The sequence below is a fragment of the Cygnus olor genome, chromosome 18 (assembly GCF_009769625.2).
Source record: "Cygnus olor isolate bCygOlo1 chromosome 18, bCygOlo1.pri.v2, whole genome shotgun sequence".
Taxonomy (NCBI): domain Eukaryota; kingdom Metazoa; phylum Chordata; class Aves; order Anseriformes; family Anatidae; genus Cygnus; species Cygnus olor.
Window position 1 is genome coordinate 2,523,783 of NC_049186.1, and position 69,322 is coordinate 2,593,104.

At 52.5% G+C, this 69,322-nt stretch overlaps 2 protein-coding genes across 2 annotated transcripts; both read left to right on the forward strand.

The window, feature by feature from the left end:
* Nucleotides 1-36,061: 36,061 nt before the first annotated feature.
* Nucleotides 36,062-45,190, forward strand: TEKT3 (tektin 3). Its single transcript, XM_040530525.1, has 8 exons — nt 36,062-36,213; nt 38,577-39,184; nt 39,703-39,786; nt 41,159-41,229; nt 41,444-41,587; nt 42,817-43,039; nt 43,204-43,358; nt 44,842-45,190. The coding sequence occupies exons 2-8, from the start codon at nt 38,606-38,608 to the stop codon at nt 45,056-45,058; spliced, it is 1,473 nt and encodes a 490-aa protein (XP_040386459.1). The 5' UTR covers nt 36,062-36,213; nt 38,577-38,605; the 3' UTR covers nt 45,059-45,190.
* Nucleotides 45,191-50,971: 5,781 nt separating this feature from the next.
* On the forward strand, nt 50,972-67,586 carry PMP22 (peripheral myelin protein 22). The gene is made up of 5 exons (XM_040530533.1): nt 50,972-51,493; nt 52,304-52,404; nt 53,504-53,594; nt 62,622-62,762; nt 65,993-67,586. Exons 2-5 carry the CDS (start codon nt 52,327-52,329, stop codon nt 66,157-66,159), a joined length of 477 nt encoding a protein of 158 aa, XP_040386467.1. The 5' UTR covers nt 50,972-51,493; nt 52,304-52,326; the 3' UTR covers nt 66,160-67,586.
* Nucleotides 67,587-69,322: the final 1,736 nt, after the last annotated feature.

Below are 69,322 nucleotides of genomic sequence, written 5' to 3' on the forward strand. Positions count from 1 at the left end.
GCACCCTGCCTGCCAGCCTGCGGCTTTGGTCACGAGCCACGAAAAGGGGAATAAATAAATAAACCTTCATTTCCAGCTCTTCCTGCCGCCTCTTCTGTTTACTGCGAGGGATTCTGGAAAAGGGACCTGTAGTGTTCTGTGCTTATGTCCTTGCTGGTGCGGATATCATCTGCAAGGGGGCTCGATCACTTATATTTAGTGCAATGTAAGGTGTGCTGTGAATTGTTGTCCAAATCTCTCATGGGATAAGGGTTTGCTCTATGATTGCTTATCCCCAGCGATTTTAGGCTCTGGCTGCTGCAGAGTAGTTCTGTGCAGAGGATGCTGAAGCGGGTGCGGACGATGTGCTTGCACAGCTGGGGAATGGTGAGAAACAAAACATCCCTTTTCCTTCTTGTTCTGCCAGGGCTGGGATCTTGTTCGTGCCCCTGCACTGAACCAGTTTCACTACTGCGCCTCCTCCCCTGGGACGCAGCCATCCCCTTCCGCAGGTGAAAAACCAGTTATTTATAGCCAGTTCTGGGGCAAGAAAGAGTATGGAAACAGGTGGAAACTATCCCTAGAGAGCCAGAAATGGTAGCTGAGGTGACTGAGGAAACACAAGGCTTTTTCTTTTGCGCGTGCAAATGTTTGCATGCATGCTGGAATGTGCGTGTGTTAGTTTGCTGGGGAAGGTGTCCCAGGGCACCCGTGCTACACTGCCTGTCCAGCTGGGAAACCCCATCCCATGGCCTAGGAGCAAGGGAAGACACGGCAGGCTGCTCTTTGCTCTGCTGTTGATCTGGTGGTCCTCTCTGGATGCGTGAGCTCTTTGTGCCTCAGTTTCCCCATCTCTACGGCAGGGACTGGAACATGACCTGGTGTGTTGGATTTCAGGCACATTAATGCTGCTGGAAAATGTTCTGAGGGAGCAGCTTTCTGCAGCAAAAAGGCCAGAGACGTAAAAGCTTCAAGGAGCTTAATGATTTTATCCAAAGAAACAGTTGAAAATGCGTCATGTCCTTAACAAATGTTGAAGCCTTGCTTCTCCATAAGTAAGGGAGTTACAGTAAACAGACAATGGAGTCAGACAAATATGTACATTGTGAAAAGCACTGGGGTAGGGGGATGGGGGGGAGGCGACACATGCTGGCTTTGGCAATTCTTAAAATGAGTTTTTCAGTAACTTCTCTTTATGGGAAATCTTGACTTCTCCATTGTCACTGAGGGACCACCCTCGAGCTGCAGTTTCTCAGAATGGTAACTGCAGATTTCAGCTGGTCCTGCCCACCAGTGTTAACAAAAGGCTTCGAGGGCTCCATTCAGCTCCGGCTGAAATCCGTGGATGCTGTTTTGGAGCCCCAAGGTGGGGCAACACGTGGTGGCAGCAAGCCCAGGGCTGCAATGACAGTGGTGCGGGGGGTGAGTTCTGTGCCCTAGCCACGCATCCTGCAAGGCTCATAAATCATCAAAATGATGATGTCCTGAGCCCTGCCCTGGGCAGGCAGAGCCTTGCTGCATGGTGAGGTGCAGCAGCAGTGCCTGGGCTCAATGGATGGTCCCTTGCCCCCAGGTTTTGCAGGGGTCCTTTGGAGATGCCCGCAAGGAAGGTGGCAGAGCAGCAGCAAGGTGTTGGCTGTGGCACAGGGAACACAGGGGATCTGAGACAGGAGATCTGGGGTGTTTTGGGGAGGTGGGGTGGAATCGACCCTCCTGCAGCTGTCAACAGGCGCAGCAGCACCCACTTCATTATTATAATGTACGGCTGGGGGCCCAGAGCTAACTGCAGCTCTAAATGGCTTCTGTTATGCTGTGGTTGCTCCTTGCCTGCTGTACTGAAACCAGATGCTCAGGTCATTAAATAGATGTAAGCCAGGTGCTGACTGCCTTATTTAAGCAAAATACAGATTGATTTCCTGCAGGAGCAAGCATGGTTGTAGATGTGCTGGCACCTGAGAGCAGGATGACAGGGCTGTGGAAAATGGTGACCGTGGGCTTTGGGACCCTGGTGGTGCTTTCAGGGGGGCTTTGGGCTGATGGATCAACTGGGTATGAGGCTGCTGAGGGTTTTGGGGTGGCTGCTGTGCTCTGAAGTATTTCCTCTGAGCCTGTCGCCAATGCATGGATATGTTTTTAGAAAAGCCTCTCACCCCTAGGGTGGGTCTATGGGGTGTCTCTGTGCACCCACCCAGTTTTACCCTCGCACGCAGAGCTTCTTGCTGGAGGATGGTAGCTCCTTGCTCAGGCACTGTTGCAGCCTGCACTTGCTGTCCCATGCTGCTCCAACCATCTTCCTGGGCTACAGAAATGCTTTTCTCCCTTCCCCAGCACTGATGCTGGGTGCATTTTGTGTTTCTCTGGGTCTCAGGAATGACTCGGTCTCAGTAGGAGCTTGGTATGATGTCAATGTTTCGAGTGGGTGAAGCAGAGGAGGCAAAAATAGACATTTAGACATTTTTCCAGTTGTGCCTTTTTGCAAAGGAATATTTATAGCGTGGCACACAAACACAAGCTCTTTGTCGATCCGCCACCAGTTGCGCCGCGGTGCTCAGCCAGCACATGGCCCCCTGGGTCTGTGCGAGGGGACCGTTCAGAGCCGCGCTGGCCTCCTCCAAGGGGGACCCTCCATCCCCCTGCTCCCTGCCGCAGCACCAGGAGCAGTCCAGGTGTGAAAAACCCACAGACATCTTTGGGTGCTCGGGCCCCTTGCAGCAAACTGCTCTGGCTCATCTCCAGCGTGCGGATGCATGCTCCGTGCTTGTTCTGTTAACTCTGAAGCCTAACGAAAACTGTGGTCAGAGTAGCTTTGCCAGGTCGCCCATCGCTGGGTGCTGAAGGTCCAAATCACTGTTGCACTTTGCCTCTGTTTCACCATCCATAGAATTTGGATAATGGCTTTTAATCAGCTTAAAGAACTTTGAGACTCTTTCAGGGTGGTTTTCAGGTACGGCCTTGCTTGCAAAGGCTTTGGGGTCTCAGTTTTCCTCATGCATTGGTAAAACATTCTGGCTTCTGTTGCCTCCACCGTCTCAGCAGCAATAGGAGGTTAGACGGTGGTGGCAGCCCCAGAGGTCAGTGCTGGCTCTTCAAAGGCTGGGGGAGTTATGTTTTTGTCCTGCTGCCACTCTGCAGAAAACATCAGCTGTTTCTGGCAGTGCTTTTCACTGCACTTGGCTGTCTGACCTGCAGAGAGGTGGTGCCCTGCAGTCCTTCACCGTGTGATACTCACAGGAGAGCTGGGTCGGGTGTTTGTGGTCGTGGATCCATGGTGAGACGTTGGGTAGCAGCGTGGTGGAGGGCTAAAGCTCGCTTCTGAGCATGTAAAACTAACAAGTCTCTGCAGGGTGAAAAAGGTGGATGCACCTCTGACACTGCCAAAGACCTTCACCTCGCCTCAAACCGCCCGCGTCAAACCTTGCACTGATCTCTGGCCATCTCTCCAGGCTTCCTTGTGTCACAAGCTCCATTTGCATGGCTCATCTCGCACCGCTGAGCTATGTGCCAGCTCATCAGGTCCCACAGCACCCGCAGGCTCGTTGCATGCCTGGAGGTCAGCGCTGCCTCGTGTACTCCTGCCCTGCTCAAGCACTGAGTGCCTTCGCTACTCCAGCAGTCGCATTTTAATTCTGTTGCTGCAGATGCAAAGGCAAAGTCTGGAGAAGTTTAGTGCACAGCAGCCCTGCCCTGGTTTCCCAAACTGCTCCAGCCTGAGCTCCAAAGTGAGCCGAAAGCTCTGGGTGCAGGAGCACTGTGTGGGTGGGCCAGAGATGTTGTTTGTGGCCCTTTGCTGCCCAGGGGAAGCTCAGAAGTGCAGTTCTACCCCCAAAACCAATCTGCTCGAGGGAAGGAAGCCATCACTTCTACAGGGCTTTTGCTGCATTCCCACCTGTATTAAGGTTCAAGACCTTCTGCATATCACAGCATGGATGGGGGTCATGGAAAGGAGAACCCAAATGCTGCAATTTGTCTTTCCAAGCTGATCTTTCATCTCTTTCCTCTCTCTCCTTGCCTGATCTATCTCTATCTTTAAGCTGAGCTGCTTGCTAGCGCAGCGAGGGCAGGAACAAAGCTGAAACACTGCTTGAGATTCCCTGACTCCAGCCTGAGTGTGAATCCTTGCACCTTGCATGCTGTCAGGGATCGCTGCCTTTTGGCCTTGCCTTTGGCGGGTGGTATCTGCTTCCCTGAGGCTCCCCTTGGTCCTGCAGTGGGAATTTTAGGTGTGTGAAGAACAGGGTTGAATGAGGGATTTTTACACCTTTCTCATAACGGAAATTTCTTCCTGGCTAAATGAAAATGGTGGATGCCTTCCTTAAGTTTTCCTAATGCACAGTAGTTGCTTTCTTAAAGGCTTTACAGTTTCTTGTTAGAAACGTACAAGCCACAAACTGATGTTGGTTTGGTTTTGACCACAGATTTTCAGTTGTAAATACATAAATAAGACCTCTCCGATGAGCCTGGGGAAGGAGAGCCACGCCGTCCCTTAGATCTTTGGCTGTGCCTTGGCTGGGAAGGACAGCCCTAGGAAGCACCGATCACCTGCAGGGGCACTGGCTGCAAGCCTGCCCCAGGGGTGCAGTTGTTGCCTGGGGGAAATCTCCTGCTCCAGTACTGCTGTGTTATTTCCATATAGCGATGCTCAGGGTAACAGCTGAGGACTTGTGGCAAGCCTTGGCTGGGGATGCTGTCCTCTAACTGATGTGGCTGCCAGGGCAGAGCTGTGAAGGGGTCTGCCAGTGCCGTGCTCCCTCCTGTTCTCTGCAGCTGTGGGGTTTGCTCTGCTGGGAGCAGGGAGCTCTTGGTGGGCTGGAGTTTAAGCTGCTGGTGGAGTTGGGAGCTTAAAATGCCAGCGGGGATGGGGAGGAGGCTGCACGTGCAACTGCCACCACTCTTCCTGCGTCCTTCAGCCTGTGGTCCTCTCTGTGCATCAAGGATTTCTTTTACAGTCATTGGGAGCTGCAATCAGACCTGCTGCTCGGCAAACATGGCTCCCTAAATGCCAAAGCTATGGTGGAGGATGGCACAGAAGGCAGCAGCTGGGAAAAGTCTCTGACTTGCAACCAGGGTTTGTCAGTTCCTGCAGGACTCCTTCTTGGGGCTGTACCCACAGCTCCAGGGGGACGTGGCTGCCTGGTGAGGGGTGTGGATGCTCACTCTGCTGCAGCTCTACTGCGGGCAAAAATATTTCCCCCCTCATTGCTGACATCCTGGGCTGCTTTTTAGCAGCCTCGAGAGATGGATGGCATTCCATCTGCCCACAGAAATCATGTCATCTAAAGGCAGCCAGAAACTGGGGAGTTTATAAATAAGTCATGTGCCTGTTTGCTGTTGCATCCTACACTTGATGCTGCAGAGCAGAAGAGGGTTCGTCATATGTTACATCTGTACAAGATGCTTTGTTCCTTCATGGTCTTCCTGTAAGGATACTTGTTTGACTATGTTGCCCCCCAAGTGTTTATTAAATGCTTGAAAAAGAGAAAATGTTGCTGATCTTTCTTGCAGAATTCAGCAGAGGTAGCAAGCCATAGGGGCACTTATCAGAAGGTGCTGTCTGGAGACATGATGGGGGTGAAGGGAAGAGATTGTGCTGCTGTCCATCCTCAGCCCTGCCCTGTGAGCTCAGTTATCTCATCAAAGCACGGCTAAAACTCCATGGGGAGCTGCCAGCCCCATGCATGCAGTTGCAGCAGCAGAGCATGTATGTACCAGGATCCCTGTGCCTCTCCGCAGCAATGTGCTGAGCCCTATAGGTCTGTGCTGGCCACAGAAGGGTCGTATCTGAATTTTGGGTTGCTTTACAGCAGGGTGACAGCCAAAGCAAGCCTTACTGTGATGCTCACCACGTCACTCCTCTCTCTTTTCCTTCTAACCGTGCCTGGATCCAGCAGCACGTTTCCTGGAAGATGCTCTCGCTCTCTCCACACATTCACTTGCCGTTGATCTCTCGGGGCTGGAAGCAGCCCCTGCTATTAGCTGGTGCTGTTAGCAGGGCTATGGGAAGCTCGGTGTGGTGGAGCTGAAAATATGCTTGGGGAACAGAAACTCTCTGTGGCCGCCCCAGCCGTTCTGGGCTGCTGGCCAGGCTCCTTCAGGCGGATTAATGGAAAGTACAATGACGATAACAAGAGCTATCCTTTCCAATGGAGAGCTAATCCACGGCGAGCAGGGCTCTAGACTTGCTGATTCACTCCCTGATGGATAAACAGGGATGCTCCAGCGTCTGGGTGAAGCAGTGAGCGCAGGGAAAGGTGCTGCTGTGGAAAGCAGGTTGCTCGTGGTGGGGCCACGTGGACCTGTCACTGCTTCCACTTGAAGCTCTTCTCCCTGGAGGATCTCACAGCATAACAATGTAGAAATTACAGGGCGTACATAATACCTGGATGACTTTTGGAGGAGGTAGGGAACGTTGCTGTGATGGTGGCCTTGAAACCAGGTACGAGCAGTTAGGTGTTTTGCCTTTCTGCACAGCCGTGGGATTGGAAAACTCCATTTGCTCAGCAATGCAAGCAATGTCCCATCGCTCCTCAGGGCTGGAGGATTATTGTTTGCTTTGATTGTTACGGAAAAGGCTCACAGGATCCAGCACACAATGGCTGGTTTTGCATTGTAGCTTAGCATGGGAAAATGCATCTAGCTTGGGCAGGCTGCTCCCAATGGCATCTTGTGATGAGAGGTGGGTGCTTTTGGCCATGCAAATCCTGCTTTTCCTATAGTGGTGCGGTAGGGCAGGTGAAGAGTCATGCTTTCCCCTTTTAGAACTAATTTCCACCCCATTAAAGAGGTTTTGTGGTGACAGTGGTAGGGTGAGGAGCCTCAGCTGGCTCCTGCACCAGCTGGTTCCTCCATCTCGTTAGAGCATAGCCAGGCCGAAAAAAGAAATTCGGGCCTCATGGAGGCTGGTGGCACTCATCTCAGATCCAAGAGTCTCTGTTGGGACACGAGCAGAAGCAGTGGTCTGGTGCCTGCCAGGGAATGTCCGGGCCCAGTCTGAAGGAAGGGCTGTTTTGTGGGGCTGGGTTAAAAACAGGGACGCTTCCCAAAGGCCAAGACACACCTGGAGGTCATTGCCAACCCCCTGCAGGCTTCAAGGCACTTTTGAAGGACCCTTCTCTCCCACAAGAACCTAGTGTCCAACAACATGCAATTTTTGACCTAAAGCTCTGGTTTAGAAGGGGAAAAACAACGGTTTTGGTAAAGGCAAAGCTCAGTGGGATACTCTGCTGTAGATGGCTATCGCTCCTCTAGGGAGATTCCTGACCTGGTCATGCTCAGCTCCGTAGATAGACCGTGAATTTTCATGTAGAAATGAACTTCACTCCAAAATTTTGCAAGATCCATTGCTTCCCGTAATTGAGATTGATGAATTATTCTGAAAGAGAAGGTAAAAATTGTGGGTTTGGCCCTTTGATGAAGACACATCCGCTGGCTTTGCTCCAGCCTTTCTGCTTGCACCGCAGCTGATGGGCTCCGTGCCTTGGACTCCTGCTCGGATAAAAATCATCCTGTGCTATGGCAGCCTGGAGCGAGGGGCTGTGGCTGATGTGCTTGGTGTCCAACACCCCCTGGGCCTGACCCTGCAGCCTGGCTCATGTGAAGGCTGAGCAGCCCCAGCCCCGTGGTGGGTGTGTGGGGAGGAGCTGGGGTGTCCCAGGCTGTCTCTGGGGACATCGGGGTTGCTGCAGAGCTGTTGCTTGTGAACCCCAGCTGTACCCTCAGAGATGGGTTGGGGAAGAAACGGAGCTTGTGGTTAAGGTCTGGCTGGAATAGGAAAAACTCTTTTTAACCCTTTCTTGATGGCATCTGGCTCATGAGAGCAGCTCGATGGCTTCTTGGTCTCAGGCCAGCATGGATTAACTTTGTTAAAGCAAAGAGCTGATGCAGACACAGGGGCTGGAGGGGGGCACTCACAGCACTGGGCTTTCGGGGCTCTATTTAATGGAACGATCCAGGTTGAGGCCATGTGTATTTGATCTTAAATGTTGAGATGTACAGGCTGTGTTATCTAACAGGTGCCTGGCAGGAGCTATGCAAAGATTCCTTTCGGTGCCCCCAAGAAGTGCCAAGTTAACACATGCAGGAAACGTTCATTGGTGACAGTCAACGCTTCTCTTATCTATGTATCTCCTAGAATTTACACTGTGGGGATTTCTCTGAGCTATAGAGAAAAGCCCACATCCTGCAGGGCCCAGGATCCATGTTCACTGCGATGGGTGGCGTGAGGTGGAGCACCTCAGTGCTGTGATGGGGGTGTGAGGTTGTCACACCTCAGCCTGCTCCTGCCTTTGGCCAGCGCTGCTCAGTGGTGCAATGAGGGCTGGGACAGCAGCACTGTCAGCTCCTTTTTCTGCAGCAGGACAGACTGGTACAGGTTTTCTGATGAAGAAGCAGAGGCAAAAGCCAGGTGATGGCCCAGAGAGGGAGCACTGCCTGGGAGGGACAGTCTTGCGGTGAGCTTCTGCCCCCAGTCCCACCGCAGAGAGGAGAAAACTTTGTAGAAAGTTATGTCAGAGCAGGAACAGGCTTAGGAGAAGTTTCACTTCTTCCAGCAGCTGCTTTTGGAGTATTTCCAAATGAGTTCTTGTGATGAATAAGAGCTTTTGCCTTGGAAAACTCCTCTTCTCCCTCCCATGGCGCAGCGTGGTCCTCCACGACAAACTGGCTGCGTTGCCCAAATTCCAGGCGAGTCACCTCGCCTTCCCCATGCCCAATTGCTGCCGGCTGACGTGGCTTTTCTTGGGGACAAAAGTCCCCCGGGGAGCCATGTGTGCGTCACCCCAGGGAGGAGGACCCTCTGCAAACCTCTGCCGAAAGGCACCGAGTGTTTTCTGATGTCTCCTGCTGGGGTTACGCCTCGGATCCTGTGCCTGGCACCCAGCCAGGGCCGGGGACAAGCTGGGTGTGTGGGGGTTCATGCCAAATTCAGATGGCTTTCATAACTTGCGAATATCCAATATTAAGATCATCTCAGATGGGGTTTAAGTCACTTGCTGTCTTCCTTTGTGGTTAACCAGGGGTTATCTGCTGATGCTGGGGAGGATTTGGGTATCCTGCAGCACCCACACAGCATCTCCTGCCCTGGCCCCTTCCCTGATCCCCCAGGACACCTGAATATCCCACCCGTGTGCAAGCTCAGGCTGGTAAAGGCATTTTGAAGGATGCTCTCGGTGTGCACCATCCTGCCCCGTTGTCATCCAGGCATTACACCAATGTATCTGCATAGTCTTTGCTAGGGCTGGTTGGCCTCCAAGGCTGTTGGTGTTTCCTGGGCTTTCCAGGCTCCAGCTCTCTGCCACTTTTGACTCTTCATTTTTCTCTACTTTTTTTTTTTTTTTTTTTTTTTGAGGACTCAGAGGGTGACTTGCAGCTGAGAAAAGGACCCGGCAAGGACATGACACAATCCAGGCCTTTAGAAAAAGCAGTTGCTAAACATTTGAGTGCGGTGTCCGCTAAAAGGTGTCGGTGGCTGAATGCTGAGCGATGGGCTTTGCCTTAAGAGGCCGGGTAAAGCAGAATGTCCACAGAGCGGCACATTTCTAATTGCAACGAGGCTAAAAATTGGCAGGAAAGGACTCGCAGGGAGTCAGTCCCTGCCCCAAGTCCCAGCAGATCACTGTTTTCTTGCAACATGCCTTGAGCATTAATGTTAAGGGATATTTTGGATCGAGAACTGGGAACAAATCCCAGTGTGCCGTAGCCTTCGTGAGAACTCCTGTCAGGCACTCGCCCTCCTTGAGCACCAAATATTTGCAAGTCCTGTGGAGCTGCCCACTCCCAGCAGCAGGGCCGTGGCGTGGATGTGTCCCTCTCTGCTGGACGCGGCTCTCCGAAGGCACGGCCCATGCGGTCCGCTCGGCGCAGGGTCACGGAGCCGAATGCCGGAGGTTTTCTCTCTGAAACACAATCCCCTTATGAACCGCGGTCTGTACGATGGGGGATTGGTTTTCCTGCCGTCCTCTGCCAAACGGCAGGTTTTGATCCACGCCGTGAGCTGGGGAGCCGGGTGGGAGCCTAGGAAGAACAGGGGCAGATGGCGGGGACCGTGAATCCTTACCGGGTGTCCTCTGTCCGGCTACGGCCCTGCTTTGGCAGAGAGATTTCTGCCATTGCTATAAGAGTTTGGACTCGTTTTGTATTTTGGGCTCTTGCTTTGTATTAATCTGAGATAAAAAATATGCATCTGAATCTCAAAGACAGACTTCTTGTTGGCTAAATTCCTTCTGAAAATGGGTCTGGAGTTCTGTCATTGGTGGGGGCAACTTCTCTCACTTGTCTTTGGCCATCTGCAGGTCTTGGGTGCCTCGGAGGAGGGAGAGAATGCATGTCTACTTTGGGATGGGTGAATGGACCTGGCCTGTGGAGGTGCTGAAGCTGGGGGCAAAAGCCCTGCTTGGACATCGTCCTGAAGCTGATGGGAAGCAAAGAACCCGAAATTGTTCAGCAGTTGGGTCCAAACACAGGCTCCACTTCAGGAGCTGTCTGAGAGCACCCCTGGTTTTGCTCAATGGAAAATTCATCATCAACATATTTGATGAATGAGGCTCTGTTACGACACACGTTTCATACACCAGAAAAGCCCTGTTGGTTACATAGGATTTCACGATGCTGTATAAACACACGAGCGAGTGAGCTCGTGGGTGGTGCTGTCAGCATGGAGCTGCCCCGTGCAGCTTTTGCTGTTTTTCCTGTTACTGTTTTAGACTTCCTGAGGTGCTCGTTGCTGTGGCAGCGGGGCAGTTTCGGTTGCAAAGTTCGTGAATGAGCACTGGGTTCAGAAAGGGAGGGATTGCCCAGGCGGGCGCTCCCGTAGCACAGGCAGGTGCTGCCTGGGTGGGAGCTGCTCCGATGCACAGAGGAACAAGTTTTATTTGCAAATTCCAACCAATCTGGACTTTTATATTTATTTATTTCTTTATTTATTTTTCATGTCCCAAGTTTCCTCATATTAAGGGAAACAGAATCTAGGGGCTGAATTCCTTGCTTTTCCCAACAATCAGTTACATATTGACTTAACAAGCACAAAAATGCTCCTTGCAATCCAATGTAAAGACCTACGGAGCCAGCAGCTCCTTTAGAGTGCTTTGCAGTGTTAGGATGAAAGGCCATGCTCTACATCCTGCCCTGATACTTGCGAGCAGCTACTTGAGTGCGTAACCCCAGTGCTACAGAACACCAGCCCTGTGCCAGCCAAGTTCAGCAGGGCTCCGTGTGTCACCGTGCTCACCAGCTGAGCAAGGCTGCAGCATGAACTGGAGCCCAGCACGAGCAAAAAAACAACGAGGTGCCTTTCTCTGGGCACAGGGGCTTTGCATGGTTCGCTGATGGCAGGTTTGTGTTTGTGCCCGGCCACTCTAGGCTGCTGAGCACGGTGCAGGGCGGTCACATTACCCCGACCTTCTCACGTTGCATGGCTTTTTCTTCACTGCAAACTATAAAAAGCCTGTCCTGAAATTAAAACCACAGTGTGGCTCCTAGCTTTGCTGGAGGGGCCGCTTCTTTCCCTTTGTAAAAGGAGTGAGGATGAGGGGAGGGGGCCGCGGGGCAGCACAAGCAGGGTGCGTGCACCCCGGGGAAGGATGTTGCTGGGGCTGTGGGCTCACCCCCGGCTCCCCAGGGAGCCTGGCCTCCTGGCTTAGAAAAGTGCCTGGAATCAGGCGAGGCAAAGCTGGACAGATGAGTCACTGAAGTACAAACTTCTAGCCCTGCATAAGTAGGGGCCCTCAGAGTTGCTCCTGGGCGTGTGCTCTCTGGGCGTGGAGCATGGCTGGTCCAGATTTGTCTGCATCTGCAGGACATTCACAGGTCTCTGCCTGCAGGGGAGGTTTGTCACCTCTCTGTGCGGCTTCTGGTGCCTTCCTCTTTCCCTTCCCCTCTGCCGATGTTTGCCCGTTGCGGAGGTATGTGTAGGAAGAAGCCCGAGTGAGCTGTTGAATAGCTCCTGAAGGTGATGCAGAGCACTCGGGACACCCAGGCCTGTGCATTGATATGGCCCTGGTGGGCTGCAGTGGGCACGACAGGCACGCTATTAATAAAGACAGAGCGTGTAGGGAAGAGGGAGGATGCAGAGTGAGGTCTGTTGGCAGAAATAGCAATGGAGAATATAGGAATATGCATCACATCTTCCAGAGAGCAATGGGATGCCTTGCTCAGTCTCATAAGCTCCCATGTGTTTGAGTTAGTGGCACCTCTTGGAAAGGAGCCAAAGAAACCGGAGCTGAATTGTTGAAGAAGTTTACTAGGATTCCCCAGTTTGGAAAACATCGCTTTCTTTAAAACCTTTTGACCTGAAAACCTTTTTATCCAGGTGGTTTCAGAGTAGGCCATCGCAGGGAGGGAGATGGATGCCCTCCAGCCCGTCTGGCGCTGGAAAAACAGATGCATCCAGCTGCACCCAGCTCCAAGTCTCTAAGCCAAGCTCTGCCATGCCTGCCTTCAGGAAATGTCCACACCACTTTCAGGGAGGGAGAAGACCTGAAAAAGTGAAAATGAGAAGTTCCAGATTTCACCAACAAAGCCCAGGAACCTCCATTGGTTCCCACCGATGTTTGTTTCTCAAGGTGTTGGAGCTGTGACACCACAAGACAACCAGGCTCGGGGGCAGTGACATCCTCTCATCTTCTCCTTGTTGCCTCTGCTCATTTCTCCTGGGGTTGGCAGGACATGGCGGTGCTGTGCTGGCAAATCTTCTCGCTTCTCCTTTGCCCAGCTGTGATCTCTTGGTGGTGGCACATGTCCCTCTGCTCGCCCGCTCCCCGGACCACGCCGTGCTGTGCCTGCAGCTGCTGTTCCAGCTGTGTCCTGCCAGCATGACCCCGGGCACAGCTCTGTGACTCACTGCCCTGCCTGTTGCGTGGCGTGCATTTCCCTGCCACCATCCATCACGAGGAGATGTGACCTTTGGGGAGCTTTGTGGTGGCATGCTGAGCTGGCTCACTGTGCCTCGGGGCTTCAGCCCCTGACACTTCTACTCTGAAACCATGCTGCTTCAGCACGGGGAGGGAAACCACACGCCTGGCAGTGCTGGGTTTGTCTGTGCATCGTGTGCGGGGCCAGGGCAAGCTGGGGACGGAGATTACGACACAATTTGTCCTCTGGGAAATGCAGAGCACTGTACGTCTCATATGGTTCTGTGCAGGCTTTTCACTCAAAAATAACTCCTCTTCCATGCCTCACCAAGGCACACGTCTCCTTCCCACAGCATTTGAACAAAAGCAGGGTGCTGGAAGTCCACAGTGGATATCTTGTCACGGTGATTTGCCTCCAGCTGTGGCTGTGGTTGCACCTTCTGAGCACCACCAGTGGTAGCAAAGCTTGGGTGCTCCCGTTGGAACCCGCCTTCACGTGTCCGTAGGGAGTCCCACCACAGGCTGGAGGCTATCAGTCTAAAACTGTTCCCTAAATGAGAAGCCAAATAGATAAATTGGGTGACAAGTGAAAAAGACAGGAATTTAAGTCACCAAGATAGGTATTACTTGGGATAGCTGGTCATACAGCAACGCTGTGTATGAGTGAGGGGTTTCCACCTAAAAAACCCGGGTAGTTCGCAGGACACAGTGAATCACACTGGTTCCTCCAGATGTGCATGGGATCAGGGTGGGTGCTCTCCACCCCTTTACTCCCTCCAGAGCTCTCCAGGAGCCCAAACCAGCCCAGGCTGTGCCCAGGCCACCTTGCAGACCGCCCCGGCTGCCACCCCCTGCCGCAGCCAAAGGCCAGAGCAGTGCAGGTGCTGGGGACAAGGACAAACGGCCCTGTTCTGCATAGCCTGAGCCCTGGATTTGCAGCGAGGGTGATACAGCTGTTATAAAACACAGCATGCCCACACTCAAGTTCACGCCTTTGATTTCTTGACTTCTTTAGAAGCGGAGGAGAAGTGCAGCACGAGCACGAAGTGAGCTCTTGTTGCTTGGTGCGGTTGGAGAGCCTGGAAGACGTTAGGTGGACACAAAGGCATGATTTTGGTCACGGGTAAATCAGTGTGGGCATGGTCCTTAGTAAAGTCTGGGGTGGAAAAAGAAGAAATATGTTTTTCTTTGATCAAACGTTAGTGCTTTTCAGTTGCAATTTAAATTTTGAAGATCTCCCTTTTCACCAGTCTGAAGGTAAGGACGCAGTTGTCTCCTGCACCATGGGTTTTCCAGTGGGTCAGTGGTGCTTCTGTGGCTGGTCCTGGTGCTGGACAACTGCAACCTCCTCTGAAACTGGCTTTTTCTCTCCTGTCCCTTCCAGGATGTGTTTTTGTTTATGACCTGGATGATCCAGGGACAGGGTGCGTAGCTACACGGAGGGGAGCTGAAAGGCAGAGCCTCGGAAGTTGAGATTTTTTTATTTTTATTTTTATCTTACAAAATGACTTGAAAGGTTGGCTGAAAACATCTTGGCACGGTGCAGGGGACTGAAGAAGTCCCCAGATGCTCCAGGGGAGCTTTGGTGGCAGATGTTAGAGACATTACTGAACCAGTTCCTCGGCATGGAGCTAGGGGGAGGTACCGTCTTTCACACGGGATAAAACCAAGGTCCTTGTGCCCCTAAAAAATTCCAAGATGGTTTTTGCAAGAATAGGGATGTTAAGACCAATTTTATGGCTAAATGCATGTACACCTCCCTAATAATTTTGGTCTCAGCACTTGATGTTCTGTAGCGTTATAAAATCTGCTGCTTCTTCCCAGAGATGTCCGCACTTTCTCTGAGCATTACGTGATGGCTACGGGAGGGATACCAGGTTCAAGTATCTTTCAAGCAAATTAGGAACCTTTGGGATGAGAGGCATTAATTACATAAATGAACCTTGTGGTGGGATTGTCATGGATAGGAGCAAATGATTCACTGAGGAGTCCCCCTCTGTGTCCCTGGCACGTGTCACAGTGAGCTGTAGAGCCAACTCTCCGCCCATCAGCTCCATCTCCCCTCTGTTGAAATGGAAGCATCGCCCAGCTGGAGCCAAACTGCTGCCACAGCATTGGACCCCAGCTGGTCTCAGCACCCGGCTCCTGCGGGCAGCTGGCCCTGCCGTGGGGGAGTCTTCACGTGTGGAGATGTGAGGAAGTCACCCGAGTGTGTGGGTGTGGGAAATCCTCCTCGGTGTGCAAGGCTCTAGCTGTTGAATGTGAATGACTGGCAGGCAAAGACGTGAGAAGGTCTTCTGCTGGGGGCATGAGACGTGATGGGGGATTGGGAGAAAGCCCTTGATGGCAACGGGAACGAAGCCAAAAGCCAAAGGGCAGAGACATTTCTCTCTTGTCACAGCCTTGTGCTAGGGCCTGGAGATGTCCCAAGCTTTGAACTAATTCTGCAATACCGATGGAAGCGGTGCAGGAGGCTGGGGCAGGTGGGAAGCAGGCGGTGAGGCGCTGGGCGAGAGCATCGCTGCTGCGGGCAGCGGCGGTGGGAGAGGGGGCAGCCCAGGCAGTCCTCAAGTCCAGGGCTCAATCTGCAGTCATCTGGGGTCCCTCCACCCCGGTATATTTTGTTGTTTCCTTTTTCCCCCAGGAAAAACTCCTTTTCCTCTAGAAACCTGCATTTCACTGTGCCGGTGTTTTCTTCACATGCACACGAAGAAGAAAACAACCAAAGGCACTGCTGTTGTGTGTTACAGTTTAATTCAGGGGCCTTTTTTACTGCAGGGCTGCCGCTTCACACCTAAGGTTTCTTGGCTTTGATTTTCTCTTTCACGAATCGGGTCTCAGGGGAGGAAGCTGTTGGAGAATACAACCATTTGTTTTGGCAGCCGCGGGCGGGTGCTGGCCCTGCGGCCTTCCTGAACTCACTCAGATGTAGCTGCTCGGCCCGAGGGGTCGGGATCTTTAACCTTAATAAAGGGCTGGTCGAAATAACAATAAGCAAAGGCACCAGCTCGCTGGTGCTTGCTGTGATCTGCCAGCTGTGCAATGCAGAAAGAGGCCAGCATGGAGCTGCTATTTCCAAGGGGTCCTTGTCTCCCAGCATGGGGTTCCTCACTCCGTGGGGTCCTCCACTGCTCGACCCCGCAGCCAGGACGTGGGGCTTGGCCCCTGTGCTTGGGTGATTTTGGTGTTTCAAACAAAGCCAGGTAGCGTGGGAGGATGGAAAATGCAAATGGTAGAAAGGAGGAATTGCAAAACGGTGCTGTTTTTTTCCTCCCTTCTCAGCGATGCGATATCAAGCTGCAGACCACCAGAATCCAGGTGGGGCAGGCGCAGAGGGCACCTTGGCTGGAGCGACCCGTGTCACTGGGGATGGAGCTGGGTGCCCCTTCCCCACCCTGCAGGCAGGACCAGCTTCTCACCTGCAGAGGATGAGGTGGATTAGAGGCTGGTACATCACTCTAGGATGAAGCCCAGTATCTGTTGTACGCTGGAAGGAGAGATTTTACCTTCAGCTGCCTTCATCACTTTGTAATAGCCACCAAGCTGTGCTGAGAGTTTCTTGGTACAAACACAGAAAATGCTATAATTGCTCCCAAACCCCAATTTGGGTGCTGTCTGTATGGTTAGGACCAAATCTTTTTGCTAACGTATTGTTTTTATTACCTTAACCCCAATTACCACAGTATCAGCCCATAACACTGTCCTTTCTCTATTCCCTGCAAGGCTACCCCATGAGGCTACCCCTCTTAACAAGGTGGAAGAGGAAAGGATTTCAGCTGCCCAACCCTCAGAGAACAGCAATTTCCCTCCAGAGAAGCCTCACCGGTCCTCACTTCAAGTCCTCCTACCCTGAGCACTGCTAAATGAGGCACCTGAGCTTTGTCACAGACTTGCAGAGTTCTCATCTCTTAGCTTATCACATCATTTATTCAGGTGGATTGGGCACATCCACGTCCCCACCTCCCCACACCAGAGAGGGGGGAGCAGGGACACCTTGCACTTGAGATACCTTGCACTTGCTTCAAGAAGCCAAGGTCCATAGGGATAAGGTAGACCTCAGCGGGATCCTCCCCAAGATGTTGCATGACTAACACTTTTATAAAGCTGCCCACACCTCAAGATGGTATTTCAGGGCCAAAGAAACCAATGAACCCAAATGAATTGCATAAAATATTTAGATGTGTCCCTCCCATGCAGGGAGCAGCCAGGTCCCTGTGGTTTCAGCTCAGAGGTTTCTGTCGTTCCAGGGTGCTGGCCCCATGGGTGACATGTGCACAGTTATCGTGATGCTTTTGTGCTGAGATGAAGCTGATTTCATTCAGCTATTCAAAATGATTGTGTTAGCTGCAAAAACAAAACAAAGCTAGTTAGCTGAATGTTTTTCTGTTAGAGGTTTCATCAAAATTGTTTAAAGGGGTCTGATGAGATATGAAGGTTAAGTCAGATGAAGGCTCACAATTTCTTCCTTCTTTCCCCATTTTTTTCCCACCTGTGTGTATGTGGAATTTTTTTGAAGGTATTTTCCCTGTGTTGTGTAAAAGCCACTCCATAAACCCTGGTGCATTTAGCTGAAAAGCTCAGGTATTGATTCTGATGCGAGGTTGAGCCCAGGCAACTCTGCCAATCCTATGTCACAGGATGCATTTCCTCCCCCTGAGACCCTGACTGATGCTCACCGACAGCCTTTGAGCTTAGCACAATTTTTCTGGAAGCCATTGGTGCAAAACACAGAGTTCAGCAAGCTGCTTCTGAGCCTGCAGCAGCACTCGGGGCTGGGTTTCTCTTGCTTCTGGACCTCTCTCTGCCCTGATTGCATTTTGGGCTTGCACAAAAATCTGCTGGCTGGCGGCACAACACCCATGGGCAGCCTCGAATAGCATCGATTCAGATTGTAATTGCACGCAGGCTGCTGCCTGCCAGGGCTCTGCCTGCAACTGCAGCCCCGCCATGGCCGGCAAAGTAGTGTGTAAGTGAATTAGAGAATGTAATTAAATAAAATTGATGGCACAATCTGATCTGTACGAACAGTGACCTGGGTGCCAGCCTGAATCCCACAGCTGAGCTTTGAGTGCTGAGCCGCTCATAAGGGCACAGGAACCTTCCTGAGAAGAGGGTGCACAAAGGGCTGTGGTGTGTCTGCTGGGGCCGTCAGACGTGGGGTGCTCTCACTGCTCGAGGAGCTGATACCAACACTCCCAGCATCCCAGCCCCTTTGAGATAACCCTCAGATTCCTGGTGGTGAGGGTGTTGGTTAACCCTTGGTGTGGTGGAGGCTTTAAAGGCATGCTGGAGATAACGGTGTTGTTTAAAGTGATGGTCTCATGCAGCTGGTCAAAATGCAGGTAAGGTTCCAGGGCAGGAGCCGTGGCTGTGGGGAGCAGGCAGGAGGCTTCACCATGCAGGACCGGCAGGTCTGTGCTGGGTGGTGCAGGGCTTGGTTCCTTTCTCCCTCTGCAATACAGCAGTGACCTGGCACACCCCAGGTAATGCCCTTGCACACACACACACACTTGGCTGAACCCGGTGTCACCTTCCCCTTGGGTTGGCACAGACCTTTGGAGACATCCCAGCCCATCTGTGTGCCAGGAGGGACGTGAATCATGGAGGGTTAGGCGGGGCGCATCCCCAAGAGCATCACTGAGGGCCCTGCGTTTGTTGTGACGCCGTCTGGCCTTCTCTTTTTTTTTGCCTGTGACACACCACGGTCATCTCTGGAGGACGACGGCATGGCTGAAAGCCAAGGAGCTGTCGGGCTGGGGTGGAGCTGCCAGCCCTCCTCCGTGCTCTGGGTGCCGAGGTTGCCCGAGCATCCTGACGATGCTGGTTCTTGTCTCCTTTTGTGGTGGAGGCAGAAATCTCTCCCTGTATAAAGTGCTGCTGGTCTCCTGGAGGTCTGCTTTGCTTCGCACAGGCAAAGAATGACACAGAGCTGACCTGGGCCTGCGTTTTGGGTGGGTCGAGGGGGTGGGAGATAGGTGTGTGCCTGGCTACGTGCCTGTCAGGGGAGAGCAGCACGGGGCTTGCAACTCACAGGGGAAGAAAAGCACTTTTTGCAGTAATACTCCAGATAAGCAGAAGCCAAATATGTGCCTTTTCTTAAACAGAGCCTCTTCTGTAACATCAGGAGTCCAGGCGTTATGAGATTTTCTACTGTGAATTTCTACATGCTTTCCATTTACAACCCCTAAGTGCTTTGCAGACAATCTCTCTCCAGTCTATTGAGACTGGTCCTGTAGGGCGCACTGGGAGTCAATGGATATGCTGAGGGCACAGCAGGATCAGCCCCACCCAGCCACAGGGACCAGTGGCTGGATGCCCATCAGATAGAGCAGTGCGCCGTGCTCAAGGGAAGATGCTGCCTTTAATGTTATTAAGCGCACGGAGGGATGAATCACTGCTGATTTAGCCACTGCAGGGCTGGATGGCTCATACGCTCCGGCCTCCTGGCCCTGTGTTGAAGTCCCTGGAAGGAGACAGGCAGCTCCGTGCCTCTCTTAGACACTTACCAGGTGTCTCCTGGAGACATCTCCCTGGGTGGGAGAGGCTGGGAACTGGGAATACATGAGGTATCACTTCCAGATAGCCCAGGGCAGGAGAGGACCTGCCCTCTCCCACCAAGGGCTGGCTGGGCAAGGACCCATCCTCCCCACCTTCATCCCCATCCCAGGGGGCAGAGCCCCCTCCCTGAGGGACATTTTGCTCCCTGGGGGCTGCTCTGTCCCCAGAAGGATGCTCTGTCCCTCGGCTGCTCCATCCCCAGGGATGCTCCCCAGGTTTTGTCTCTGCACCCTTCCATTCCCAGCATTGTTTCGCTGGTGGGGCAGCATCCTGAGCATCACCTACCTGCTTTCGTGACACCATCCATCACCGCCCTCGACGGCTGGGCATCCCAGCGGGAGCGGTTGGATGGGGGCAGTGACAAGGGAAGCCTCTTCCCTCATGCGGCCCCTTGGCTCTGCAGGAATGCGCTAATTGCTGCTGAACAAAAGCTGCTTCTGTGCCGAGCCTTCGCCAGCACTGCCTGAACGCTCCCAGTGTTTTCTGCTTGCTCTTTGCACACACTCCTGGTGTATTTGCAGAGGACTTAGATTTATCTTTTCTTGTGCTGTTCTACTTAAACGGCATATTTGGGGCATGCCAAGAACTCACACCGATGTGCTCAAGAGCTTCTCTGGAAAAAGCATTTTCCCCTCCTTCCTCTGTTCAGATAGAGAGCTGTTCACTGAAATCCACCTTGACTAATGCTACCAGGCAGCTTTTCAGCTGAAGAGTTCGCTGTGGCTTCCCTGCTCTTGAAACATCCAAGCACACGTTTGGCTCTGCCAGAGGGAACACTGAGATTTCAGGAGTTTTTCCTAAGAAAAAAGTCCCCAGCTGATAACTGCTGCCTTATTTACCAAACTCCCCGGTGACTAGTGACTCAGCTGCCCTCCCTGCTCTTTGATTCCTTGCAGGCAATTTCTGCCGAGGCAGCCTTATTGCCCTTATCTGGCCGGGGCGGTTGCGGTGCCTCTCCCCGCACCCTGTGCCCTGCAGCGGGTCCCATGGGGTGGGCACGGCTGCTGGTGCCCGCTCACCTTCCCCATAGCATGAGGGGAACGTCCCACACACGACGCCAGGCTGCTGCTCTTTTATAGGAGACAGGAGCACTTCGGGGCTGGGAGTTCAGTCCTTATTCAGCAGCATGAATTTTAATCCCCAGTGGCACTGCTTGGGGCAGCAGGGAGGGGTTTGGTGTGGCTTTCTGGAAATCAGGGGATGCAAAGAGAAGTTAGGGGAATGCCGGGGCTTTTCCTAGGAAACTGGAGTAAAATCACACGTGGGCTGTAGGAGGGACAGTCCAGGTCACCCTGGGAAACTTGTGCCAAACACGTTGGATGTGCAGAAAGCTTCTTAATATGGATAAGCCCTGCTGCCCATGCTCCCAGGGCTCCCGGAGCCCCTGGGTGCTACTCGAGTTATTGAAAGCAGAGATGTGCTGCTGGGGTTTGGGGATGGGAGCCCCACACAGACCGCTCAGCCCAGCCCCATGTGCCAGGACATGTGTCCTCGCAGCAGGGAGGAGCAGATTAAATACAGTTTCTGTATTAAAAGCGCAGTTTGTTTCTATATTTCAAAAAGCAGCTGAGCCAAGGCAAGGGCAAGGTGACCCCAGCGTGAGCAGCGCTGGAAGTGTTTGTGTGTCATTCCTATAGAGCAGAGAGAGGGGAGCGGGATGCTTGGGGCTCCTCTCTGCACAGGAGACAGAAGTGGCACCAGCTCTGGCATTGCCCTGAAGCCCTTGCCTGTGTGTCTTTGCACTCGCTGGCATATTATGAGCCCTCCAAATAAGCCATCTCTGGTCCTGAGGTTAGCTTTTATTGCAGGTAAGGCTCCTAGCAATATGTTTCACTGTGTTTACCCAACAATGTCCATCACGGTTTAATTTGATTACAATCTTGATGAAGCTTAGCCATTAAGTTTTACATTTTCCATGCTGTGTGTCGTCTCCCTTTTCTGTTCTGGAAGCTCTCCGGGGACAGGGTGAGTCCCTCTTACATCTGACCGTGTTGTGTTTTACCAAGCTCCTTGATGGCAAGTAGGGATGGGAAATGCATGGGAAGGATGCAAAGACATGTCTTTGTTTTCTGGCTGGCTGGTGGCTGAACTAACCCAGGTGTGATGTGTCCCTTCATGCTGGCACAGCACTACAGCATTGGGTCTGCACCCAAATCAACCCTAATTTATCCAGGAAGCAGGTCTCCATTCCCTGGGATTAACGCAGGAATGTCTGCCAGTGGCTGGAACGTGCTGCAGAAAACAAAACCTGTGCATAGCTCCTGCAAAAGATAAAGATTTAGCCTCGGGCTGAGGAGGAAGGTCTTCAGGGGCTGGGGAAGGGGCAGAGCAGACACATCAGTGGGATGGATGGGCTGCAGGCAAGGCTGCTCCTGGAAGGCACCAGCCTGGCCTGGCTTCACTCAAGCTCATCCTGACAAATGCAGCCTGATGTGATTTTTTTTTCCTAAACTGCAATGCCTGAATGTCTCACAATTTTTACAAATGGCCGAGGCAGACAGGCAGACCTCCACGAGCCATCACGCATGGGGGAGAGCACATCGTCTGTCCAGCCCTCATGGCAGGGCACGTAGCTGGCGAGAGGGGCCAAGGCAGCATCTCCTCCGAGCTCCGCACCAGCGGGGCCTCACTGGCTGTCACCTTCCTTAATGGCCTGGCCGATGGGGCAGGCAGCACCCTCCGCAGATGACCCAGAGGCAGGAGGAGAGGCTGCTGCCCCAGTGGGAATGGGATGGCAGGAACCTGGTGGGGTTGGGCGGGGAGCACTGCAAAGCCCCCCGGGACGCGCGGGGGGCATCCAGCTGGAAGCAGCCAAGCACAGTGGGGCAGGGGATGCTGCTGGGCACTGAGCTGAGCATGAGCCAGCAGCGTGCCCTCACTGCAAAGAAGGCTGATGGTGTCCTGGGTGTCCTAGGTGAAGCGCTGCCAGAGGGAGGTGACCCTGCCTCTCTGCTCAGTGCTGGTGGGGCCACACATCGAGTGCTGGGTCCAGTTCTGGGCTCTCCAGTGCAAGAGAGACCTGGACGGACTGGAGAGAGTCCAAGGAAAGGCCTCAGAGATGATTTAGGGACTGGGGCACCTCTGCTACAAGGAAAGGCTGGGAGAGCTGGGGCTGCTCAGCCTGGAGAGGAGCAAGTACAGGGGGATCCCGTCCATGTCCATGGACACCCGAGGGGAGGGTGCGGGCAGGACAGGCCTGCAGGCTCTTGCTGCAGCCCCAGGCTCTTGCCAGTGGTGCCCAGTGCCAGGAGCAGAGGCACTGGGCACAAACTGGAGCACGGGAGGCTTCATCTGACCACCATGAACACTTCTGTGCTGGATGGGTGCCGGAGCCCTGCACAGGTACCCAGAGAGGTGCTGGGGGCTCCTCGGAGATGTCCCAAAGCCGCCTGGACATGGTGCTGGGCCCCTTCTCAGGGTGTCCCTGCTGGGGAAGGGGGGGACCAGAGGCACCCAGGGGTGCCTCTGACCTCAGCTGCTCTGCGACCATAGTTAGTGCTGCCCTAACTGCTCCACAGGAACAGCAATTATGGTCTGGGGACAACACTTCAGTCACGTTATCAGACCTCTCTTGATGTACTTTTGGTATGACTGAAGCAGTTTCACCAGTAGCAAGGTAAAAAAAGAGAAGGAACCCAAACATATGGCAGCAAAGCAGCTGCCTCGTGGCTTTGCTGGCCTCATCCCATGCCCTGGCTGCTGCGCGGTGCCTTTGGTAACCCCGGCCTTGGTTCTGGGAAGCCGGTGCTCTCGCTGCGGAGGAGAAATGTGCTGGGGCCATGGGCACCAGGCCAGCAGGGTAAAGTGCACGGGGAAGGCAGCTCGTCTGGGAGGCAGTGCAAAAAGGGAGCTCTCCCTGCGTGCCAGGTATCGATGGCTGCTGGAAGAAAAGAGCACTCGTGCTGCTGCGAAGGGGCCCGCCACGTGTGCTGCTGGGCTGCCCTGGGCTCCAAGCAGAGCCACATTTTTTTTCCATGGCTCCCTGTGAAATCAAAGCTTTCAAATGACGTTTTGCACAGATCTCATCAGGTTGCACCCAGCACTGCCAAGACGCATAAAAGGCCCGTTGCACGTTTTGTTGGTGTAGAGAAGCAGAAGATTTGCCTGTCAAGCCTAGCAGGAGTAAGTTACTTAATTACTTCCACGTAGAAGGGAGTGAGGAAGGAGCTCCGCTGAGCCTCCCTGTAGCCTTGTCATGCCAACTTTCAGGACTGGAGCACGAGGTTGGAAAAACCTGGTTTGTTTCTGTCCTCATTGCTTGTCTGCAGGCACAGCATTTTAGCAGCAGGGATTAAGAGATGGGTGAGAGCGGTTTGGGATGAACAGGATGGGAGTATCTCAGCTACTACAGCTACTCAATAATTGTTCTCAGAATAATTTTCCCTCTGAAAAAGCAGGTTAATTGAACTTAAGCCATGTAGTAGAAATGTGCTGACTCCAACAACATTTTCCAGCAGAAAAAAAAAAAAAAAAATAGTTGCAATATTTTGTTTGGATAGTACCAAAACTTCAACAGAGGCAGAATATTTCATTTCTATTCTGTAACTTAAATGAGTTTCGTGTAATGTAGTCTGTAAATTTTAATATAGTCTTTATAGATTTTATAATTCCAAATGCATGTAGTGCATGATTTAAGAAACATGTAGGAATGAAAGGAACAATGAGGAGTCAAAGTAAATCCGCTGAAGTGAAACATTGTAATGGCCCTGAATTGATTGCTGAGGGGAAATTCATTTTCTTGGCAAATACAAGAATTTTAGTGGTGGTTAGTTGTATTATTTTTTTTAGGCAGAGGCAGAGTCAATGTCTCCCTTAACGTCAGGATTTCCCAAGTAATGGGAATTGCAGTTCCAGCCAGCTCTGCTCAGGATGTAGTCTTTTTTTAATTATTCATCGGAGTCAGATATAAGGGGAGATAACTCACACAGAGGAAACCTGGGGCAACACCACGGCTTTAAGGTCATGACACATCCCCAGGCTGGCCAGGGACACAGAGCAAGAAGGACGCCTGGCTCCAGCAGTGACAGGACAGACAGACGGCTGTGGTAGGAGTGGCTGGAGCCTCGGGCCCTGCGGGGCTGGAGGACGCTGTAAGGGTTTTTTACCAAGATTTCAGTTTTTGCTCCCTTTGCAAACTCCAAAATCCTGGTGTTGGCTGGAGATCCCAAAAGCTCTTCGTGGCTCCTGGCTGTGCCTTATACAGGCTCAGCCTGTGGCTGCTAAAGTAATAATGGAGCTGCCAGGAGCCCGACTTCGTTTCTGTTTGCTTCAGTTAGCAAAATATTGAAATCCGAACAGTGTGTGTGTGTGTATGCATGAGGCAGCGCCAGTCCGTGCTGGTTTGCAAGGGAAGCTGTGGGTGATGGTTGCTCACCTCCATTGAACGTTGTCCAGTGATGGGGAGTGGACAAGATACTTCTGAGGAGGAATGAAATACAGCCCGTGGTCCAGAACTTGCTACCTCTACGTTTCTGCCACGTACTTTCTTCCGGCCAGTTCAAAGGAAGGTTTCACCACCAAGTAATTTGATTTTACAGTGACCTTGTTCTGTGCAGGTCCTTGGGTTAATTTGCTTTGGTGACATGGCCTGTGTTTGCCGGCAGGTTGAACAGACATGGTTTTAGGCAGAAATCCCATTTTTTTCCAGAAATTTTCCATTTTTTCCAGAAAGTTTCCACTGTTTTCCAGAAATCCCATTGCACTGCTCCCTGTGAAAAGCCACCCTGGTGTTTGGGACGCCCTTGAACATCTACAGTGCAGCCCTGGGGGAAACCTGCTTTTGGGAGGAAAGGTGTATTTTGTTCTCAGTCAAATCTTTGAGCTGCTTTGTGAAGGAGTAGAGCTGCTGAGCTACCCCAGGCGGGGGCCGCGGAGCCCCAAGGGCTCATACACCATTTGCAACAGCAGCACCTTCCCAAGATCATTGCAAGGAAGAAAACATCTTTGGGTTCCTAATAGCAGCCTCCAAAGTTAGCTGAACAGATTTAAATTGTTCTTCTCCGCAACAGTTTGCATTGTGTCCAAAAGCTGTTTTCTGTCCAATAAATAAATAAATAAAGGGGGGTGGTGGAAAATATTTTACTAAATCTAAAGTGAAACTGCTACAAAGTTTTGCCAAGAAAGAGGGGATGAATAAACCCCACAGCAGCTAGTCGGTGCATTGAAGAAATATTACCCAGCTCTCCACAGCTTGGGAGAGCTGCTGGTGCCGGGGGAGCACACCTTGGACCCCAATAAATGTTAAGCTCTGGAATAAATCTGCTTCACTCATCAGCCAGAGAATAAGGCCTTCAAACAGAAGTGAAGCTTTCTGAATATCATTTGGCTTGTTTTCTTTAAAGGAAGGAAAGATCTTAATTCCAGCATTCCAGCCTGGATCCCAAAATAGACGCCGCTAAGAATAGCCCAGCCCCGCCACGGGGCAGGATGCTGCTGGGGTGGAAAGGGATGGGGAAGCGTGAAGTGCGTGCCCTGAACAGCCCGACGTAATTGCTAGGTGATGGGCTTCAGTTCCAACATCAGGCTGCCATCCCCAGGGCATCTGTGCCCGTTCGGTGGACAGGCACAGCTCGGGGCTGCAGGTGGCTGCTTGGATGGGGACCAGTGCAGCACCAGCTGTGGGATGGCAGAGCTCGTCCTTGCAGAGCTGTTGCCATGCTGCCGGAGCTGTGGGCAGCTGTCGGGGCTGTTCCTCACAGCAGAGAGGAGCACACATCTCCCTCGGAATCAACGAGGTCCTTCTGCCAAGATGCTGCCGAGCTTTGGGAGTGGCTCTGCCTGTTTTAGTGGGGGCAGGACTCCTGCTCCCATCTCTTCCTGTTTAACAGGTACAATGCTGGAGTACCTCCGGTCCTGGGAAGTTCAGCACAAACGAGATCAAAGGGATGGGGTCTGTGGTCCCACCCCATTTTTCCTGGAAAATATAGGGGTGTATCATCTGAACACTTTTGGCCTTACTATTTCCCTTTTGGGGTCGCATGTTCATATGCAAAATGAGCTTTAAAAAGCAATCTTGGAGCAAGGGGTGAGTTTCTGATATAACCTTTTGACCCCAGCAATTGTGGCTTTAGGAGAAATACTTATTTTCATGAAACTCCTAATAAAACAATAAATCTGACAGAACAGGCAGGTCCTTCCACCCTTGTTTCCTTTCTTTCAGTGCTGGCAGAGGAGTTTAATTCTCACAATTTATAAGTGCCCAGAGAAGCCAGGAGCTTAGCATCTCCTGGGGGTGCCACCTGCACCTTCCCTGATCCCACCTATCACACCAGGATCATGCCTGCTCCTGGCGCGCCCCTCCAGGAGCCCCACGGGAAGCTTCTCTCCAGGTGATGTTGGTGCCACTTCCCCAGAAGGTGACAGCTGAACCCAGGTGATATTCAACCCTACATAGTGCGACCCCAAGTATTTCAGGAGCATGTGATAAATATTATGACATTGGTTTTACAGAACAGCATCATTAGATTAAAAGCAGTAACTTGGGGCTGCCATGTGCCTGGGCAGGGTTATTTGTCCTAGTTCCTGAACTAGTTCCTGTGCACTTTTGGGGCACAACTCGGCTAATCTGAACATAAAAGTGTAAAATGGGTCAGCAGAGCCACTCCCTGCCACGAAATGTCTAAGCAAGTGAATGAACTGCCTCTGCTTTTACAGCCCAGCTTTACAACTGTGACAATTTATGTATTCAGGTGGGTTTGAAAAATGTTGGCTGAAAACCAGGCAAAAATCACTGGGTTTGGCTATTGCTTACTCTGTATTTTGGGCTTGACTCAAGTAAAACTTGAGATGGGTGTAATGAAACCGCGTAGACCCAGATCTGGAAGACAGCTTGCACGTAGTGCTGAAAAGCCCCCAGGAGCTGAATCGCACACTCCTGAAACAGGGAAAAATAATGACGTGGAAAAATGTGAGCTCCACCGGGCTGCAAACATGAAACCCTTCGGAGCTTGTTTGGGAAAAGTCAGGCCGGGGAACCGAGCTCGTGCCAAAATTTCAGCTCCGGGAAGGGTTGGTCCGGCCCAAGCTGCCTGCACCTCTCGAGAGGAGTGAACTCTGCATGGGGATAAGGGAGCAAAGAGCCTTTTTCAGTGGCACAAGTGGCCCTTTTGGGCTTATCTGCTCAGGGCGGTGAGGGTGGCGCTAGTTGGAATTTGCTGTGCCAAAGGACTAAATGCTTCTCTTGGGGCAGCTGAAGGGTTTCGGTCCGTGCGATGCTCCTATGCTCATCATCCAACTGCAAGGCGTGTTTGGGAGGAGAAGGACATGGAATTGCTTGCACAAGGCAGAGCTGTAGCAAAGCAGTCGATGAATTTCTTACTCGCAGTGGTATTTGTGCCTCGCTCTCTTGTATTTGGTCCTGAAAACAGGCACACAGGGTTTATCCACAACAGTGAATACACCTTTTCGCTCTCACCTGGCAGTCTCTTTGCTAAGGAGTCTGCCCATAGCTCGGCACTGCCTCAGCCCCAGCAGATATTGCGGCTGAACTGGCATCAGCGAGGAAGCTCCCGCGGGTCTCTCTGTGCTCAGATGAGCGGTGGCCTTACTGGAAGCCCTGGGCTTTGTTACTGGTCTCTGGAGCATTACTGGTCTCTGTAGGTGCTCCAGCTCCTGGTAGCTGTTAGTGGCTGCAGACAGTCCAGGCAGGCACGGCGTGAAATTGCTTCTCAGCAAAGGGTGGGAAAATGTAACTTTCCTGGCATACTTCTCTGGCTTTCATGATTTATCACAGGTCTTTCCTGGTTATTATTTGCTTTGGTATCCTTATCTGGTTTTATCTATTTTTGTTTGGTGGTAGAATCAGAGTGCCTTTTCTTGCTTTGTGGGGCTGGCAGGCGAAGCTCCATCATGCCATGGGCTCAGGCTCAGCTGTAGCAGGGTTCTCCCTGCTGCCCTCAGCTTCATTTATGTGTTGAATTTCTGAGTGCAGGACTTCTCTGCCAGCCTCTCTCCTTCCAAGGACAGTTGGTGGCACTGGGGAAGCCCAGTCTGGCTCTCAGGTCACAGGAGAAGCTGCTGTTAGGAAGCAGCAGCTCCTCAGGCCGGTCCCAGAGCAGGTGCAGAACAGCAAGAGGCAGCGGGATGCTCTCATTAAAATCAATTAGTGGTGTCCTGGTTCTTGGAGATGCATGCACTTCTAATACAACTGCATGTTAGCAGGCAGAAAGCACTGTGTGCACTACGCTAACAAAAGTAAAAAGGAGTTCCTGTGCAAGAGGAGCAACGTTGGGGATCCAGCACCAGCGTTGCCCCGCACCAAGAGCTCCTTGTGCTCCCTCAAGGTTCGGGAAGAAACAATGGGATTTAAAGCAACACTGAGAGGTGGCACATCACTTTTAGAGATGCAGGTGGAAATCTCAGCTACTGAGTGAAGCTGCAAACTGCAAGGGCCCGTAGGTGCCTTTCAGAGCAAACCTGCTTGGTGGTTCGGGGTGCGGAGCCAGAGGACTTTGCTCTGCCAGGCTGTGCCTAGCACGCCTTGGCTGTGTGCTCCAGACTATCCGCAGTGACTTTCATCCTCTTGCCAATTAGTCTGAGCAACACTCATTTCTCCAGAAATGCCAAAATTTTTTTTTTATTTTTATTTTTTTCCTGAGGGCTGCTCAGAATGCACTCAGAAAGCACCCAGATTCCTCCCTGGAATGTTGCACAATCCATCCCCGGCATCCTGGCTGGGCTGTGACAGCTACCAGGGCCAGCTGTGAATGTGGTGAGAAAGCCAAATTTTCTGAAAGGAGCAGGTGGTGCAGATCCAGGCTCCACATCCAGCCCAATGCTTGGCCAAGCAGGTAGGCTGCTTTGGTGTCCTTATGCAGCAACTAAATCGTATCTTGATTTTGTATCACATATCAAAATGGCTCTTAACTACACATGCTTTATGCTCATCAGAGTTTTCAGTGGCCAAATCTGATAAAAGGAAATTTCCTCTGGAGATAAAAGTCCGTTGAGCTAACGAGCGATACTGAATAATAGCAACCACATGGAATTATTTCTTCATTTCCAGTAGAAGTAACTCTGCAGGTGAACACTTAGCTGAAGTGTTTAAATCAGCTCTGCTCAGAGCCAAGCACAGACTGGGTGGTGTTTTTAAATAATTGCACTCATAAGCACTGTGAGTGTTTGGTGTGTGTGTCCAGAACAGAGCAGCACTGGAACCGTCCAGCCGAGGACTCCTGTATTTTGGAAAATGTGAGTAACAGCAGCTCATATCTACATTGTCGAGTTCTGGCTGCAGCTGCAGGAGGTCCCAGGGTTGGTGTGTGTGGATGGAGATGAATTCCCTGTGCATTTTCTCACCTCCGCACCCAAGTGTGAGCACCTGCTTGTACCCTAAACCCAGTGAGGCAGAGGGCACAGAAAAAGGATGGGACGAGGCTTTTTTTGCCCTGGGCTGGCTGAATTCCTCCCCAATGGCTGTAGCACATCCAGCATATCACCCGCTCGGTATTGCTGCTGTAGAAACCAAGCAGATGTGCTAAGGGAGCTTAAACACAGCCTCGGGTGGCTCCTGGTGCTGTGTCCAGCAGGTTTGCTGCAGCAGTTCAGGCGAGGGACTTTTACTGTGTTTCCTGAGGACATACTGAAATAGCTGTGCAACGGGAGATGTTTTTCTTCCCCCTGAACTGGAAGAGTGCATTAGGGGTGGGGAAGGGAACCGCAGAGCTCCCAGCGCCTCGCTGGCACTGTGCTGATGGAAGTGCTACCAGGACCTCCGTCTTCTGGACCTCCCGTGCCTGCTGGGCCTGCTTGGGGTTAATTCCCTGGGGACGTGAGCCCTGCCGCCTGGGCAAGTGAGGGGCTGTGTAATAAGGTGCTGCAGAGGGGCAAAGCTTCTTCACCAGAGTCCAGTGCCACAGGGAAAGGTATTTATATGGCTGTGGAAAGAGCATCCTGGCCATGCCACAAGGGGACCTGAAAAGTAAGGAGAGATTTTTTTTTTTCCTCTTTTTAAAAGCAGTTTCCATGAGGCTGTTCTTTTTTCCAGATGACCTTTCTGGGCACTTCCATAGCAGAACTGCCTTCAGTCCTTGCTATTTCCTGAAGAGGCAGAAGCTGAGGACGCTCCTATAGGCACCAGAGACTTTGTGATCCTTTTGCTGTCTGTTAAAGAGCAGCCAGAATAAGATGACAGAGAAAAAAAAATACAAAAGTTCCCCCTCCTCTTTCCAACCCAAAGCCTTGCCAAAGCAATAAAAAACTTCAAACAATAGCCCGTCATGACATAAACCAGTCCTTGTACAGCCTGCCAAAGTTCACCTCAAGAAAGTAGGTCCAAAAATAAACACCAACCTATAAAAAGCCCCACAGACTTAAAGATAGTCTTCCCATTGTGCTAATTGCTTTCACATCTGGCTCAGAAATGAGGAGTATATATGAGCATGGAGAGGCCACCAATAACTCACTGCAGCTAAGCACAAAAGCATGTGCCTAGTATTAATCACACAAACTATCCATTTCTACTCAGCAGATCTCAGATGCTTAGGCTTAATTTTAGGTTTGTGTTTAAATTGCACTGAAATACTGGGGCTGGTGGGGATGTTAATAAACAGCACATGGTTAAATGCTTTCACGGGTGGGATGTTTCAAAGCGAGTGTAGAGAAACTGATTTCATCTCCCTTCCTCGTGCTCCATCAGTTATGGGACCACAGTGACATTGCTCCGAGTGGTTTTTGCCTGGCCTCCTTCTTCTAAAAAAGACAGCCCCTGGGGTGCTGGAAAGTTGCACCTGATAAATCCAGGGCTGCACATGGAGATGGGATTCACAAAGGAAAATTAGTTGAGGGTGGTTTTATAAGTCATTTTCTGTGTGCCAGAGGTGGCCAAGGAGGTAACCCTGAAATGTGACCCTGTGCAGAAGCAGGGTCTTTCTGCAGGCTTGGCTGGGACAGGCATGTGCTTAGCATTTATCTTAACAAACTGTACAGTGCAGCATCCAAGCTCACTGAAGCGATTCCAGTTATTACAAAATGGAAGAACAAAACCCCGTCAGGCCCCTGGCAGGTTCCACGAGGAGCCAGACGTGGTGTTACGCTCTGCATCGTCTGCTCTGTGCATATTTTTGTCTTTTTTCATGCCAATGTCTAGACCTTTTATATGACTGCGAACCAGTGGGTATGCGCAGGACTGTCTCGTTCTTGCTTGCGTGCGTATTATTTGTTTGTGTAGCTGATTGAATTTTATAACAGTTTCACACTGGTGCGAACAAGCCCTTTGCTTTTTGGATGCAACTTAAAACACATCTTTCCCACAGCTTTGGACTTTGCAACAAAGCCAACACAGAAAGCAAGACCCGGCCCCGCCACAAATAGCTACAGGGAGACCCTCCCCCAGATAACTCACTTTTATTTCCTACAGTTACTTGGGCACCGCTGAGAACATTGCCAATAAGCTAAACCGTTGTGTTTTCTGAGTTCACACGGCTAGGATTATGTGGGTTATCTGCATCCTACCCTTGTGGACGCGTGGCGTAGCCTGCCCTGAGCAGGCAGAGCAAGGAGCTGCGGTTTGGTGGTTGTGACTCATCGCGAGAGCTCAAGGAGGGATTTGTGATGATTTATTCATGCCACATTTATTGTTTGGAAAGCTCACTCATGTGCTACTATGGTTAGACTAAATAATTCATCTACCAGTCTACTTTCTGATCTTGATCGGTTTCTCCTTCGTGAAGAGCCTCAAGGTGAAGATCACCTAGGAGGCAATTTTCCATGCTTGGTATCTTTGGAAGCCCAAACTTTGAGGTCAGCTTTTTGGAAGGTCTGACCTTGCTGAAGGACTAAGGATGGTTCGTCCGAGAGAGTCGGGCTCATCTGCCCTGACTCAGTTAGGTGTAAGGCCCTAGGTATCGCTCTGTGCATCTCTGACAGGACTTGGGAGAAATGTGCCTTCCCCTGCACCATTCCTCTAATCCTGAAAAAGCACCTAGGGCAGTTCAGACAATGGCCTCTGTAGAGGCCCATCTCTTCCCACTGAGTATAAATGGAAATGCTTTAGGCTGCAATGCCTAACCCTAGGGGAGGGGACTCCATTCAGCTGTCCCCATGGGTCAAGCTGGGAGCAGAGGGCTCCTGTTGGCACACCACGCGCAGCTCCTGAGCATCGTTGCTCTGGGGCAGTTTTGTGTGGGGACAGAGGTAAGTCAGCATCGATGGCATGTGCTTCTCCACACAACAGGTCATGCTGGTTTAACTCAATCGTTTCTTTGGAGACTTTGACCAATTTGGTGACTTGTCTTCCAGTAGAGGAGGCTGAACCTTCTGCTCTGGGGCAGGGCTGAGGTGGGACCTGCTCACCCCATCAGGATGAGGGTGGGAGGAGGTGGGAATGGGTGCTCCAGCTCCAGGATGACCAGAGGGCAATTGGTAGGACAGGGCAGAGGTCTGAGGTTTTGTTTTGCCCCCTCTCTGCAGCCTGCCCTTGTTCAATTGCAGTTGGCACGAATGTATTCCTTGGGTTTATTGATTGGAAAGTCAGGGTTTTGCTAAGCTGAAAGTCAGGGTGGAAAAGGAGAGGGGAACTTTGGCAGAAAAGGCAGGTTCTGGGAAAGCAGCCACTGACCCCCTCTTATGTGAAAAAAATCACATGAAGCACATAGATAAAAATGATTCTCTCAGATAATTGCCACTGATTTGTGCAAAATATTTGGTGTATTGCTCACGTCTCTTTCAAAGCATCAAGGTATCTACAGCACGCTTTCCACCTCAGAGGAAGAAAAAGTTTCACAACGCATGTTTTCATCAGTTTTTCTATGAATAGCTCCTGTGTTGGAACTGAATGCCGGATGGGGCTGCAATACACACAAGATATTTTCTCAAGCCTTTGTCAAGACGGTTACATGCAGATGGGCCCGCATGCATTGCAGCATTAGCGGACTCGCTGACGTTGCAGAGTTCGTCCCATGTTAAACCAGAGCAAGGGAGGGGAGTCCAGTCCTGTTGGGGCTGCATTTTTGTAGCTGTTTAAGGAAACCAAAGAAGTGACTCAAAGGAGCTGGAATTAACCACAGATCTGAATTTGGCATTACCTGTTCACCCGCAGAGCACAGACAGGTGCTGCCAGCAGGTCCAGGAGCTGGGTTTTCTGACAGGTCCCACCAGCAGAATGGTGGCATTTGAGGTGCTGCACGGCACTTTGGAGGGGCCAGCAGAAGTGCTCGGGCTTCCCCAGCCGTGGGAGAAGGTCCTGAGCTCTTCACAGGGCTGTTGGCAGAGGAAATGGCATGAGCCCTACATGATCTCCAGTGGCTTCACATGCCCAGAGCCACCTCTTTCTCCTTGCCAAGCTGCTCACCTTTCCCTCTATCTCCTCCAGGTTCCTGCAACCCTCCTCCTGCTGCTCACAGCCTCTGGCACAGCAGCGAGTGGCTTGGCAGTGGCCATAAACATATTTTTCCACTGGTCATGTGTAGAGACCAAGGCATCTCAGGACTCACCTGGAGAGTCCTTGGCCCTCCGTATTTTATGTTCAACTCACAGTTTTCACTGGAACAGGATCCAGCAAAACCCTGGAAAGTCTCATGCATTTCCCAGCCAGATGGAGCCAAGAGCAGGACCCATGGGTGCAGCTCGTCCCTAGAAGCCAGCCTTGCTTTCATAAATAGATAAAATCTTGAAAGCTGTTGGAATCCTAAAGTAGCCCTGGGCCAGGGTGAGCATGTGCTGCCTGTGAACATCCCTGCCCTGCTGTATGACAGCACAGGACACACCACACGTGGTTTAATTTTTTTTCGGTTCTTCATGAATTGATGTGCCTTTTGAAAAGTATTCTGCTATTGCATAGACAATAGATCCCTTTCAGGCAGATACAGTGTTTGAAGGAGGGAGAGGAACACTCAAAAGCAGAATAAAGCTCTGTGATGGGGCAATGTTCTCTGGACTCTTTGGTGGATGCTGTAAAGAATCTGGATCTGGGTATTTTCAGAAAGGCAACTTACGATCCCAGATGTATTAATAGGCAGTGAGAATGCAAAGCTGTGACAGCAAGATTGACAGCCTTTGGCAGTAGATTTTGTACTTAGGTATCTAAATGTATCCCTTGTAATTCCAGTTTAGCCAAGCAGGCGAACCTGGGCTGGCACCACTGCTTCACGTCAGCCTCGCGTTTCCACTCTTGGTTTTTTTTGGCTCTGGGCTAAAATGGTCAAGGCTTTGGGACAAATGGTGTTCTCACACGTCCAGCAAATCTGGGGATGCCCCACTGGAACTGGGAGTGGTAGTTATGTGATTTTAGTGAATTTGCTGTTGTTAGAGTCGTAGTCGTAATTCAGGGACCGGGTTCAGTTACTTGAATGAGTGGAAGTGATGTGAACTGTCCACTTAAATTGTTGTGGTTACTGGAGCATGAGGGGTATCGGGTTCATGTAGTGGGTGCAGTTGGTAACATCTTGCTCTGGAGTCACTCAGCTTGTGAATTTGGCAATTTTACCCAAGCCTCATCTTTGTAGCTTTTAGGCACATCATAAGCACTTGAAAAGCTGCTGCAGAAGCTGTGGTGGGACCAAACCTTCATCCACTCCAATGTCCCTCTGTCCCCCTGCAGCACAGTGCTCACATCCCGGTCTGCTGCCACCGATGCATCCCTAGAAAGTCCCTGCCCTAAAGGCTTTACCCGTGAGCCATTTACAATGCCATCTAATTATTATTGCTTAACTCCAGCAAATGCCTCTGAGGCAGTATGGTGACCTACAACCATTAGTGGCATCCCTTATCGCACAGTGATTCACCTGAACCAGATCAGCTCGGGCAGGGCTCGCAGGTGGGGATGGATGCGGGGGACACGGAGCTGGGCTGGGTCCTGCCGAGGGGCAGAGGCTGCCCATCGTCTGCTGGAACTATCTGGTTTAGCTATAGAAAAGCAGCCTGTGTGCTGAGCCTTTTTTCAGTTTGATTAAATTGATTCTTCACACTGCTAAAGTAAGATGTGTGTTTAAAGTGAAATCAAAATGTGCTAAACTTTGTATACGCGAAGCAGTTGGACTGAATTATTTTTTCTATCGGATCCCTGGCAAAAAGGCAAGGCTTTCTGGATTTCTGCTCACGAGAGGCTATAAAGCATTTTGGTACCATCTCAGTCTGCGGCTGCAATAGGTGGGAAAGTGAGAAGAAACTGACAGTAGAATATGAAAGGACAAACATATCAGCCTGAATATTTGATTTACCATCCGCATTGCTGACAGTTAGACTAAAGTGATAAAATGAAGCCAAAGGAAATGTTTTCCCTGGGTAAAGTGTGATGTAGGGCTGGCCCAGGAGCACCAGCACTAACACTAGGATGTCCGAGGGCAGCACAGGGTTGCCCAGGGGTGGGATCAAGTTGCTCAGCACAGTCACTACATAGCCCAGAGGCTGCACTGGGTGGCCCAGGGGTGGCACTGGGTTGGTCAGAGACTGCACTGGGTTGTGCATCTAGGGCACTGGGTTGCCCAACAGCTGCACTGGATTGCTCAGGGCCAGCAGCAAGTAGCCAAGGGCCAGTATTAAGTTGCCCAGAGCCAGCACTGAGTTGCCCAGGTGCTGCACTGAGTAGCCCAGGGGCTGTACCGAGTTGCCCAGTGGGGGCAGTATGTTGCCCAGGGCAGGAACTAGGATGCCCGCTGAGAAAGCTGCGTTGCCCAACAGCATCACCAGGTTGCCATAGCAGCTGCAGGAGGTTGCCCAGGCAGAATCCGGTCACTGAGCACCCAACGCCCATAGCAACGCCCCCCCAGGGCCTGTGTCCCTGGTGGCCACCGGGTGCTTGGGATGCTGCAGCACCCAGCGCTGCTGCCACCCAGCCCGACAGCACGGTGGTGAGTGACAGCCCCCAGGCACCCCCTGAGCACCCACCCAGGCAGCAGACGTAAGCATATGCTTTAACTGGGAGTAATGGGGTGTTAAAAGTAGATATTTTTCCTAATCCCCTCCAGTTATCATTGGGATGGTACCTCTTATACCCCGAAGCATGTGCTCAGATGGCCGGGGGCTCCAGAGCATCTGTGTTCAGGAGGGGCAGAAAGTGTCACCTGGGGGCAGTTTATCCCAAGGGGGAGGCAGGAACATTTATTACAGCTGGAAATGCAGGGAAATACAACCCCAATCCATTCCCAAGGGCTTTTTTCTCCTTTTCTAAAGATACATATATCAGGATCTGAAAGGGAATAATTTGTGTATGGGGTGGGAGCCAGGGAAGCTGTCTCCTCTCTGAAGGCTGTTTCTCAGGTACAAAAAGTGGCACTGAGCTGGGCGAAGCCCAGCGGGGACAAAAGAGCTGAAGGGACGGCTTTGTGGGAACCGGCACGCACAGAGGTTTTTGTTGGACCCGAGCACAGACATTTCGTCCTCAGTTCTGCCAGACTGGCTTCGTGTTTGCAAATGTATTTTTTTTAAACCCGAGGGTGTGAGTTTCCCGCTGCCTGTCCCAGCGCTGCTTGAGCCAGGTCAGACCCCGAGGCCGAGGCTCGGTGCCCGCAGCTCTGCTGCCCTGGACTCAGGTACTGGGGCAGCCCGGGCGAGAATGGCCAAAATTGGGCACAGCTTGAAAATACCATCCACAAAGTTCAATGATTTCCCAGCTGCAGGCTGTGCACATTTCCCCTCTGACTCATCCCTATTTTCCTCTGACTTACCCTAGCTGCAGGACCTGTTATTCTCCTGTATTTGCCATGCATTAATTTAATAGCTGCATTTTGATCAGCGTTCACATGAATGTATCAAACCGTTGCGGGAGACATAGCGAGTGTCATCCGCTGCCAACAGCCTGGCATTGTGACCAGGGTACAGGACCCGCTCGTCTCTGCCTCTCCCATCCATCTCCTTTTAATCCTTTTGGTAGCAAGCCTTGAGTTGTTGTTGGTCCTGCCTCTTGTAGAGGTGCTCTTTGTTGCAGAGTCGACTAGAAGCAAAAACCCCTCTCTTTCCCAAGGGTTTTATAATTTCAAAAACAGGCCAGCCTCTCTCAGCTTGCCTACTCATGCAAATTGATCAGGGTAGCCCAAGAGCAGCAATTAAAACTCGTCATGTGATTGTTTGTGTGGACACTTTGTTCTAGAATAACAGTTCATTGCATGCCTATTTTTAAAGGGATAATGTTGACTGCATGCAGTAACAAACGGGATTTAGCAATGCCCCGCGTCAAAACCCTTGCCATCCATGGGCATTGTGACACGCTGGTGTCCCAGCCTTTCCCCAGGGCTCTGGCCAGGCTGGGTGGGATGTGGATGGGATGGTGTTAGGGGCAGGACGTGTCCCTGTACCACAGCAGCAGGCTATGATGGCCGTGGTGACTTATTCTGCCTGTGGGTGACACTTGCATCCACACAAGAGCTCCGTATCAAGCACAAGAAACCCTCCTGAGCATGTGTCCTTGGGTTAGGTGCTCTAGGTACTTTTGATGGCCCTCTGCCTTGTATTTCTGATCTCACCTGGCTGAGGAGCTCCCCCCACACAGGGCACTCAGCGACCTCACTGGTACCAGTCTCCCTAGGCTGCTTTGCTTTGGGTTACTGCCTCGGGTTGCTGGTGTTTATGAGCTGCCCCCAAAAGACTGTGGGATGATTTCTCCTTTCCAAGTGCATTTATTTGACATTGGCTGCAACACATACATTTTTCTTCCTTCGCAAGTCAAAAGAGATGCTTTTATTTTAAGTAAAATTGGAGTGGATTTTTTTCAAATTTGAGTGTAGTTCTGCACAGCTCAGCTTGCCTGCAGGCTCCTCGTTTGAGCTTTTAATGCAAGTGAAGGTGCAGTGAGGACAGAGTCCCTCACCCACAAATCACGCTGGGTTGGTAGCTGCTTCATGTCCAAAGGGACACAGCTATCGGGGCCGGTAATGGAACTTTTAAAGGGAAATTCACATCTGGAGCACTGTAAGATCAGCAGATACGCCGGCCAAAAGAAACAAATGAACAGCAGAGAATCAGCAACTACAGTTTCATTGGAATGACAGATTTAAGGAAAATGAAGGCATAATATCTGTCACTCTCCTCAGCAGCGATGATTTGTTTCTCTCTGCTTTTCAAGATCTGACACCAGATACTAACAACAAAGCCAAATCCTTGTATATACAAGTGCTCGGGATGCTGTCAGGAGGGATTTGCTTTTGAGAGCTCTAAGCCTGTTTGGGCGCTGTGTGAGTGCTGTGTGCTTGCTCTCGGTGTTGTACGTTGCTTGTGTTGCTGCAAGAAATGCTTGCTGAGTGGGACTCCTGCCTCCTCCCCCTGCAGGACCCCTGCCCTAATAGCAGCGACCAAGCATGGAGCTCGTCGGCTCACCCTTGACGGCAACTCATGCCCGCCCGAGATCGACCCCCACCAACTTTCTGCCTGCCATCAGTACCATGGCTTCCAGCTACAAGAACCGTTTTCCTTACTACCCCTTGCCTCAGAGCTTCAGCCTTCCCTGGGCACCCAGCGCCTACTATAGGATGGCTGCCATCAATCCCATTTTGGCTCCCTTTTCTGGAAGCGCCCAGGGGCTCACCCCCAGCAAGATGCTGCCGTTCATTTCCAACAGGACGTCCCTCTTCACCCGGTACACCCCCGACGACTGGTACCGCTCCAACCTCACCAACTACAGGGAGTCGGAGACATCCCGGCACAACTCGGAGAACCTCAGGGTCGACACCTCCCGCCTGATTCAGGACAAGTACCAGCAGACAAAGAAAATGCAAGCGGAGAGCACCAAAAACCTGGGAGAGCGTGTCAATGACATTGAATTTTGGAAGTCAGAGCTCTGCCATGAGCTAGATGAGATGATCGGGGAGACCAACGCGCTCTCCGACATGAAGAGGTGGCTGGAAAGAGCCCTGGTGGAGACCGAGGCCCCGCTCCAGGTGAGCGCTGTGCCCAGTGGGCTGCACGCTGCAGCCTGCTGCTGAGACATCTGCAGCCGTTCAAATGTCTAATTAAGTTTCACTAGAGCCCCGTAACATCTAGAAAGTTTTTATTAATGGACCATTAGTTAAGTTAGCAATAAACAAACCCCTCGCCATCTGCTGCATCCCCTATCAGCGCATGCTGAGCACATCAGAACACTATTTGCTTAACCAAATATTTTTGTAAGCAGTACATCCAACATCTTGGGCTGGGATAGGAAAGCCCATGTCCTGCTACGTGGCTCGGGTGAGGTCAGCTTCCAGCCAGACCCAGGTCCCTGCACCCAGCTGCAGGCGCACCAGGGCCACGTGTGCTCCTCGTACGATGTAATGCTGATGTTGCAGCTTGGCTGCTTCTTGTCAGCTAAACCCTGCCCCGGCCACGTTTTTCCTCTCTGTGCCCACCTCCAATTTCTCTTCTATTACATTACTTGAGGAGGAGACCCTGTCCCTGCAGCATGGCATGTCTCCAACAGGTTGCTCAGGAGTGCTTGCTCCACCGGGAGAAGAGGATGGGCATCGACCTGGTGCACGACAACGTGGAGAAAGAGCTCTTCACAGTGAGTCTGGCAGCACAGATCACATGTTGTAGCTCTTTCTGCCTAAACTGCCCTAACTGGCTCTTGGGCACTAAACCCCTGAGTCCCTGGGCCAGGGGATGGCGTGTCCATCAGCAGCACGCCCACATTTTGGGGTAAGACTTTCCCTAATAGAGAAAGGACTTGCTGAAAAGCAGCTGTCTTTGTGCAGCATGCAGAGGTCCTGGTCCCCCTTCAAGCAGTTTGTGTCCCCGTCTTCTTGCCCAGTGTCCTGCACCCCAGAGCCCTGCCTGGACAGCACCTACATGCATCTCAGCACACACAGATATGCACGTACAGATATAGGGGAGGCAGTGTGTGGCCGACAGCTTCTCTGCTTTTCCCAGCTGTACTAGCCAGTCTGATAAAAATATTACATCTACCCCCAGCTTTGCTTTGCTCAGAGCAGCGCGGCTGCAGCAGGACTGCCACTCTGTGTACTTAAGCAGTACATTTTATAGAAACCATAAAAACGTGCACTCCTGCCTGCCTTTATATAGTCTGCTTTAAATTATGAATAAAAGCAAACAAGATCAGAGTTGGCACAGAAGATGGGATCCTAACCCAGGGTACAGCAAAGCACAATCACTGCGAGGGCCTCGTGAAGCTGGGAAGGAAACGGCAGCCCCTGGGACTGTGAAGCCACTGCTCTGTTAGAAGATTTTTTCTTATGAGTCAGGCCCTAAAAAATTAGCAGATTGGTTTAAAGGTCATGAGATTTTAGGAAAATAATCAGAGTTGGTATCTTTATAATGGCTGTTTGAATTTCAAGTGTTGAGGACGCATTTAGGCCATGCTATTCAGCTGGTTGTTACAAACAGGAGGGCTTAAAAATTACTTGTTTTGGAGCCTCCTGATCACCGCCTCCAGTATCCGGGGCCGCACAAACGTGACGGAGGTGTGCTGAGGTCAGGAGAGTGGTGAGCAGCCCATGCCTTCCTCCAGCCTCATTCTTAGAAGTGGTTGGGAATTCACAACCAAGGAAAATCCATCTCCTTGTCCCATTTGTATGGGATCTCTCCTGGGGTAGAAAACATTCTGGGAGCAAAAAGGGCAGGTGCTGATTGGGGATGGTTGTGTAGCTCATCCAGGCAACTGCTATGAGCAGTCAGACCAGGTCAGGATCTGGCCCTGCTGCCACGGTGTGGCACTAACCATTGCTTGGAGCGGATGTCAAGATGAGAAAATGCTTGGCCACCCCCTGAAAGTCAGGGCAAAGGCTGTGGCTGTGGCCATGGCACTGTCCTGTTCCCCTCCCGGTCACTGGACCAGGGCTGGAGAGGCCCGAGGGGATGAGTGTGACCAGGACCAAGGTGTGTGGACACTGATGTTGTTGTGCTTTGTTTCTGCCCAGGAGATGGACGTCATCAGGTCGTGCCAGGAGAGGATGCAGCGCTTCCTGGACAGGGCGAAAGCCCAGCTCGCGTAAGGGGCAGCTCCCAGCTCGTGCGGCAGGGCTGAAGTGACTTTGCAGCTGTAAAGTGAACCCCCAGCAGACCCCCACCCTTACCCCATCCTGTAGATGCGACCCCCTCTGTCAGCCCCATACAAACGAGCAGCGACGCTCGTGGGAGCCCCCAGTCCCATGGGAACTCCCCGAGCCACGCAGGACACTGACAGCTGCTCTTCCATGCCAAAGGTCCAACAGGGCGGCCCAGCACGAGCTGGAGAGGGACCTGGCCAACAAGCAGACAGCTCACCGCATCGACGACAAGTGCCACCACCTGAGGAACACCTCCGACGGCATCAGCTACTACCGCGGGGTGGAGCGGGTCGATGCCACGTGAGTGCACTCCGGTGCTGGGCTGCGGGTCCCAGGGAAGTGGTGGCACTCCTGGCACGGTGCTGGCTGTCCTGGCACAGCACTGGCTGTCCCAGCACGGCACTGGCTGTCCCCAGCCCCTGTGCCTCGGTGTGGCACATCCAGCCCAGCCCTCTGTACTGGGTGGCACAAAGAACGAGGCTTAGAGAGTGAAAGCCAAATGAAAGGCGTCCCACCTAATTAAACATTATATCAGGGTGCAGAGATCAGCCTGAAAACGGATTCAGCTCGGCACCTGGACGCAGCTCGTTAGGTCTGTGCACGCATCGAAGGCTGTGTCGCTGCTTCCCGAGTGCTCTTCATTGACGTAAACTCTGGGGGCTCACCCCTGCTGGCAGAGGGGCTGGCAGGGAGCCCAGGTGGCACAGGAGATAAAGGAGTAGAGAACTTGGTCCTGGGACAGAGTTCAGCTGCTTTTGGGTGCCAGGAATTTGGCTTTGGCTCTGCAATAAATGAACGATGACCTAAAGCAGCACTCACAGAGATATGCTGCGAGTGGCAAAGGGCTCGGGGGATAAATCTGCTGCGCACACAGACACATGCAGTTGTTGGGGGGGGGGCATGGATTGATTCGTTTTTTTCTGGTGCTTGAATAATTCTTCACAGCAGAGCTCAGACATATTTAGACAGGCAAATGAATTGCAAAGGATTGATGCTGAAATTCAGAGGGGGTAAAATGTGCAGAGGATCAGCATGTTTTAAATGGAGCTTATGTGGTATTTGAGGCTTTTGTTGACCTTGTTCTGGACTGCTGCACAGGCGTGAACTCCATCCCGAGTGCACAGACAGGGAATCGAGTATTATCTAATGCTCGTTCAGTTTTGTATGAAATTGAGATAAGTTACGAGCAAAATGAGTCAGCTGCAGTCTGTGTGTTGTCACAGAGCTGTGAATCACTTGGCACTTTAATGCCATTAACATGTAAATAAGTCGTCTGATTAAAATCTCATTTTTTCTAAGGGAATCTATTGTTTGTGTGAGCCTTCATAATTATCGCAGCGTTGTCACGGATGTGTCAGTATTTGATAAGCTTTATGGGATGAATGGTGTCCAGATGTTTAACTTTCATGTGGTCAAAGAGCACGGATCCCTGGAAGGCTGTGTTTAACCCGACCGGGTGGCATCCCTGCCTGCCCATGGGCAGCTCCAGCAGCATGGGGCCACCGGGGGCCTCCCCTTTCCTCCCGCAGCATCTCGGTGCCGGATTCCTGGGCCAAGTTTACGGACGACAACATCCTGCGCTCCCAGAGCGAGCGGGCGGCCTCTGCCAAGCTGCGGGACGAGATCGAGAACCTGCTGGTGGTGACCGCCAACGAGATGTGGAACCAGTTCAACAGCGTGAACGTCGCCTTCACCAACCGCATCGCTGAGACAGCCGACGCCAAGAGCAAGATTCAGACCCACCTGGCCAAGGTGCCCTCAGCCCTTCCCTTCTAGTGTAAAACGATCGCTTCTCAGTGATGCCTCCCAAGCAAAAACCTCCATGCAGACCTGGCCCAGGTCCGGGGAAATGGGAACCGATGCTGTTATTTGAGAATGCAATTTTAATTTATGCACCTGTTTCTTTTTCATGCCAGACGCTGCAGGAAATCTTCCAGATCGAGATGAGCATCGAAGCCATCCGAAAAGCCATTAGGGACAAAGTGCCTCCGCTAAAAGTCGCTCAGACCCGGCTGGACGAGCGCACGCGGAGACCCAACGTGGAGCTGTGCCGGGACAGCGCCCAGCTGCGGTAAGGCAGGAGCGTGGGGCTGGCAGCACCCGTGAGGAGTCACCGGTGGTGGCCCTCAGGAGCATCACTGGGTGACAAAACTGCTTGGGGTCTTTTTTTTTTTTTCTTTTTTTTTTTTTTTCTATATAGTCCTTCTTTAAATGCACTGATATAATGGAAAGCACTGAGCAAACATCTCTGGGTGCTGGGAGAGCTTTGCACCCACGGAGGAGGCTCTTGTGCCATCGCCTCACCATGGCCAGGTACAGCCTGATGTTACCCCATGAGGGGCTGGATTGACCCCACTTGGATGAATGTCCTCCTCCCCATGGTTGGATGTGCCCTGTTTGGAAGGATAAGCCTCTTGCTCCCCCATAGCATCACCTTAAGAGCGCTCAGCTCCTTCCCCTGGGGTAACAGTAAGAAAGGTGCAACACAAGGAGAAGCAGGTAGCAGCAAGGGCTGTCCTCACCTGCCCTGGGGACACTGGAAAACAAAAACTCTCGAGTGCAAGATTGCAGAGGGCTCCTGGAAGACTGGGGCAGGCTGCGCAACTGCTTCTTGGCATTTCTTCAAGGTCTTATCTGCCCCGTCAGCAGGAGAGGCTTGGCCAGGGCTTCCTTCCGTGCCTCCTCCTCCTCCTTCACCCTTCAGCCTTCCAAGGTTGCCAAGCACTCTGAAAGGAAGGCAAGCCAAAACCAGCAGCTTCCCCAAAGAGGCAGAAGTGAGGATGTTTCACAGATAAGGGAATTGTCTCTCTGGCCCCTGGCTGTGACCTTGCTGCTGCTGTAGGCACAGAAGGAAAAACAAACCTAAGCTGGCCAACTTACTGGGCGGGAGCTGGTGGGTTTGTGAATCTGGAGGGGTCTTCCCCTTTTTCAGAGAAAGGAAGAAAACCTGGGGAGAGATCAGCTGCCTCCTGCTCTGTGTCTTACCCGTCCTGATGCCACCTCTACTCTCCTCTCGTTAGCATCACACTGACGCTGTCCCCGCCTGGAGGAGAAGCCAGGCACCCAAGGGTGTCCTGAGCAGCCACCCCCGTGCAGCAAGGAGGGGGCTGAGCTCCCTGCCTTGGCTGCCTCTCGGCTTGATCCGATGGGAAATCTTTGAAAAGCAATTTTAAGCTTTCTCAGCACTCTTGACCCTCTTTAGCATCTCACTTGCTATTTTTTTTTCTGTCTTCCACTAGTTTCACATTCACTTTTAGCCTCTTGCAGCTCTCCTCTGCTGCTGGCTGTGTGTCTTTGGGTGTGGGGAGGACCCTTTCCCAGGGAAATCCAGGAGGGTGAACAGGAGGGTGAACCGCAAACCCGAAGGGGAACAGGAAACCACTGGGGCTCCCTGCCCTGGTGCAGCCTCCTGTCCTCAGCTTTCACGCGGAGGAGCAGCCCAGCCCTCAGCTTTCACGCACAGCTGCCAGAAAACAGGGTCGATTTAATCTGACCTCACCGAAGGGGGAAATCCTTCTGCCTCCATGCTCACGGGGTTTCTTGCTGTTCCCCAGCCTTGTCAATGAGGTCCACGAACTCGATGAGACTATCCAGAGCCTGCAGCAGCGCCTGAGGGATGCCGAGGACACGCTGCAGATTTTGGTCCGGGCCAAGGCAGTCCTGGAGCACGACCTGGCTGTCAAAGCCAACTCTCTCTTCATTGACCAGGAGAAGTGCATGGGGATGCGCAAGAGCTTCCCCTGCACGGCGCGGCTGGTGGGGTACGTCTAGGCTGGGCTCAGCCCTGCTTCCCCTGCCTGGTGTGGGATGTCTTTTCAGTTCTGCTAGAATGCCTTGAAAATCCACGGTCAGACTTCCTGATGGAAGCCCTGAGTAGGAATTAAATGCTCAGTTTGTGTGTTACACCGTCTGTTTTTTTTTCCTCCTTCCACTGCTTGTTCAGAGCGTGTCAGTAGATGAAAATATCCCGTGTGCACAGAGAGCAACTCCACCCCCCCAAGGGATTCACCCCTCCCTTTCAGTCAATGATTTTAGGAGAAAAAAACTGTCCGGTCTTCCTCCTTTTGAATCTGTCTGTGGAAAAAGCACAAGGGGAAGTAACGGCAGTTATCAGAGTAATTAGGTGCTGACATCCATGATGTATTTTTAACAGTGCAGCAGAAACACAAGCTATCCTGAGAAGAGTTGCAGTATCTTCCGCTCATAAACAGGAAAACTTGCATTTTAAGCTGGTTTCTGATGATAATTTTCTTGCTTTTGAAAAATCTAAGTGTCTTCTAATATGACAGCATGGGGAAGTAAAAAAAAAAAAAAAGGAAAAAGTAAAACAAGGAAGTATTTTTGACCAGCTAATCGATGAAAATGTGGTGGTTTTAGTTTTGTTCTAGGTATGAATTGGTTCTTAATTTAAGCTCTCGGGTTTGGTTTGTTGGTGGAGACACCAAAATCCCAAGTTCTGCACCTTAGACCCCATAAAACCCAGAGGGGATCAGGAGGGAGGGCACAGGTGGGTGATGTTAATTGCATCTGTGCCTGATTTTTTTTTATTTTCTTAAAGAAAAATTTTGGAGGAGGTTGCATATCATTCCCTTTACTCCAGCTTTAGTGTTGTGTCTCATTTCAGTCTGTTCACCCTCCTAAATAATTGTCTGCAGGAGTGGGCTGTGCCCGTGTTCTGCTCTGTGCGACTCTCACCATACCTGCTAGAGACGTGCCGAGGGCCATGGATAGGGGGAAGCTGAAATAAGGCATAACAGAGGCTATAAACACTTCAAACTGCAGGAAACTATCCAACCTCTTTCCAACTCCTTATCCCCTTCTAAAAATTGCCAGCCCCCAATTTGGGCAGAAACGAAGCATCTGTTCCACCCTCAGCCTCGAGGCCGACTGTGTCCCTAGGGACAGGCATTGGGGACGATGGCGAGCAAGGAGCCACGGGGCCCTCACCGGCTCCGTGTCAGCCGGAGGGGAAATAAAACATCTCTCCCAAGTGCTGACATGAAGCGGTCATGATCATTAAACACCACGAGCAGCAAAGTCGCCAGCCAAGAGTTTCTTCATCGGCACGTTTGGCAGCATGGACAGAGAAAAGGGTTTTTGTCCAGCCCTTTTGGAGTGCCGAGCACCGAGGGAAGTCCCTTGGCACAGTGATCATGCAGGGATGTCCCTTTGGGGCTTTATTGTATAAAAAGGAAATCAAACGGTGGCCCCAAGAACAAGGACCAGAGGCAGATGGTGGTGCTCGTGCTGGGCTCTCTCATAGCCCTGGTCATGCCCCAGAAGCTTCAAAGGCCATCGCTGGGGTTTGTGGGTCTTTGCTGGGCCTGCACCCATTCAGCACCCATTATCTGTAGCTCTTCAGCAGATGAACCTTCTCGGTTCAGTCTCTGCAGGGTTATTTTGGGGGTTGTGACCCAGCAGCCTCTCTCTTTGATGTGCACCAGGTGCGTTAAATAACTGCCCTGCCTTCCTGCATCTGATGTGTGAGATGCCTTTGCTGTTGTACCATTAAATGATTTGCTCTCATAATTCACTTTTAGATAGTACTATCCTTCCTGTCTGCCCCTGCTGCCTTTCTGCATTGATTTGATGTTTCCTTTCTTTAAATGCCTTCATTCTGAAGAACAACGCGCCTACTTTTATTGCTGTTTATTACCGTTTTATTGCTTGCTTATCAGCCAAGTTGCTGAGGAAGATGATTTGTGTAAATTCCTTTGCGTCCCACAGCCGTATTCCCACCCTCCCTCCTGCATCATCCCAATAAACCTTGCAGACCTGGATTTGTAAACTGTTTGCTGTCTGGAGCACAGAAAATAAATGAATAAAACCATGACAACATTGCTTCATGCAAGCTAAGCATCGTGCCCGCTCCAGACCCAGTGACGAGTCAAGGCCAGTCTATCAAGAAGCTGTTCAAAAAGGGAGCCCGGGCAGTTTTGCTGCCCAAGAAAAGAAAAGGAAAATCAGTGAATGTCTGCTATGAATTTGGGTGAAAGGAAAGTTTGCCAAAAAAGCATGCTAGCAGTATATTGCACAACTAGCGTAGATATGCTCTAGGGAGAGAATTCCCAAAACAGCATCAGCATTCCAAAAAACCCAACTCATCATTATCATGAAAAAAAAAAAAAAAAAAAGAGAGAAAACTTGAGCTAAACATTTAAAGAAACCTGGGCAATGTAGGAGCACAGACATGGCTGTGCTGGCTCAGAACAAAGTCCAACAAGCCTGAGATTCATTCTCTGACAGAGCCAAGGGGAGATGCTCAGATAAAAGGACCAGAAGAAGGCAAGCGCCTGTGATACATTCCCAGCCTACTTTCCCAGCTTCCAGCAATTAGTATTTGAAGGACTTCCTGAGCTGCCAGTGCTGTCCTTGAATTTAATAGCCCCCAATGGATTTGTTTCACATGATCTCGTTCCAGTTGTTCTTTGAGCCCCTGCAGACTTTCGGCATCTGCTGGGTCCCTCATCAGGGAGCTGCAGGGCACGGAGCAGCCCGCTCAGAGCATTGGTGGCCAATCCTATGGAAATCCCTGAAAAAGGGATCAAACCCAGAACTGCTGAAGCCAAGAGGGTAAAACTCAATAACCTGGGCAAAAAGGTGGCTTGAAACTGCTTTAGATGTAGGTTCAATACAGGAGCTCACAGCAGGTTAGCTCCTTTTACATGCTGTCAGCATGCCAGAGAGCACGAATCACAATTTCTCAAAGTGTCTGAGTATGTTCTGACACACAGGCATGTCCCAGCTGGGAAGCACAGTTGGTTTTTTGGCTTTTGGAGGTAGTGGGTGTATTCTGGTTTCGTTGAGGCCAATGGGGATTTTCTCCAGTGATTTCAGCCTGCCTCTGTCAGTGATGACAACTGGCTTGGAGCTGAAAGGAGAAAGTTGGATGAAGAATTTTCAGGGGCATGAATGTAGAGTTGACAGGACTGAAATATTTTACAAATTCTTCTTGGTTTGGTGGAAAACAAATGGCAGGAAGAGTAAGTAAATGTCTCCAAAATCTATTAGACCTCTTGTTTTAGAAGCTTGCTACATTTAAATGCCTGTGTCTTCCCTTCCTCCCCTTCCCTTCCCTTCCTTTCTTTTTTTTTTTTTCCTTGAAATGGCTTTTCAGATAGCCCTTCCACTATATGAGTGCCCATATTATGATGCATCTGTGCTTATTGCTCTCTTTATTGCCCCACTTGCACAGTTGTTTTAAAACAGGATTGTTTTCCTAATCCCAGCCCTGCATGAGTCCCGGGCTCGCTGACGGCAGTGCAGATTTCTGTCCCTTTACCTTTGCATTCAGAATCTTCCATTGTTCATGGTCTTCATCACAGGGCAGGGAACAGGAAGCCACTCCCTAAAATTGTGATGATGGAGCAAAGTCCTGGGGTTAAACGTGTTCACCCACAAGAGAGGACATAGAGAAAATCTAGTCTTTTGGAGTAGTTTGAAAAGGCTTGGTTTAAGAGTAGTTTAGTCCACCTGGCCTGAGGCCAAGAGCAGGAATGGGATGGTGTATGAGTACGCTGGACTGATGGTGGCAGAGCCTGTGATGTGCTGGTTCAGGTGATGCCATGGACATAATTCACTGAGTATTAGACGCTGCCCAGCCTCAAAGCCCATTGCTGCCTTGCTAAAGTAGCATTTGAGCCTCTTAATGTTATAGGAAATGCAAGTGCTTTCCTTATTCCTCATTGCTCTATTCTAGAAACTGAAGCTGAAGCAGCGTAACAGTTTTAAATGATCCCATGACAAAGGTTCAGATTTTTCACCCAGTGTTTACACAATCCTTTAACCTTACATCTTTCCCAGCACCGCCTGTGGCAAGTCTTGCTTGTACACAAAACATTTCTGAAATCTATTCCAGCGCCTGCTTTCATTTAGGCAGCAGTCAGCGCTAGCCACACTCATACAGATGAGCAGGACAGGCCCCTCGGTGGGGAGCACGGTGCAGTTCCCTGTCCTGCACAGGGCTGGGCAGTGATGCCAATTCCAACAAAACCCCAAAAGAGCTCCCTTGTGAACGTCATCCCTCCCACCTCTCCTGCCTGACAACAGCCAGCCGGTGCCTCAGCTCGAGGAAGGAGCAGAGGAGAGCTTTGCCTCCAGTGTCCCATGTGAGCACTGCCCGGTCCTCAGCCGCCTGAGCTGCCGCAACAGCACACCTTCAGGAGGTTTTTTGGAAGCCCTGCTCTGTTGGGATGATGCACCTTTCCAAGGTCTGAGGAGCACTGGGTCAATGTGCTCTTCTCTCCGGGCTTCCTCCACAGATTCTAATCTGCAACTCACAGCCAAAATTGGCTTCATTACCCTTAGGCTGCTCTTTTCCCTGACTCGAGTTTCAGCTGTTTGTCCTGTGCTTTTGGCACTGTTTTCAGAACTGAGGCTGAGCTGCTCGTGCTCTACCACATTCACAGAGGAGCTTGGGTGCAGCATACGACCCCAACTGCTTTTCACCATTGTGTCTCTCCCAGCTGTGTTTTTGGGGAATGGGTCAGACAATTTACCCGGAGGCACAGGAGCTGAGATCTCAGACCCACAAACCCAAACCAGAAGACTGTCTCCCACAGCAGACTAGATCACGGTCCCTGGGGACGAGCCCCTTCTCGCGCTCTGTTTGTGCAGCCCCAAGCACGGTGGCTCCTTCTGCTCTGAAAGCAGCCTACGCGCCCAGCCCACGGCAGCAAGGCGGCTCGAAATAGCCTCATTAGCGAGGAATGTCCCGATGGCGCTCCAGATGTTGCAGTCCTGCGGGGCTCGCAGCCACCGATGGCCCTGGCTCCGCCGTCGCGTGCAGCACCCCGCCCGGCGTGCAGCAGCGTCACGCAGCGTGGGGATATGGGGGTGAATTTTTCAGAGGAAAGGGCGAATCTCATCCTTTGAAAGCAGGCCGGGCAAACTTTCCTCTGCGCTGTTCAGAGCTGGCGCTGCTGGAGCTCGGCTAGGCGGCATCGTGGCGGGGCTAAAGCAGGGGCTGGAGCACGGCGTGAGGCTGGGGGCCCCTCTCCAGCCCCTGACCCATCTCCCCCAGTCGCCTCCCCAGGGCGCTCCCAGTTCCCTCTTGCTGGCCGATGCGTGCAGTGGGACTGCTCGTAGGAGCGCAGCGGAGCCAAAGCCCGTGCTGCAGGGAACACGCCTGTGCTTGCCAGGAGGCGGGAGCCAAGCACGCTCCTCTCCCCCTTTCTCCCAAGATTTACGGTTCTGGTGGCTGAATGCCGAATTCTCTCGTCTCTGCAGCAAAGCAGGACTGGTTTGGAGGTGGTGGGTGGAGGGGAGAGGTGAAGGGGAGGCTGGGGCAGTTCTCAGGACTCATTTGGGGTTTGTGGGGAGTGCGAGGATTGTATCAACAGATTGTCTGTGGTTGAAGAATGAGCAAAGGCTGCTGTACAGAGTGCAGCCACCCCTTCCTCTGAGCACCTCAGATCCCCCGGTTTTGTGAAAATCAGTTAGTCAGGACTTGGCTTTCAGGTGCTAAACCCCCAAATCAACTGCTATCATAGGGGCATATCACAACGGGGTTGCTTTCCCGGACACAGCCCCCCTGTGTAAGTCAGAGCCAAACTCCCCTTGAATTTGGCACAGCCAGCTTCCCCTTCCCCAGCCCTGTCCCACAGCTCCCTGTGCTGGGTGAGGGGGAAAACCCACAGCTGCCGGCACCGCATCAGCAGCCCGGGGAGCATCCAGCCACACACACGGACACAGACGGACAGACACGGCCGGACAGACACACGGCCCCGCACTGAGGCTTTGGGCAGAGCCCCAGGGAAGGGGAACATCCTCCCCCCGGATCGGAGGGGGCACCCCGATGGTCGGCATCCCCGGGGCGCAGCTGGACCCCCCCATGGGGTGAGACCCCCCCCGGGCCCCCCTATGGTGTGGGGACCCCCCCGGGGTTCCCAGCTGGGAACAGGGCAGAGCTGGGTGCGGGTCCCAGAGCCAACATCGGGGGGCAAGGGGGGGGGTTGAGGGGAATGGGGGTGGCTGGGGGGGGCGATGCACATTTTGGTGCCCGGGTTCTGCCGCCGCATTTATAGGAGGAGCGGCCGCAGGGCCCTCCCCGTCCCGCAGACGCAAGCGGGGCGGTGGCTCCGGTTAAAGGGGAACCTTGACAGCGCCGCCGCCCGCTCCGCGCCGCGCTGCCCGCTCCGCACCCTCCGCACCGCTCCGCACCGCTCAGCACCGCTCCCGCCGCCCAGCGAGCCCCGGTTCCGCGACGTGAGTACGGCCCGGGCCGGCCGGAGGGGACAGGGACCGAGACCGGGGGAGCCCCCTCGGGGGTCTTCGAGGCTTAGGTTGTCCCCCCCTTTCCCTCCTCCGAGGGGAGATGGGGAGCCGTAGGCACCCCCCACGCCCCGAGAATGGGGTCCGAGGGAGTTCCCTGGGGAGAGGTGGGCTGAGATAGACGACCCCCCCGCTTTTCCCCCCGCCCTGGGGGTCCCCAGGGGAGGTGGGCAGGGGAAAGATTCCCTTAGGGAGAGGGGCTGGAGGGGTCTGCTCCAGTGGCCCCATGGGGAGAGGGGCCGGGACCCCCCCCCCTCCGGTGAGGGACCGAGATAGAGCCCACCCGTGGGGGTGCCGAGGGGAGCCGGGCCGGGGAAGCACCCCCAGCCCTGGGGGAGAGGGATCGGAGTCCCCCCACCCCCGGCGGAGAGAGGCAAGGGGAGCCCCCCAGCGGAGGGGTGCCGAGGATGTCCCCCCGGTGAGAGAGCTTGAGGGAGCCCCGAGGAAGGGATTTCTGGGGCGCTGCGCCGGGGAACACCCCTAAACACCCCCGGGGAAGGGCCGGGAGGACCCCCGGGGCACCGGGGCTGGGATGCCCGCTCCGCCGGGGGAGAGCTCGGGGAGCAGCCCCGGGGCCGGGCGCTGCCCAAGCATCCCCCGCACCGCGCCGGGGCTCCCAGCGGGGCCGGGCGGGCTCCTGCCGTCGGCCGAGCGCCTCCTGCTGCCCTCAGGGCTGGGACTCACTCACTCACACACACACAACCCCCCCCCCCAGCTCAGCAGCATCTCCCTCTCCCCCTCCAGTTCTGCCCCAGACCACCGCCAAGATGCTGCTTTTGCTGCTGGGGATCATCGTGCTCCACGTCACCGTGCTGGTGCTCCTCTTCGTCTCCACCATCGTCAGCGTAAGTACGGCTGCTCCTCGGGCACCGGCGTGGCACGGGAGGGTCACACGGTGTTATTTTTATTTATGGTTGATTTCCAGCCTGGCTTTTAGCAGGAGACCTTTGCTTTCCGATTGCTGTCTTGCTAGCAGTGCGATTTAGGAGGTTTTTTTTTTTTTTTTTTGCACAGAAAACTCTTCCTGTGTTTATGTTGTTGGATGTAACCGGTGGGTGTAGCCGCGTGCGGCAGAGAATGCTCAGTGCATCCCCGTTGGTGTTAGGGCACGGAGAGCTGCTGGAGCCAAGCTCCTCATCAGCCCCCTTTGGCTCACACTGAGCAGCCTCAGAGCACCCAAACCCCCTCCCCTGTGGGTGAAACTGCGCTCCCCAGCTGCTAATGGGATCGGCCCGCGAGACCAGTACAGCCAGTCTGAGCAAACTCCCTTGAATTGGGGATGGTTTGGGCACTGGGACCTCGGCACCAGCAGTTTTGCTCTCCAGACCTGCTCCTTTGGGGCTGTGAGTTAGGCACAGCATCTCCTAACCCAGATGGGCGCTTGCTGGGGGGGCTTCAAGGCGTAAGCTTTGCAAGCAGTGGGAACACTGAGGGCTGGGTGCTGCACGGGGTTCCCAGCACCTTCCTCAGCCCAGAGCCCCGTTAATACCACCTCAGTTTAGAAAGAGGTCTGACTTGGTTTTAACACAGCAGTTTTGTGGAGCTGATTAGCTCCGGGCTTGCTTCATCAGATTCTTTCCGTTTTTAAATTTTTTTAGGGTGGGTTTTTTTTTTTTTTTTGGTAGTAGTAGTGGAAGACTTTACAAAAATCTTCCAAGTCGTTAGAAATCACATGGAAGCATTCAAATCACCCGGCCAGGCACCGGGACGGCAGAGCGGAGGGAAGTGCGTGTCCCCCATGGGACTTGGCCCATGTTTAAAGCGAATAAAGAGCTTCTGTTTTTCTGCCGTTGAGGCCAGAGCGGCTAAAAGCAAATATCAGTATTTACTCTGCGAAACCCTTTCTAAAGCAAAGCCTGTGCCTGGGAGCGCAGGGGCCGCTCCGTGCCGAATTGGTGGCCAGGGCGTGCGGCTCCTGCTCACGGGGCCGCGTCTCTCTTGCAGCAATGGCTCGTGAACGGCGGGCAGACGGCGGACCTGTGGCAGAACTGCTCCTCTGGTACCGTCTTCCAGTGCCTGACATCGTCCACGAATGGTGAGTGCTCCCCGGCTCTCAGTGATGCCACTGCAGTTCACTTTTCTTCTCCTCTCTTGTGAAATCGAGGTGGATTTGCCATTGTGGGTTATTCGTGGTCCTCCCTTGCCTCTCCCTGCACCCCCTGAGGCTGACTCTGGAGGATTCCCCGGCCCCTAACCCTAAAGCTGCCCCGCTGTTTGCTGCTGGGCCAGGCCGAGGTCTGGGGCCTCTCCTCCCTGTGAGCAGCGCAGGCGGGGATGTGCTGAGCACTCAGGCCCTGCCTCATCCCATGGCCAAATGGCACCTGCACGTCTGGGGTGGCTGTGTGGCACTTTGGGACTCAGCTGGCAGAGGTGTACCTTGCCAGGCAGTGGCTGATGCCCAGCTGGGAGTTTTTTTTCCAGGTTTCTGAGCTTAACAGGAGAGGATTTCATGCTCAGTTGCGGCACGGAGCTCCCCAAGCACCTGGCAGTAGCAGTGATGCCAGATCTGTGCTCAGGGAGTCAGACCGGTCTGTGCCTCAGTTTCCCCAGAAGACAGGGCTCGTGTCAGTGGTGCTGTGCCCCGTGCTTCCTGGTTTCAGTTAGCCCGGCTTCGCTTTCGTCAAGGAATGGATTCTCCCAGCATAACCCCCAGTGAAGCCAGTAGAGCACCCGGTGGCTCAGACTGGTGTCGCTGGCAGCACGGTCACAGCCCCTGGGCCAAAATCACACTCCTGGCATAGGAGCAGCGTGATGCGATGTACTCTCGGTATGGTCACACAGAAGGGTCTTGCAGTGATGGGAGATGGTCAGAGCTTTTGGGGGTTCATCAGTCACCCCAATCCCCAGCCTGCTGGGAGCAAAACACCCGCGGGTACCCCTAGAGGGGGATGCTGAAGCTCGCCCTGCGAGGGAGCCAAGGCAGCACCGCGGGTCTCTGCTGACGCCTGCTGGTGTCGGGGCTGGCCAGGGAGGGCTAGAGCTGGGCTGGGGCCAGGCTGGAGCCCACTGGAGCCCACTGGAGCTCACTGGAGCCCACTGGAGCCCTGGCCTTCAGCAGCAGTTGGCTGGGGCTCGCAGCGGCAGCAGGCGGCTTCGCTGCCGGTCACGCGTGCTCCAAAACTGCTGACTTCGTGCTTGAAAGAAAAGGCAGAGATTTTTTCCCCGGTCTGTAAAAGCCTTCCTAAATCTTTTGCTTCACAAAGCTGCATTGCTTTCTCCGGGTGTTTGCAGGGTGTTGGTGAGTTGTCAGAGGTGAGAGGGGCCTGTCCAAAACATGGGTGGGAAGGTGCCTCCTGCATCTGAGCATCCTGAGGTATAGGAGGCTACATTGTATGCCCTGTTCCCAGAAGCTGCTCAGAGAGGGGCTTCCCTTTGAATCCTTCCCAGTGATTAATTTTTATCATTAAAGGGGCTGTAGGTAAGATGGGACAGCTAAAAATGCATCTGAGCAGCTAGGGTCTGGTTGAAAAGGTGCCACAGTGGGCTACTCTTTGAAAGAAGCTGCATTGTGCTCAAGCCTTCATTTAAAGACCTCTCTCCCAGCTCTTTTTTATAAGACAGCTCTGCTCTGGCACCAGGAGTAGGGGGGCCTTGCTTGGGTGGAGGCTTCTGCCCCATCCACCCCATGGCCGGATTGTAGGAGCAGTGCCACTGAGCACTGGTGTTCACCTGCTGGGACCTTGGGTGCAGGATCCAGAGCTGTAGAAAGGCAAAACCAAAAGATAGCACCCAGGCTTATGCAAGGCTTTTGAAATCTGTTTTTAAAAACTTCCCAGTGAACCCCCATGCTCCCACTGCCCCTGTGCTGCCAGGGCAGATGCTGTCGGACACTTTTCAGGGTGATGGTGGGACACGGGGCCTTGGGCATGGCAAGGATGCTGTGGCAGGGCCACCTCCGGGGCTCACGCTACGCTCCTTGTACTCCCTCTGCTAGGAATATGCTTACTTTCAAAAATATAAATGATCCTATAGCAGCTACCGCAAACCGTTCCCGTTTAAACCTCTCAAAACACAGGCTGTGCACGTTACGCCGGGCTGCAGAAAGCCTGGAGAATTCGTGTCTCTGTGCCTGTGCCAAGGACGGCGCTCAACGGTTAATCGCAGCGTGCCAAGGGCTGCTCTGGGCTGCGAGCAAGAAATCCTCGCTCAGGAATTTGGCAGAACTTGGTCTTTACGTAGAAGCAGTTGTTTTTCCTCTGGCCATCGTAGTGGCCACTGTCGTGCAGTATTTCTTCAGCTGTTTTTTTTTGGGAAGGAGAGGTCTGAGCACAGCGCTCGGAATAGGTGGAATTAGGTGGGGCTGGGTCCAGCATGCACGGGGTTTTTGGGGTTGTGCTGAGCTCCCACCTCCCAAATTCCTCCGCAGCAGCACCGAGACCCCCATGCATCCTTGCCAGGAGCCTGCGTGGGGACGGCAGGAGGTGGAAATGCCGGGCGGAGGGCAGCTGCCCACTGCTTCGCCTTCCACAGCTGCCCGCTTGTTGCTTCGCTTTCTGCGTTTGCTTGTTAGATAATGACTTTTTTTTTCAAGAGGCCGAGAACTATGGAAAAAATGTTGCAATCTTTGCTTCGTTTGCACTGTCAGACATTCCTGGAAAAGACTTATCTCAAGAATTCAGCTCTGAATCCCAGAATTGTGCTCCGGCACGGCTGTGCGCCAGCCCCCAGCTGCACAATCCTGCTGCAGGCACGGGGCGAGCGGCTGGACCTGAGCCTCTGAAGTGCTCTTAAACAGATTCCACCCCAAATTTTGCAGACAACAATATTTTTTTCCCTCCAAAAATGGCTTTTTCTCCCCACATCTGATTTTTTTACATAGGCAAGAAGATAGTTTTTCTGCTACCTACTGCTCTTTCACTCTGGGAATGCCAAATGCAGGGGAGCAGTGGGGACCTGCGGGGACATCCTTCTGTAGCATGATGAGACATTTTTCCTGTTGTCTCCTCAAAGTTTCTCATGTTGCTGCTCTGTGGCTTTCACATGACTGGCTTGTTCACAGGCAGGCTGGTGTTTTGGGGCTTTTTCAAAAGGAAAAGAAAACCCCAGACCTTGGGAAACATGCAGACTGCCAATCCGCAGGATTACTGAGAGTCGTACGATGCGCTCACCAATTTGCTGATGTGACGGCCGCAAGCAAAGCACGTGTGGGTCGCCCGGAGCAGAGACCTGCCCTGACCGCCCGTTCCCATCGCTGGGCATCGCTCTGCTCCTCTGCACACCGACTCCTGCAGAGCCCCTTTGCTGCTGGGCCATTGCAGAGCTTTGCTCTCTCTCTCTTCAGTGCTGCAGGTGGCTTTTAACCCAGCGTAAATGCCCACCAACGGCATGGGCTGCCCTGGTCCCATGTTTCTGCAGGAAGCATCGCTCAGGAAAAAGCCACGCTCGTGGCCAAGCACCGGCAGGACACATGTGTGATGTTGGCCAGCTCCAATCCTGCACAGCAGAAGCTGGTGGCTGGGACTGTCGGCAGCACTGCCGGTGCCCGAGGTGCCTTTGTGCTGGAGGAGGCAGGAAACATCTTCATCCCCAGCACGAGGTGGGGGCACCTGTGCTGGCCCATCAGCGCTTCCCAGGAGGAATTGTGCTGCTGCTTCTCCACTTCAAAATGCACAACAGGAACATCCAAACCCCTTGCTTGTGCTCCGCCAGCCCTGCCCCAGCACGGCTTTGCTCCCTTCGTGCTTTCAACCTTTTTTCTTCCAGCGATGCTGGACTTGTATGACATAGGGAAGGTGTGGAGGGATGGAGTTGCCGTTTAACTTGCTGCAGTCCTTTTTGTGGCTAAAAACAATGTCACAAGGCTGCACTGAATCCTTGCCCTGAGTAAAATTATTTCTGATGTTCTAATTCTGTTAATGATAGTCAGTACAAAATATTTGGATAAAAGGATGGGGGCAAATTCCCCTCCAGCCCACTGGGAAGGCCGATTCTGCAACGAGTGGGTCAGGCTTTGGAGAATTCCTCACTGGGGAGGGGACACTTGCTGGAGCAGGAGGGTGATGCTCATATTAAAGGGTGCTGAATCTGTTATAATGAAGCCCTGCAGTAAATAATGGATCACCTGCATGTGATAGTACATGCCCTTTATGCTTGAGGTTCTAGCCATGAGTGGGCCCCATTGAGCTCATGGAGCACATGGACGGGCATCTTGACTTGTGGGCATATCGGGTCCTTCAGGGTCTTCACAGCAGAGCAGCAAAGAGCCAGATTTTAGTCCCAGCAGGGTGGAGGCCTGGGGCACCCCCTTGTCACTAGTGGTCGATAACACTGGCCTAACTGGGGCAGGACGAGCCCCCTCTCCACCAGCTTGCGGGTGACCGTAGCTCGGCATTTACGTGTCTGTGATAAACTCTGGGGTATTCCAGGGGAGTATTTTGCATTTCAGATCAGTTTCTACCATAACCATGTTGCCTAACGTATGAAAGGGGTTTCCTCTGCTTAAAAACAGGCTTTTGCTGTTGCCTGTTCTTACCAAGCACATTTGGTGTGGAGAGGTTAGGAGAGGTGCTGCTTTCCCTGCTCCTGGCTGCGTGGGGTCACCTGGCCAGCCCTGCTTGCCTTGGCCCACGGAAGAGGAGCCCAAGGGAGGAAGAAGACAAAGTGTGAGAAAGCCAAGGCTGTGAAACCAGGATGGGTGAGGGTCTGCTGCAGCGTGCAGCGCCGGAAAACACTCAACCCAACAGCTTTCGGACTTGGGTGACTCTTGGGTGTCCCCATGGCCCCGCTGGGTCAGGGCACCACCGCTACCCATCCCTGGTCCTGGTGCCTGGACTTTAACTCAGCCCTTTTGGAGGCCCAGAAATGATGCATTTATCACCTCCACTTGCTCTCAAGCACAAACCAGAAGGAGGTCTCCACCCCAAGGGTCTTGAAGAAGAAGCTGTTGGAAGGTGTTCTGCATGGTGCCAGCAGCTTTGTGCTGCCCTAACAGCACTGGTTTTTGCCTTTGTGGGATGTGAGCCTCAATGGTCCGATGGGATGGCTGCTGTGGCTGGTCTTGAGGCTGAGCCATGGAGATGTGGTGCCACAGGGCTGGAGTGTCTCTGAATGCTACAGCTCTGGAGAGCTGCAGAGCCATGGGGACTTCTTGGATGGGGCTTCAAGGACACACCAAAAGAGAGGATGGACAAGAGGAGAGCAGAGTGCTGTGGGGGTTTCACCTCCTGAATGAGCTGCAAAGAGGACTGGGAAGAACTGGGAGGGAATTGCAGCACTGTGTTCTGCCTGCAGCCTCAGTGCTTCTACTTGCTCATCCCCAGCCCTTGCAAATACCTCAGGAGCTCTTTAAAGTCCCCCTTTTGGGGGGTGATTTCCAGGAATACTCCAATCCATCACCCTGCACTTATTTCCAAGGAGCAGACACATGAGGACAGGCAAGGAGCAGCTGCAGAGTGCAAATCCTGCTTTTCCCTGCTGGAGCAGCCCGGAGCACGCCCAGGGAAGGTTTGGCTTCATGCTGGTGGGACCGAAGTGAAGGGAGTTACCATGTCACGGAGCTCCCCACGGCAGGGAGAGGAGGCTTCAAGTGGCAGGGACAAGGGTGGTGGCTGGGCTCTGTGCTGCTCGAGGGGAGCACTGAAGGTAGCGGGGCTTTTTTGGCATTTCTGGGTTGAAGAACGCTGAAGTTCAGTCCTAGAAGTTTAGCCTAGTACCTGGGCTTGTACCTTCATGCTGGTGGATGCTCGTGCTGGTGACCCTGCTGATCATCAGCTCCCAGTGCTGATGGAGCAGCTTTGCCTCTCTGTGCAATTATGAATTTCCTTTTATTTTTTTTTTATGTGTTATACTCTACAGTCACCTCCTTAGTGGATGTTTTCTTCCCCAGAAGTGGCTGCATTTTGAGGGTGCAGTGCATATGCAGATTGCAAGAGGCAAGACAGATGTGCAGTGTTAACAGCTGCAGTCACAGCACATGGGTGGTTTTAATGCACAGTGCAAATTTAGTCATGCCTTATGTCAAGTGCATAAGCTGGTTGCTCATATTTATGTTTCCGTGTTTGCACTTTATTCTTTCTCCTTGGCTGGGTCCAAAGAGGATTGAATGTCTGTGACAGAGCAGTAAACACAACCCTGGGGAGCCAACGCCTGTCCTTTATGGCCATCTACTCCTGGCCAAGGGCACATTTCTGCCCGTCCTGTCCCATCCCATCAACCCCACTCAGCTGCACCCCTCGGTGGATATAAAACCTCCCTGCAAGCAGGGTGGGGCTCTGCTGGGAGGGGTGGGGTGAGCTGCTCTCCTGCTGGGGGATCCAGCTGTGACTTCTGCTCCTCTAGGTTGCAGTTTCTGCTCTAGGTTTCTATTTTTCCTCTTGTCCTTTAGGACGGAGAAACGTGCTCTTCAGCATCCTGGGGGGAAGTCTTTTCCCTGCTGTAAGTGGTGGTGTGAGCACATCGGGGCTTGCAGAGCTTAGGGAAAATTTAGTTTCTTTTCTAAACACTTGTTGTATAATTTCTGTCTGAGAGGGCTCTAAAACTGCCTGTGATGGGTCCTCTCAGGAAGCGGTGGGCAGGGTGTTATCTGCCCTTTCCACTCTGTTCCCTTTTCTTCCTCCTCCTGAAGAACAAAGATATAAACACGGAGCTGAGCAGATGCAGGAGGAACATGGAACAACGGCCTGGCTGCCCAGGGAAACCACAAATAACAGCCTGGGAGTAAACAGTGCTGACAGCCCCGTGGTGCAGTTCCAGGGACCCAGACCTCCCCGGGGAAAACCTGTTTTATTTCTTAAAAGCCTGGAAGTAGGACACAGTGCTAATAGCAAAGGAGTTGAAAGCATATGGGGTTGAGGAGCTAGCACTGCTAGCTGTAGTCATAGAGGTGCTTTCTAATGAATTAAAGGCAATTAGCTGTTGTAATGCAGCTGAAGTTTGTGGGCTTGGGCTTGCTGGGAATGCAGCAGCTGCACCTGAGGGGCTGAGTGATGAGCTGGGGACCCTGGCCCTTGTTCTGCAAAGGAGGCCAACAAAAAGAGCTGGATGGGGGTGATCCCAGAGCTCTGCTCTGTGGGATTATCTCCCAACTTCCCTGCTTGAAAGCCTGTGCTGTGGCTGTGCTCTGGCTAGAGTGGGGCAACACGACCAGCACCTGAATGCCCCTGGTCCATGGGGGGCTTCCCCTTCTTCCCTCTGCCTGCCTTTAAATTCCTCCGGCGCGGCTCTCTATGACAATGGGATTTTGCAAGCCCATATAAATCACTCACATTCAGAACCAAAAAAGAGGCATGGGGAGGCGGATGCAATTAGAGGAGCAGCTCAGCTTTCTGTCTAGACAGCCTTTGCCTAAAATAACTGGCAGCTGGAGCATCCACCTCTGGGCAGAAAGGGCTCCTCCGGGCCTGGCCCCGTGGCTGTGCAAATGACAAAAGGACTGGGGTGGGAGTCTTTCTGTGCTGAAACATGGAAATAGGATGGCAGTTCTGCAGCTGGACACCCTCTAACCATGTTTCTCTGCTCCCATCTGAGCGCTGATTTATGACCTGATGTTAGCATTGCCTCTGGCAGCCGCTGCATTGCAGCTGGCTGAGCGTGGCTGCAGATGAGGGGTTGGGGTGGCCCAGGCGGGGGGGGTTCCCTGCATGGCCAGTGTGTGATAGATGAAATATAATGGGATATTTTCTGTGCTTGTCAGTGTGAAAACTGCACTGGGCTTTCCTGGAAGTGACGTTATCGATAGTTCCCCTGTCCTAAGGAATTACAGCAACTGGTGCATGTGGACATGAACCTGCTGGCACTGGAACAAGTGGAGCGCGTCAGCTCTTCAGCGAGTTGATGCTGTGGGGTAATTTGGCATGGGAAGCATGAGAAGGAAGGGAAGGAACAAAGCTGTCTGCAATGAGCAGGGGCCACTCTGGGTGCTTTGTCCGCTTTTGGGAGCGGGGCCTGTGCTTGGTCTGTTGTGTGAACAGCAGGAGGCAGGACGCAGAGACAAGAGGTAGAATTTACGGTCTCAAGTCAAACGAGGCAGACATTACCAAATTGCGCAGGATGTTCCCTGCGGGCATGGATTTGCTATTCTCTTGTGGAGCCTTTGCTGGAAGGGCTCAGGCGTGCATTGTCATCGCCGTCCTGGCAGGAGGCTGCGCCGTGCCCTCCGCATCCCGTCCAGCCTCACCTCCGTTAGCGCTGTGCTCACCTCTGCGCCGGGCAGTCCCAAACGGCCTCATTGCTGCACTGTGTCGCAGGCTGCTAAGCCAAAGTATAGCTTCATTTAGAAGTTTTGCTGTGTTTCAGGCTCTTATTTTTTTTCCACAGAACCTCTATGTGCTGCAGAAAGTGCAGCCTGGGGAGCGTAGCTGGTGGGATTCAAACTGCGACAGGAGCACGGGGCTGGTTTTCGTGGTGAACGAATTTATGCTGTATCCTTAAGGACCTCTCAAGATGTGCAGGAATGCTGAGAATATCCATTTTGAGCCCAATCTTTTTAAAAAAAAGCAGTAGTATTTGTCAGCACAACCCCATCCTGGTGGCGAGAGGCACTGCCTCTTTCTGTTCATGGGACGGAGAGGCATTTGCCTTGTTTATTTATATATATTTTCTTACACGGGGAGTTACACACCCACGAGGCCTGGAAATAGCTAGGCAGTGACTCACGCAGGGGCTGGTTTAACTGGTCGGCTCTGGGACAGAGCTGCATTTGGCAGCTGCTGCTGGCTCCTTCCTAAAGGCTCCTCCACAAGGGCAGAGGGGTTTGTGCTCACTGCGTGTTTGTTCTGCCTCCGAGCGCGGCTGGCTCGGGGTCTCCCACCTCGCTGCATATGGTTTCAGTGTTCTCAGCACAGCCGAAATGCACTCTTATTTTAAGTGCTTCTCCACTTAGCGTGACCCCGCGGTTCCTTTTTCCCAGCATCTTGGTCCATGCACACATCATTGTCCAAAAGCCCCAGGCAGTATCACACTTGACGAGAATAGCCACCAGCATACCACTGGATGTGTCCATGTCCCCAAAACCACGCAGAAGCACGAGTGGGAACCAGGAGCCCTGCAGGATGGTGGGACAGTGGCACAGGGCATGATGCCATCAGTGATGCTCCCGCTGAGCTTTCTGTCTGTCTTTCCACAGAATGGCTGCAGTCTGTCCAGGCGATGATGATCCTCTCCATCATCTTCAGCGTCTTGTCCCTCTTCCTGTTCTTTTGCCAGCTCTTCACGCTCACCAAGGGCGGGCGATTTTACATTACTGGGATCTTCCAAATCCTTGCTGGTAAGTGGGGGCTGATGGATGGAGCTGGCTGTGGGGATGCGCTGGGGATGGGCTTAAAGCAGAGGAGAGGGAAAAGGAGGGCAGGAAGGGCAGCCAAGCTGGCTCCTTGGAGGAAAGAGGTACGAATAATTTGGGTCCACAGAGCTCTCGCATCCCCAGGTGGCGTCCTGCCATCGGGGCACGTTATGCACCATGCTCTTCTGGCCATGCTTCACCAGGGATTTGCTCCACCAGCTGGGGTGATTTTGGAGGGGCAGGCAAGAGGAGCACCCCTGGGGAAGGTGGGCAGGGGCCAGGCTGTTGTTCTGCTGCCTCGTCCCACGGTGTTGGGTAAATGCTGATGGGGCTGGCTTTGGGATCCACCTTCGGGGATCAGGGCAAGGTTTCCGCAGCTGCTGGTGGGGTGGGGACGTAGTAAAGATCCTGTTTTGGCACAAGAGGATCCGAGAATTATTTATAAACTTGCCATAAGGGGGCCTGGTGCTTCCCACATCAGCAAGGAGCCGCTGGAGCGTGCGGGGTGAGCCAGCTGCCTTTGAACTGTCAGCTGCTATTTTTAACTCTTAAGAAGTCGGCACTGGAGGCGAGCCACGATTCCTGCACGACGTTGCAGCTCTCCAAATATAGATGCTGTGGAGGCACTGGCTCCATTTGCATTTCCACGTATGAAACCAGTGAGGAGGATTTTCAAGTGTTGAGGATAGAAAAAGTAAATTCTTCAAGGAGGTTCTGGCTAAAATATGAACCTAACGCTCAGCTGGCTGGGAAGAAGGCTCGCTATCTGCTAGAGCTTTAGCTGGGAAACTGAAAACCACCCTAGGTCCTGCCACTAAATCAGGGGGAAAATTCATCCGCTGAACTTTAGGAAGAGCATCTTCTATGTGACTGGCCATTGCAAATTCTGGAGCAGTTTAGACCTAACCTTTATTGGCAAATGTGGCATGAAATCTCCTATAAGTACGTCTGCTTGGCCATAATGCAGGTGGTGAGTTCATATCAGTTCACCATCGCTGGGAAGATAGATGCGTCGAAACCCATTACAGCCGTGGAGACGAGGGGAGGAAATGGGCATTAATAATGCAATTATCTGCTCTGAAACTCATCTAATAGGTCTGGGAGCAGAAGGCTGCTCGCTCCTAAGTGGTTGCTGGTGCATCCTCATGCTTAGAAGAGGAGGCAATGGGAGTGCAGTTCTCCTGTCCATGCTGTGCTGGGTGTCCTAGGGGGAGGCAGGGTCAGGGCAGGGACCTGCTGGCTCCTTCCTTGTCAGATCCTCCTCCAGCACAGCACAGAGGCAGGAAAAGTGGGAGCTGAGCCCACAAAGCTTTCCCATGGCCTGGGGGTCAGTACCCAGAAGTTTGGGTCCATGTGGACCATGCAGAAATGGGAACCGGTGCCCATCCCTCCTGTGATGCTAAATGTGAGGCTTGTTGTAGGGAGGTCTCACCCAGTGCCACAGACAGCACCGGTCAGAGGAGCTCAGCTCAGTGTGGTCTCCTTGCAGCTTGCTGTGAAAGGCTGGAGAGGACTTCCCTCCTCCCAGGAAGGATGAGGAGGCTCTTCCCAGGGCCCTCCAGGACCCTGCAGCCTCCTCCCAGGGGGAAGCAGTGTGGCAGAGCCGAGGGCTCCCAGTTTTGGAGCTGGGCCTGCAGTGGTGCTCGGCCTGAACCAGCGGGTGACAAGGACAGGTGGGTAAGGGCAAGAGAGAGGGCAGCTGGGCGTGCTGTGCAGGGCCAGGGCAGGATGCATCCCCAGCACCTCCTCCACGCTGCTTGGATCCATTCTCTGAGGCCTGCTTTAGTTTTCCCAGGTGGGATTCCAGCCTTCAGAGGCACCAAAAGGCCCTCAACAGCTTTCTCCCCCCCACACTGCTCCTACCTGGTGGATCTGTCGTGGTGTAATCACCTCAAGTGACTTCCAAGTAACTTCAAGTGACTTGGAAACCTGGGACTTGGCTCAACTTCTCCATCACTCTCCCCAGCCTTAGCATTACCGCTGCAACCAGCTGGGCTGTCACCACACACAGCCCTGGGAGTCAGGCTTTAGGTAGCCTTTGCCCTCCGGGCCTGTCAAAGCAAGACTGAAATGTGTTCCTAAAATCAGGCTCCAGAGTGGTGACGCATTTGTCTTGCACCTTGCAACCACTGAGCGCAGCTGGCTTCACTTCCTCGCCTATCCCCCGGGCCCAAACCAGTGCAGATGCTGCAGAAATGCATCCATTGCCTCTAATTTTGCCAAATTCTTCCTTGGGACAATTGCCGCTCTATTTTCTGGAGTCTGTAGGTGACCGGCATGGCCGCACGCCTGCTCTCGGTCCCACCAGCATCACCAGACAATTGTTTTGCTCTCTTTGCATGGGCCGGGGCAGTGGGAGTTCGCTCTCGTGCTCACAGAATGGAAACTGCCCCAGTGGCGCGTTAATGAAACGTATTCCCACTTCTGCACTTTCCCAGAACAAAAGAGCAGTGTCAAGTGGAATTAGAGCTCAAATATCACCGCGGTTCAATGTAGGTGGTCCCGAGGTCCATGCAGGGGATGTAGTGCTGACAACAGCCTGGCGACTGCATAATAGAAGTGCTGGGATGGACTGAAAGAGCTTGTTTTCGGGGAGAAATAGTGGTGGCTTTGTGTTGGCGCTGGGCAGTCCCCAGTGCTGATGCTTTGCTTTTGCAACAAAGCTAAAACGCTGCCTGCCGGAGCGGATGGCCCGCGGCTGGTGAGGATGGGACACGGGGGACAAAAGCGGGACGAGCCATAGGACGGCGGTGGTGCAGGATGGTGCCTGCAGGGGAGAAGGACAGGTGCAGGCTGTGCCCAGCCAGAGCCACTGCAGGGACTGGGCCCAGCTGCACCTGCATGGGCAGGTGATAAACTGGGGTGCTGGAAAAAATTGCCCAGCTTGTGCCTGATGTCTTGCAGCAGCTCTGGGAAAGTGGTTCAGGCTACAGCCGGGGTTTTCAGCGAGACACCCAGGGCAGCAGGGCTGGTTCTGAGCAGCACCAGGAGCTGGGTAAGGGTTGGCCCAGGTGATGCGTTTACCTTTCTTGCTCAGAGCCTGGTGGTGATATCCCACTCACCTGCAGCCAAGGCCTTACAGCATCACCTCCAACAAACTATAGTTTTCCAGGAGATGCAAGGAGGCAACAGAAAAAGCCAGTATGGGGCATTATCCAGCTGTGGGTTTCCATCCAGGAACTGCTGCTCACCGATTCCCTTGCTCTTCCCTGCAGGGCTCTGCGTGATGAGCGGCGCGGCCATCTTCACAGTGAGGCACACGGACTGGCACCAAGCCTCGGAAAACACCTCCTATGGCTTCGCCTATATCCTGGCGTGGCTCGCCTTCCCCCTGGCCCTCACCAGTGGCATCATCTACGTCATCTTACGGAAGCGCGAGTGATGCCGCAGGAGGTGCATCCGGGGCACTCATGACGTCCACGGAGGAGACGGAGGCGGGGGAAAATAGACGAGAAAACGGAAAAGAAAATTAACCAAAAAAAAAAAAAAGAAAAAAAAAGGAATAAACCCTCCCACCAAAAACCAAACCAAACCCAACCAACCCCAAAAGGAAACACTCAAAGGGTTACTTGTTAATTGAGGATGTATATAGTATCTATGGTTTAAAAAACCTATTTATAACACTTTTTACATACATGTACATAGTATTGTTTGCTTTTGTTGACCATATGCTATGTTTTAAAGCCTAAAGAAAGTGCCTAAGGAATTATTACTCCTAACAGTGTAACAAGAGCGCGGTGATTTTTCTCTCATGCGAAGCCCTCTGTGACCTGAGCTCTCCTTCCCCACCCCAGCCATGCCGTCGGAGTGCCCCAGCTCTGGCTGCTGTCTCGCTGGCACAGGTCGGTGCCGCTCCGCGGAGCAGCGGGGAGTTACGCCTGGTGATGTTGGCCGGAGGCTTGGCCCCTGCTCCTCCTGCCCGCTGAGATTTTGGCGGCTGGAGGGCACGGCCAGGGCTGGCGGAGGCGCTTCCGAAAGGTTCGAAGGGTTTTCGGAGCAAAGGACTGCCCAAAGTGCCTAAATGACTTATGCGCCTAAGTCCCACTGCCTTGCCACCACACCCGCTGGGAATTTGGGCTTTTAAATCACTTAGGTTGAATGCAGGCAAGCGCAGGCTGTGCTTCATCCCCGTGTGCACCCAGGGTGCCAGGGGCTGTGTGCGCCCCGAGCCGAGCCCCCGTGCACGGGCTCTCCCCGCCATGCAACATGCGTTGTCCTTGCCGTGGAGCTAGAGTACCAATGAGCAGGAAGCAAACCCCGTATATCTATGAAATTGAATGCCAGATATATGAAATGGTGCTATCTATTTACCATTCCTTATACTGCTAGCCATTTAACCTTATTCACTGGAAATTCAGTTAACAACCTTGAGGTAAACAACAAAGCTAGAAACGAGAAATAATTCTGTGTAATATAAATGAGCTATAACTGCTTTTGTACTTAGATGACTTGCTCTTACTATTATTTTTAATAAAGCATTTATAACCAAGGTTCCTTTCCCTCCACCCCGTGGTCAAGAGGAACAGAAACAGCTCAGGGTGGAGGAGCCCTGCTGCCCTTCGCCCCCGGAGCACGATGTCTGTCCTCTGTCTGTGTGTCAGAGAGGTGTCTGGCAATGAATTGAGCAGGCACCTGCACAGAACCCAGGCTGCCTTCTGAGGACTCCAGACACTGCGTTGCTGTCGTCGTTTTTGTTTCATTTAGGGTTTTTTTCTTTCTTTTTTTTTTTTTTTTTTTTTTTTGCTTTGCTTTTCTGATTTTATACCGACTGTGTGGACTAAGAAGCAATGAAATAAAAGTCAGAATAACTCCGTTGCTTCTGCTTTTGGCGTTTTGGGGGGGGTTAGAGCCAGGCTGCGCTCTGCCAACCTGCTCACATGGCCATCCCGCCGAAGGGCTCAGCACCCTGTGCCATGGTGCTGGTGGGTGCTCCTCTTTCCAGTTCTGTCCTAAGACGTCCCCATGACGTGGCCACCAAAGCCAGGCAGCAGGAGCACGCTTGTCCCTTCCCCATCCCCTGAGCAGGGAGGGATCAGGTCAGCACCAGCTGCTCGGGGGGGGTGTGTGTGTGTGTGTGTGTCCATCCAGCTCCACCACCCCGCACAAACAGCAGAACCCTTTCAGTCCCGTGCCTTGAAACACCCAGAGCCTGGAGGTGCAATTAGGGCCGGGGGCCGGGCATACTGTGGGCACTGTGTGCAGCCCCAACGGCTGGCACGGAAGCATTTCGCTTCCGTTCGCTCATTCATCTGGCTATTAAATAGCCGAGCTGAAGCAGCAACTGCTGCTGGCACCAACACAATGGCTCTTGCAGCACTGCATGTTGCTAGCATCAGGCCAGACCCTGAGGCACGAAACCCAGCCTCATCCCAAGGGGAAGGAGCAGGAGGTGCCCCCGTGCCTCCTCAGCCGCTCAGCGCCCAGCCCGGCAGCGTGCTGTGACCGCTTGGGCCCGGGGCTCCTGGCCATGGTTCCCAGCTGGGAGGGGAAGATTTCCCTGGGTGCTCGTTGTGGTGTGTGCTGCCTCAGCCCAAGAGGGTTCTCGTTTGGCACTATGCACCCAGCGGGAAGGACACGAATGGCCCTTCCAGTCTCGTCTGTGGAGCAGGTAGGAATGCAGGTGGGTTTTTTTCCTCCCTTCCCATGGAAAAATTAAAGATTAAAAAAAATATAATAATAACTTTGGGTGACTAGCTCAGAAGGCACAAAAAAAACTGGCAGCTTCCATTTTGCCTCCTCACCTGGTGCTGTAGATGTGTGACCGAGCAGCTCCCGGCAGCACCTCAGCAGTTCGTGTTTGCTCCATCCCGGGGATGCCTGTTCGAAAGCTCACCAAACAGGGTGACTTCTGAAGTGGAGGCAAAGCGAAGGTTTGCATCCCCTGGGAATGACAGCTCTAGGTTGGTTTTCCCGTGGGGAGGGTCCAAAGGGGAACAGCCATCAGTTTCCACCCGAACTGCCCCCACCTGCCTCGCCGGGCTTGGCTCATCTGGGCTGGAGAAGCGCAGCTCCGGGTCACTGGCGGCAGGGGGGAGGCTGTGGCCATGCCCCAAACCCTGCACCCGGGGGTGGGAGCTGCTGGGCAAGGCCTGCAAGGCACGGCTGCTCTGAGACCCAGCCCCAGCCCCACGTTGGTATCAGATGGGCTCTTTCCTATTTTATTTTATTTTATTATATTTTATTTTATTTTATTTTATTTATTTTATTTTATTTTATTTTATTATTTTCCTTTTTTTCTGATTTTATCTTACTTTACTTTTTCTTATATTTTCCTTTCTTTTAATTTTTCCCTTCCTTTCCCTTCTTTTTTCTTTCAATTTCCCTTTCCCTTTTATTTTACATTTTATTTTATTTTACATTTTATTTTTTTATTATTTTATTTTATTTTTACTTTTTTCTTATTTTATCTTACTTTACTTTTTCTTGTATATTCTTTTCTTTTAATTTTTCTTTTCTATTTCTCTTTCCGTTTCCCTTTTCTTTTATTTTACATTTTATTTTATTTTATTTTACTTTTTTTTCCCCCCTCCCTTAATTCAGCCAAT

Excerpts from the sequence above, each read along its gene's own strand:
- PMP22 (XM_040530533.1), top strand. The coding sequence starts at position 52,327 with ATGCTGCTTTTGCTGCTGGGGATCATCGTGCTCCACGTCACCGTGCTG. Across the intron at positions 52,405-53,503 it reads TCGTCTCCACCATCGTCAGC|CAATGGCTCGTGAACGGCGG; the intron begins GTAAGTACGGCT and ends TCTCTCTTGCAG. Across the intron at positions 62,763-65,992 it reads GATCTTCCAAATCCTTGCTG|GGCTCTGCGTGATGAGCGGC; the intron begins GTAAGTGGGGGC and ends TCTTCCCTGCAG.
- TEKT3 (XM_040530525.1), top strand. The coding sequence starts at position 38,606 with ATGGAGCTCGTCGGCTCACCCTTGACGGCAACTCATGCCCGCCCGAGA. Across the intron at positions 41,230-41,443 it reads AGGGCGAAAGCCCAGCTCGC|GTCCAACAGGGCGGCCCAGC; the intron begins GTAAGGGGCAGC and ends TCCATGCCAAAG. Across the intron at positions 43,359-44,841 it reads CGGGACAGCGCCCAGCTGCG|CCTTGTCAATGAGGTCCACG; the intron begins GTAAGGCAGGAG and ends GCTGTTCCCCAG.